The sequence below is a fragment of the Gossypium arboreum genome, chromosome 11 (assembly GCF_025698485.1).
Source record: "Gossypium arboreum isolate Shixiya-1 chromosome 11, ASM2569848v2, whole genome shotgun sequence".
In the NCBI taxonomy this organism is placed as follows: Eukaryota; Viridiplantae; Streptophyta; class Magnoliopsida; order Malvales; family Malvaceae; genus Gossypium; species Gossypium arboreum.
The window spans coordinates 37,613,235-37,685,323 of NC_069080.1; the positions used below are offsets into that span (position 1 = coordinate 37,613,235).

Genomic DNA, 72,089 nt, shown 5'->3' on the forward strand with positions numbered 1-72,089 from the left:
TCAGCTATCGCACATACACCCGTTATTGGACTCCCGTCGATTGGGAGCCCAAGTTGCAGTGCAACATCCTCTAGAGTGACAATGCACTCCCCACACGGCAAATGAAAAGTGTGGGTCTCCGGGCGCCAATGCTCGACCAATGCGGATATTAAATCGTACCGCAAATCAAACGTCCAGATCAATGCTGCTGACCCAAATCCAGCTAGCTCCAAGTATGGCATCAGTCGTGCATCCGGGGAATATCCTAAACCATTCACCCGGCCCCTTAATACGCGGTACGATTCCTGACAATGTTAAATTGCAGAAAAAAGTTATAATAACATAATTTATTTCCGTAAATTACATAAATCTTTTTTTAATGGAACCCGTGAGTAACAAATAACAATATATTACCGTTTTATTAACTGTGTCAGCTATGTAAGGATCTTTCTTAATCAATGAAGCCGTTGCCATACCTGCAGTTTCAAAATAAATTTCGGTTATTAATTTCAATGTTTGATGAATTTTAAATATTTGTCAAAATAACTAAATTTTATATATTGCTTTTAATTACAAAAAAATACCAAACCGTTTTTCCGACAAAGATATTTTTTGCCATACTACATTAAAAAAATAAATATACCCAATTCAAATACAAATATTTTTATTATTTATTTTAAAATGATAATAAGTAAAATATTTTGGTTTAAATTATAATATATATATAATATACCCGGCATGTAGTTCAATATATTTTGGTATTTATTTTATTTTCGGATTTTTCTTTTTAAAATATACTATTTTCGTATTTTATTTTTTATATTATTTTAGTACATAATGTTTCAAATGTATTATTTTGTATTTTTTATATTAATTTAGTAAAAACTTTGATTTTGGCCGTTTGTTTTTTTATTTTATTTTCAGATTTTTCTTTTTAAAATATACTATTTTCGTATTTTATTTTTTATATTATTTTAGTACATAATGTTTCATATGTATTATTTTAGTTTTTATATTAATTTAGTAAAAACTCTGATTTTTGCCATTTATTTTATTTTATTTTTGGATTTTATTTTTAAAATATACTATTTTCGTATTTTATTTTTTTATATTATTTTAGTACATAATGTTTCAAATGTATTATTTTAATTTTTTATATTAATTTAGAAAAAACTCTGATTTTGGCCCTTTTTATTTTTATTTTCGGATTTTATTTTTAAAATATACTATTTTCGTATTTTATTTTTTTATATTATTTTAGTACATAATATTTCATGTATTATTTTAGTTTTTATATTAATTTAGTAAAAATCTGTGATTTTGGTCGTTTTTTATTTTATTTTCCGATTTTATTTTTAAAATATACTATTTTCGTATTTTATTTTTATATTATTTTAGTACATAATGTTTCAAATATATTATTTTTTATATTAATCTCTGATTTTGACTGTTTATTTTTATTTTATTTTCAATTTTATTTTTCAAAATATACTATTTTCTTTTTTTTTTTATATTATTTTAGTACATGATGTTTCATATCTATTATTTTATATATTTATATTAATTTAGTAAAAACTCTGATTTTGGCATTTTTTATTTTATTTTGGATTTTTAAAATATATTTTAAAATATACTATGAAGCTATTCTTTTAATATTTTTATACTATTTTGTAAAAAACCTCATCACATAAAAAATAAAAAAATCAAAATATAACATGCCAAATAAAATTAATAAAAATATATCTAATTAACCTAAAACACACTTACCAAATAAATTAAATAAAATAATAATAACATATTTTTGTACATAACATAGATAGGATTTTTACTTCAATAAAATTAAAAATAAATTATGAATATATATAAGAAATAAAATAAATACAAACATACGATTAATATCTCTTTGTAACCAAAATATACCTTGCACAAAATTAAATTTAAAAATTAAATCAAAATCAATCAACAATAATAACATTAACAATTAATATAAATAATTTATTTCTTTAAATTAACAATTAAAAATTATTTCGTTAAAAAGAATATTACCTTTTTTTCCTTCCTCCCTCTTCTTCTTCTTCTCCTTCTCTTTTTCTTTCTCTTTTTCTTTTTCTTTTTTCTTCCCTCACCAATGCCGTCTCCTCCTCCTCCTTCTTCTTCTTCTTCTTCTTCTTTTCTACTCTTTTTCTTCTCCTTCCCCCTTTCTTCTTCTTCACTCACGCACACAAAGAAATTGGAGACCATTTTAAGGTCCCCAAACACATAATAAAACAAAAGAAAAGGCAGTGAACAGTCCTGTCGGTGCAGAGCAATGATTGGTGCCGCCTATGGGGTACCCTCCACCAGTGCCGCTTGTGGGGTACCCTCCACCCTTATTTTATTATTATTATTTTTTTGTCCTATTTTTTTTTAACCTGCAACTATCAAAAAGTGTTTGGATTTGAGGGTGGTGCCGCCTATGCACCACCCTCCATCACTTGCAATGGCCTATTTTCGTACATAATTTTAAGGACATCCTATTTTGAATTTTTTTTTCATATTATTATAGTAAAAATCTCTGCATCAACACTACCTGAGTAAACCCAATTGATTCCAATCTAGCCGTACACTTAACTGACGCTGTAAACCCCCAATATACCAGCACCCAATGATATACTAATTTTCATTAACAAAATACCACTTATAATGTTGTGCTTTATATTTTACTGTAAGAAAAAAACCTTGAACTTGCAAGAAGAGTCAAACTATGAAAAATTTCTTTTCATTGGACTATCATGAAATTTTGAGTTTTCTTCCTTTACCAATAAAAAACCCACTAGAATAACAAATTAATTTTGTTCCGTGTTTCCACGTCCCAGTTTATATTAATCCTTTTTCTCTTGGAGGAAAAAGAATTCTAGTAATTATGGAAGGCTTAAGCACCAAAATAAATTATAAATAATTAAAAAATCAATTAAATCCCTCATTGAAAAGCAATCAATTTAGTCTTTAACCGAAAGTCTGTAATTAATTCAGTCCTTATAATATGATTTTCCTTTGAAGCCCTAGAGACATGACAACTGAATGAAAAATTAATAATATGATGGCTAGCTTAGTATTTAATATGAAAAATACTTAATTAATTTTTTATTATTTTAAGAGCACATAGTTGACTTTTTAATTATTTTTAAAGAATTTAATTGTTTTTAAAGATTATATAAAATTATAAAATCTATAAAAGCATAAGTATAACATTTATATATTTTTTATTAACTTTATGCATCTTTATAATATTTTAATAATTTCTAATAATTTAAAAAAGTTTTTAATAAAAATTATTACTCATTATTTTTTGTTCGCACACTATCTTTAGGGCTAAGCCGTAACAAATTATAAATAAAATTTTAATTTTTATAGTTTATATCTTTATAATTTGTAAAGGATTAAATCAATTTTTATAATTTTAGGAGGGCAAAGTGTAATTTTACCTTTACTAATTTAATATTTTTAAAAATTTTAAGAGCCAAAAGAGCAAATTTACATTTTAGGGGGGTCGAGGCCCATGCTAGCCTCTGGCTTCGCCACTGCATGCCAGAGGAGTTTTGACTACATCTATTTAAATGTTGAAAAACCCTATTCTAATGAATGTGAAAAAGAACTATAATCCTACACAAATCTCTTTGTTTTGCCGTTGTATTTTATTTTTTAACAAATATTCGAGTCAAATAAATTTAACAATTTTAAATCATCAAAATTAATATTGAATGGTAAAATTTAATTAAAAAACAAAGTTGGTGACAAAATTTATTAAAATTTAACTTTACTCATAATTTTAAATATAATGACAAATATAAATGAAAACAAAGTATAGTGACAAATTTCAATATTTAACCTTTAAAAATTAATTTAGTAAAATTAAGTACACAACTATTTTCGTAATTGACCATAAACATGATATAAAAACTTGATGAATTACTCTAAAGTCGTCTTTCAGTTCTCCGTTGTTGCTATAACCTGTAAACATTAGATGTTTTCCTTTTCTTTTTGTTTACACAATGGAAAGTTCCTGTAAAATAATTAAAAATTCAATTGTATTTTTTGTTGAAAAATGAATAATTATTATTTTTATCCAGACTGTTAGATGTTAACATGAAAGGTGATGAGATGGCTAACGTGTTGCCAGACTTGGCATTTGACATAGAAAAATATTAAAATATTTATATGAAAAACTATAGATATTATTAAATGTTATAAAAATCTAGAAAAATTAAAAAATATATGAAAATATATAATAATATAAAAATTTAAAAGTTACATAATTATTTTTAAAATATAATAGCTATAAAAATATAGGTTTAACAAAAAATAAAAAATAAGTTAAGACAAACATATAACTATTTTATAAATTATTACAAAAAAGGGTTATAAAAACTTATTAACAGCATTGAAATGTTATAAAAATTAGAAATATATATAAGAAAATTATAGAAATTTTTAGTAGTTAGAAGGTTTGGATTTGATTTGAATGGAAAGCTTCAAATATGGTGTTGAGTAAGAGGTATGAGAGACAATAAATTTACTGTTTGGTAACTTAAGATGAGTGATAGTAATGGTTTTATTTGAGGAGAGATATACGAGGAAAATCGATAAAAATAGATTGAGGTATGATATAAGATAGTTAGGGGCAAAGTCAGGGGAGCTAGCATGGGCCCCGGTCCCCCTTAAAATGTAAATTTATTTTTTTGGCCCTTAAATTTTTTTTAAAATGTTAAATTAGTAAATGTAAAATTTTACTTTGTCCCTCTAAAATTATAAAAATTCAATTTAATCCTTTACAAATTATAAAGATTTAAACTATAAAAATTAAAATTTTATCCGGCCCCCCCTAACAATTTGTTCTGGCTTCGCCCCTGCTTGTATGATTCGATTTTCAACATTAGTGAATTTCTTCTTCTATGCCCGTGGTTTTTCTTGAAAAGGTTTTCCATGTAAAATCTGTTTGTTTTGTTTTTCTTTTCTTATTTGATTCGCAATCGTGTCTATTGTCATTATCAACGTTAATTTTAACAAAAATATATTTTGATAAAAAATCCTTTCAAATTTTTATTTTAATAGTTAGCAATAATTTAACTTATAAATATTAAAAATAATAAATTAAATTGAAAATTCTATTTAATGAAATAAAAAAGAAAAAGAAAATGGAATACATATATTGCAAAAGAAAAAATAAGTAATAACCATTTTTATTTAATTTTAATATTATATAATTATTTATTTATTTATTAAATATTAAATTAAAATATAAAAATATTTTATTAATTTTTTCTTCAAATTCTTTCAAATTAAAATTGAATAGTAAAATTGAATAAAACAATTTAACTTCAATGGCAAATTCAATTAAATAAAAATAAAGCACAAAATCCAATATAGAATTAAAATATAATGACAAATTTATCTCTTATTTATAAGGATAATGTCAAATATCATTAAAGTGAAATATAGGGATAAGTTTTAATTTCCATTTAAAGTATAATGAGAAATTTACATATTAACTCATTTTTAATAAAAATTCAAATTTTTAATTTGTTGAAATTTTAAATTTCAATTTTAACTTTACTTGATATAGAATTAATTTAATTAATCTATTCAATGAAGATATGAATTAATTATAGGGTTAAATATAAAATTAGTATCTAAACTTTTCCATTTCTCCTAGACTGGTAATTATAGTTTTATTTGTTCTAAATTGATACTCGAACTTTTTTCCATCAACTAAATCAATACCTGAGCCTAACAGGTGTTAACTCTAGGACACGTGGCAGAATAATATTTTAACACATTGTATAAATGACGTTGATGGTGATGTCATAATCTAAAAAATTAAAAAAAAATTCTTTTGACTTTTCTCCCCCAATTTAAGCTCCGTTTGTTTGGGGGTAAAAGCTTTTCTGGAAAATATTTTCGTCATTTTTCGCTGTTTATTTGGTGGAAAATAAACTCCCACTGTAAATGCTTTTCCAAAACACGAAAAAATCACCTCTTCTTTTGGGAAAATGTCTTACACTTTTTTTTCGGTAAGACATTTTCCAAAACATGGGAAAACGCTTTCTCCCCGTCGCATTCCCCTTCCCCTTCCCCTTCCCCTTGGGTTGCAAATCAGTGCCATTGCCAAGTACCCTACCCATTTTTATCTCTTCGATCATTCTGATTTTTGTTATCTATCTATCTTTTTTTTTCAATCTCTTGGTAAATTTCCCAGGTACCCTACCCCCCGCCCTAAATTCCTCAAGAGCTGCGCGATTTTGAAGAACGATGATGAGAAAGTTTGGTCAAGGACCAATGCTAGGGTCGGTGTTAAAGATGTCGACAGTACGGTTTCGGGTTTGAGCCAAAACTTGAGTTTGTACGTACAATTTTCGGCTCCGGTGCAGCGAGGATCGAAGCCTTGCAAAGAGGAAGAGGAGAAGCAGGATTACATGAATATGGTTACGCTATTCGAACCTTGAGAGAGGAGTTCCCGGACATCTTCTACAGAGAGCTCATTTTTTATATTTACAGGTTCGGATTCAATTTTCTTGCATTTGATTTCTTTGAAATGGAGTAAATAATTAAGAATTCTGTAAAATAAATTCAATTTTTCAAAGTTTTCCTTGTTCATCTGATGATTTTGGATTCTCATCATTAAATTCAAAAAAAAAAAGAAAAAAAGAGAGAAAGGTGATGACATTTGTTTGAATAACGCGTACTAATTCATTCCAAGCTTATATTTTTGATGTAATTAGATGTTTTTGAATATTGGTCTTTTGTTTGAATGTTGATTGTTTCTGTGTATGTGTATAAGGAAGAAAGTATTGGCTCTTAGCTTAGAACATAAAGAACTCTGTTATAGTATCCATGTTTGTTTGGTTTTACAAATTGATGGATGGCAAAGATCGTTTTGTTAAGGGCAAGGTGTGCACTCTACGCGTTCGAACCCTTGTATTGACTAAGGCACGAAGCGCTAAAGAAAAGCACTTTTGCTCGAGTGAAATAAGGTGCAACAAGCATTGTGTGTGCATTTTTGTATATCTATTAGTCTCGATGAGTATGTGCTTATGTATATTATAAGCTTAAGATTTATACTTATGATAATAAACTCAGAAAGTTGGTCAAATTTGTTTAGTGAACAAGCTAAATTTTCTTTTAATTTTGTTGGCCGGTGTGCATGATTTGTTTTGGTCCTGTGCCTGTCGTCGTATACTCAAATACTGAGAAGAATCCCTTTTCAAAATGGTTTTTCTTTTTTGTGTGTGTGTTGCCTTACAAAAGTGCATGCCTAGGGGTGCCGAGCTTGTACCTACTGAATGCGCCTGGCTTGAAGGGGTTTCAGGTGCTTTTGCTTTTTATGCTAAGGCGCAAAGCCTAGGTGCTTGTCTTAACAATACTGGATAAAGTTATGCCGTATGTGCATAAATAGCATATGCCACTAGGTTGATGCATGCTGCTGCCTTCCTCATGTAAATAGATTATGGGTTTTTCTATGTGACACCTATGAGATCCACTTTTGCCTTTCCAAACTACAGTGATCAATCTGCACAGACTCAAAATTATAATGGTTTTATATAGATGACATGTTTTTGGTACTGATTAATGTAGGCAACGACTTTAATCATCATTCCAAGTGAAGTTTGAACAAAAGCTATCAGACAATTGGGAGCTAATATCATTTGAGGCAATCTTTCTTTACAAATAAGGATCATGGTTATCATAGCCTTATTTAATATGCAGTTTTCTTTATTACTTCATAATTTATTTCTATAGTTGAGAAGATATTTGATGAGCTGACCCAGAAGAAAGCCATATTTGACAGAGTGATTATGAAAAGAAACACCGTTGTTGCCAAATACATCTCTTTGAAATGAAATACTCATAGAGGGAATGATTTCAATGCTTTGAACGGTACAAAACTCAGATTCCTAATGTAACTATCATTGATACTCCATGCATATTGAAAGGTGGCTTCATAAGAGATGAAGACTTTACCAGAAAGTTGGAATCAAGAATATGGTTGTACACAATATAGATGAGAAACTTTTTCTTCTTTATTTTCTTAGTGTAGGAAGCATCAAATAGTTGATTGCTCATCATCTTCTCACTAATGGAGCCATAAGAGAAATTCAATTGGATATTAGGGTTAGCAAATTGAATATTAATAAATGTACAGATGAAGAAACTGGATTGAGGTTCTCCTTTCATTTTTATGTCCCTCTTCCTTATCTAATTTCAACTCTTTGTTGTTAGTTGTTTTAACTCCGTTTCTATGCACTCTTTTTCCTTTTTTTTTCAGCCATTAAAAGAAAATGGCAGGAGCTTTAGGAACATAAAGGAACAAAATTTTGGTACCTACGGAAGATCGAAACAAAGATGAAATATGTTTAAGAAGATAATAGAAAAGAAGAGATTAATTTAATGGATTTTCTTATACATTCTTCTTAGGAATTAAGATTCTAACTAGGACTTTTATGGTCAGTTGTCATAATTTCCATCAAACATTGCTTTATAGAGTTTATTCATTTTTCTTGCAAGATTCATGTTCTAACACTCATGTTAAACCATGTATTTAAAGAGTTTATCCCATACACGAGTCTATACATATTAATATTATATATATATGACATGAGTATTTTAATAAAATTAAGGGTTTTATATATATTGGTTTCTAGTATTAATTTCTATAATTATTCAATCCTTGTTTTTATTATTATTTTATAATACGATTAGAAATAATTTATTTGCTTTTGGTTGTTTTTAATTTATGACGGTTAATATTCTAGCTTAATAATTGAGTATTATTATATATTAAATTTGATTTATTTATTTATAAATAAATCATTGTAATATACTTAAAACAATTTAAAATATAAATTTATTAATATGTGTAAAAACAGCTTTTCCAGAAAATATTTGACTAAATGATCAAATTAAAGTATAGGTACTAAATTCATAACTTAGTCAAAGTACGGGTCTAATAGCATAATTTGACTAAATGAACTTAATGGTATGGGTTTTTTTTTCAAGAGAATTTAAGCAACTATTGTTTGAAGAAGGGCCAACTGCTCTGCTCTTGTTGTAAATAAAACTAAAATCGAACAGTAACATCACTAGCAACATGATAATTTGATGGTGAAATATATGAAGCGGAACCCTGATTTAGCCCGTTTTGACCACAAACATATATACCCATATCCGATACTCAAGTTAACTCAGTCAAATACATCCTTATTGGAACCACTTCAGAAGGCCATAAGCCATCCTTTCCTTCGCCACCGAAACCACCCCTTCTTATAAAAGGGTACATATATTATATAAGTTGTGTTTCTAGCTGGCATGTGTACCGTTTAACTATCTGGTCTGGTAAACATGTGATCTTGAAAATGGTTGTTATATTGTTATATTATACATCTTGCAGTTCAAACACTGTAATTGAAATGTCTTGCTTATGATAGCAGTGCCAAATTTAATTCCAGATGTGAAACATAGGGTAAAACAAAAAACATTACACCGGGAAACTTTTCTTTATAAACCAAATGATTTATCTAGCTTCATCCATTTTCAATTGGGAGAAAACTCCACTTGCCGATGGGACTGAGTCAGATTCATCCTCGTTTATGATAGACATATCATCTCCCTCAAATTCGATATTTGTGGAAGGTAAACGCTGAAAAACATGCGATGATAGCATACCGGAAGCATTTGATGCGCTGTCCTCGTGTGGCTCTTGGACAACTGCTGTTTGCTGGAGCTGTAACGCATACTCCAAGTCCCATGCTACATCACCCATGCCAGGCCTATCACAGGCATCTTCTTGCAAACATTTCTCTGTTGTCTCTGCAAATTTTCTTAATGAGTTGGGATTGATCTGATCTCTTATGGATGGATCCACAATCTGATCAAGCAATCCTTTATCCTTGCAACGCATTCCCCATTCTGCTAGGTTCACTTGCTCTCTTGGGAGTGCAGGATTGATAGCCGGCCTTGCACAAAGCACCTCAAGAAGAACCACTCCGAACGAATAAACATCAGATTTTTCTGTCAGCTGTTGTGTTTTAAAGTACTCAGGATCAAGATAACCAAAAGTTCCTTTAATGCCTGTGCTAACATGGGATTGATCCGGAGGACCAGATCTTGAAAGGCCAAAGTCAGCTACTTTGGCTACAAGATTCTCATCGAGCAAGATGTTTGTCGACTTGACATCACGGTGAATGATGCCCCCAGATGCACCTTTGTGAAGGTAATGAAGTCCTCTTGCGGCACCAATGCAAATATCGAGCCTTTGCTTCCAAGACAAGCAAGGTAGTTTTGCGTTATATAGGTGATCCCTCAAAGTTCCTTTCTCCATTAACTCATACACAAGTATCATCTCAAGTCTTTCATCACAATATCCGATCAAGGAAACAAGATGGCGATGTCGAATTTTTGATAAAACCATGATCTCCGTCTGAAATTCCGGTAGACCTTGACCTGACCCTGGCTGGCTTCGTTTCACAGCCACTTTGAAGCCATTCCGGAGAGTCCCTTGATAGACAGTCCCAAATCCACCCTTACCAATCTGCAACTTCTTGTCGAAGTTGTTTGTTGCCAACTGAATCTCGTCTAATGGTATCCTTAAACCAAGGTTCAAGTTAGGCACAGGGGAAACAGTAATGGTTCCCTCTCTGCTTGGTGTCTTAGAATTACCATGAGAACTTCCTTTAAATATAGGTAAGGGTGACCATTCTGAAGTTTCAACATGTTTTGACTTTCTACGTCTCAATCCAATAAACAACAGACCTCCAAAGATGCAGATAAGAACAAGACCTCCGAGGACCACACCAACAATAATGAAGGGATACATATTGTTGGACTTATGTGTTACAGGGACCAAATCAGATTTCCCCATCATTTCCATTATCTCAACGCCATTTAGAAAAGCATTTTGATAAAAAGAATTACTATCAGGCCCTATGGAGATGGTTATGAACCCTGAATCATCAGAATCAACCACAAAGTCCATGAAAAATGGAGTCGCGAAATCATTCACTTTTTGGTAAGGGTTAATGTTCAGGCTGAAGTTGCTATTTATATAGAGAAAAAAACTTAAAATATTCAGTGATATACTAATAACATCGCAGAAATGAACCCGAATCAAGTGCCTAGCATCTCTGGTTACATCATAAGACCAGGTTATATTGGAGTCGTTTGATGCCATCTCTTTCGAAGTCTTGTATACTAGATCTGGTGCAATAAATTCGGTAACAATATCATAATTAGGCCTACCTGAGAGAACTCGACTATTCTTTGCAATGCCTGAATTGGTCAGATAACTATCATCAGGAAGCCATGTTCTTAACAAAGTATCATTATCTGGTGTAAGTGTAGGGCCTCCGACATTGATCCTATGAATCGTCTGTAATGCTTGAGAGAGCAGGCCTTTGTAATCATTGCTGTTTCCAGTCCGACTAATCTGTGTAGGCTCGTCAGAAATGAAATCTGGAGGGGCCGGAAAGACCTCGATGGCATTGATGAATGCGAAAGAAGATTCTTGCGGTACAAAGTAGATTAAAAATTTGCCTATTGGAATGCTCAAAATGAATTCCTTTGTTATAGTAGAGCTGCCAATTTTTTGGACAGTGAAATCATGCAAGAGCAGAAAACCTGAAGCTGAAACATTGAAAATAGCATCTGAGACATCAGTTGAGTTGGAGAAATGAAGGCGTACCAGGTAAGTGCCATTAGTATTGATTTTGAACTCATATGAAGACTGCTTCCGAAAAACTCTTGCAGTTTGATACAGAGGTGGTGTTTCTGATGCCTGCCTGTTGTCTGTGACAAAGCTGTTTTGTTTCGTAAATGAAACATCAGAATTCGAGTCACCAACAAAGGTCTGGAAACTGACGTTTACGGCGATGTTTGATCCACAGTTGATGAAATACTTGTCTGGAAGCGTGTATGCTGAAGAAGGCAGCTGATATGAGAAGAAAATGACAAGATAAAGAAAAAGGCTTAAAGACTCATGGTGTTTATCCCACTGAAACTTTCCCATTGATTTGCAGTATTTGCTTAAACTTTGTTTCTTCAAAACAATTCCATTCTCTGAATCAATGATTCCTATTGAAGGATTGAAGATAAGTCAACAGGGAGCCTGAATTGGTTTATGAACCAAAACAGGCTGAGAGAAAATTCTAAGCCGTGTTGCATTGGGAAATGCCTTAAATGCCCTCGTAATTGTAGACTTTGTTGATTCAGTAGAGGACAGTTCTGGCTTTATAGGCATTTACTTGGTCAATGGAAACAGGGTGATGTTGATGTAAGCTTAAATGTATATAAAGACGATTTGTTTTCTTGCAATCTGGTCACATCAAAACTATATTATTTTAATATTCTTTCAATAATTTATGGACCATTCAACTCTACTTTTTTTTTTTTGTGTGTGTGTGTGTGTGTGTGTGTGTGTGTGTGTGTGTGTGTGTGTGTGTGGAAGCAGGAAAGCATTGCAATTTCCCTGAGATTTGGGAGCTAGTTAAAACTAGATGAGTCTAAATTCTTTAACTTCATGTAAACCTAATCCTTGGAAAATGCGTCATATATTACACTTCTTTATTTAATTACATTTTATATTGATACCCAAAATTACAAATCATTTCTTTCTTTGATTGTCAGTTGTGAGTTTGTTAAACAGTCCAAGTCTTGCATAATAAGAAAACACATTTAGATACCTCTTCCATTGCAACATGTCTAATTTTTAATTCCATCCTTTTTATTAAAATTTAAAATTAATCCTTTTATTTTAAACCATCATCCTATTTAATAAAAATTAAAAAGTTGTTTAGTTGTTGATAATCACATTCATCAAAATTATTGATTTTTATTAATTTGTTGCATATAAAATATTAAATTCCTTTTTTTGTTTATAAATTGTTTTAGTGTTAATTCCAACTCAACATTTTAATCGCAACGTTTAATAATTTTATCCAAATTGGACTAATTTTTTTTTTAAATACGAAAAAGAAAGTCCTATAAATTAACTTCTCAATTTTTCTAGGAATTTGAGTATTTTTTTTTTTTTTAGTTTGAGATTAAAGTGCCAATGAGTTTCAATTGTGAATTGGTCGTCGTCTTCCATAAGTGGGATACTCATTTAAAAGATATCTCCTTTTATAGCTTCCATTATTTTTTAAGGAATTTAAAATTTAATTATTATATAATTATGGTGTTGTTTTGACTTAGTATGCCATACTGTTTTCATAAATAATTTTCGACTCATTATTTTGAAATTTTTTTAATTTTGTTAAAATATTTTTGAAATATTTATTATATTCTAATAATTATAAATGAAAAGTTGAAATATTTATAATGTTATAATATTTATAAGTCGAAGGTTAAAAGTAATAAGTAATGTCTCTTAATTATTAAACCTTATTTTTCCATACACTAATTTGTTACACTTTAACTTTTAATGGTTAAAATTTTAATTTTTTTGGTAGAAAAGAATAGCATAAAGCAATTAAAAAAATAAAGCAATTAAAAAAAAACCACATATCTTAGGACTTATGAAAGTTCTTTTTATCAACTAATAGAAGTTATTTGACCGATATCGAAGGTTCTTAAAAAAGCCACTAGACTTAAAGGATCAGGTACCGCAAGTCTTGCCCTATAATCAGCAATTGCATTTTGGGACCTAGGAATATGGTGAATGCGTATATTCTATTTACGATTAAAAATACCATGAATCAAACGTAGCTCCACTATTCTGCTAATAACAAATCCACTAGCCAACAATGATTCAACTAGAAGTGCATTATCACATTCTACCTCAACCTATCGCAATCCTCTCTCCCATGCAACACGCAAACTCTTTAGCACAACTCTCACTTCCACCTTAAAAATATTATCTTGCGGAAAGTGAATTAACATGTAGCCATGTCATTGTCATTGTTATCATTGCCTAATGACAGTCCCAAATTAGAGCTATTATCCTCCATGATTGAATTGAAGCTTCAATGCCTCGATCAATATTATTCAATATTCAATTCACTACCACTTCTAAGTCCATTGTAGATGGTTTATTTTATAACACGGTCACTCCAAACCTATTGCTCAAGTTGTTGTCAATTGCCTTCTAGAGTTATTGCAATTTCAGTCTAATATTGCTAATCATGCGTATTATAGATATGTGTATTTCAGTCTAATAGTGCGTTGGAAGCTTCAACGCCTCGTCTAATAGTGCTAATCGTGCATATTATAAATATGTGTACTCTTTTTCCTTCGCTAGATTTTTTTCCACAGGATTTTTATACTTCAAATTCTAATACTCATTAGAAGTAGAGTTCTATTTCATTTTTACTTCTTATGTCTATAAATATAGACTCTAAAGAAGCATTGTATAGTATTCCTATTGATCAATAAAATACGCTCTCTTTTTGCTCTCCTATTTTCTTTGTTCTTTACTTTATATCTTTTTATTTTATAAATGTCTTTTTTTTAATTATTATAGGTAAAATTTTGTAAAAATATATTAAAAAGTTCAATGAAGTAGTTTTAAATATATTTTCCATAAAAGATATTTAATTAAATTAGGATAAATATCAAAATTATACATGAACTTTGATCCAATGTGCAATCTCATACATTAACTTTAAATTTGTGTGATTATATATATGAAATTTTGTTTTGATTCAATTTTCACAAATCACAAATCACAAACACCATTGCCAAATTAGCATCATTTTACATTAATGTATTGCATACACAAACAATTATATTATTCAATATAAAAACAAATGTATGTACTTTTTTCTTTAAATATGTACAATAGAATGAAAATCAAAGTTCCATGTATACATATAATTCTCAATTTAAATTTCATGTGTATAATTGCACGAAATCAAAGTTGATGTATCAAATTGCACATTAGACCAAAGTTCATGTATAAATTTGATATTTATCCTAATAAATCATTTAAAATAATTGATCTCAAAGTTTAAAAATTTATCTAAAAATTTTAACTATGACATTTTTGCTGAGATAAAAAAGTATATCACTTTATTATTAACAAAAATTATAGCTATTCAAATATATTTCAATTCGAATATTTATGTATCTATTTAAATAGTAATATTTATTCCTAAGAGACGTGGTTATCTAAGAAAAGTTGAATTTGTATAAACAGACTTGAAGTTTCCTGTAAGACTCAAATCACTTGGATGGATGACTAATACATATAAAAGGTATAAAACAAATTTTTATTCTATTTTCCTCTGTCTTATAAGATTCATTGATTCTTCTATAAAAATATTTTTCACGTTATTTAATATTTAATATTAGAATTAAGTGACTCGAATCCTTATTTAATTAAAATATAGTGGTAAAATAAAATAAAAGAAGAATTCATATAGAATTATACTTTTTTATTTTATTTTAGAATAAGATTTTTAAACCTTATTAAATTCTATCTATTTGATATTGATTAGAATAAGGTGCTTCAGTCTTACTAGAATATGGCTTTACAAGCTTATAAATAGACATAGTCTATTCCTCTTGTATAGAATTCGAATTTGACATAGTGAATTTTCTTCTCCTCTGCCCGTGGTTTTTTCCCGAAAGAGTTTCCACGTAAAAATCTGTGTGTTTTTTATTTTTATTTTATTTTATTTTTTCCACATTTAATGTACTATTTTCGTTAATACAAAACATAGATAATTATTGAGTTTTTTGTATTTTAAGATTTATTTGTTTAAAGCTCTTTTATACACCAACATATACATGGAGGCAAATAAGACCTTAAAAAAGTTGCACACCTTGAAACTTTCATTTAATTTATCATAATTTTAAGCTTCCATTTTCATAAATTTATGAGAAACTAAAAACAAAGAAGAAAAGATGTGTTTGTTCATTGTACATTCACATTCCATCGCAAATTATAGTATTACGAAGATGGTTAAAGACGATAAGGGTAACATTGAGGTTAGTGATCTTGTTAACTTTTTATTTTGAAGAAATCTTTGTACTAGGAAAAGGTACATCAAATTTGTTATTTTACTATTGTTGCATGAATTGAATTTCAATGGTTATGTTTATTGAAGTTAGTTATTCTACTATTTCATTTATCGTTATTGAAACACCTTAAATATTTAAAAGATTTCAAAAATATAAATAAAAACAAATGTTATTTTCTTATATACATTTTATATAATCAAACTTGTTCTAAGTTATTTATTGATAAATTTATATTTTGTATAATCAAACTTTCAAATGAAATTGAAAAATAATATGTTTTCACCTACGCTTTGTTTTGAGTTAATTATTTAGATTTAATTTAGAATTTGATCCTTGAAATATACTTATTTTTCTTTTTAGTTTCTAAATTTTTTTTTGTCTAATTTGATATGTAGAGTATCATTCAGTTTTATATTTTGGTCCAAAACTTAAACGACAATAAAAAAATCACCTAATCTAGACATGCCACGTCTCTTTGTCTATTTAATCCATAAAATAATTTTATTAATTTTTTATTAAAAAACATATTTTAACAAAAAGAAATATTATTAAAAAGCTTAACTTATACCGATCCCTTTGCCTCTCACGCATGCCTCCCTCATCTGATCCCTAACACATCAATGAAGAAAGAACAAGAAGAAAAATGGTTGAGAAGATAAATCTCTTGTTCTTTTGCTTTGGCACTCCGATTTTGCAAAGAAAAATCCCTAACCCATTCAACTCACTTTTGCTTTGGCTCTCTTTTCTTGGATACAAGTCTCTTTTTTCCTTGACCCCATAAACTTTTTTTTTTTCTCATTTTATTCAAGAATGAAGATGAATGAACAAAGAAGGTGATCCCATAAACCTCGTTACGGAGCTAATGGGGGGAAATTTTGGGCTTGTACAATGAAATTCTTAGATTACTATAAACAATTTTAGTTTTGTCTAGGTTTGTTTGGGTGTATCATATTGATATATGTTTTCTAGAAAAATTTTAGGTTAGTACAATGGAATTTTTGGATTACTGTAAACAATTTTGGATTGTTTTCTGGGTTTGTCTTTGTTTATATTGAGTTTTTTAGTTTTAAATTTGCAAATGGAGAACAAATAGAGAAAGAGGAATTCTGGAAGAACATTATGAACATAAATTACCCAATTTGGGTTAAAAACATTTAATTATTACATGGAATGAATGAATTTCTATTTTATAATCTATAATTTATTTCTATTTTATTATATATTTCTGAATTTTTATATATTTAATTCTATTTTCTATAAATTTGAAAATATATTTTTAAATAATAATGCCAAATGGCATATTTTTATTGGTCACTTCTATTTTTCTTTAATGACATTTAAAAATTGGACCAAAACCTATGTCGGAATGATCTTTTATGTACCAAAGTGGGAACATTGTTAGTTTATATTGACATGACACTGTTAGTTAAGATGGTGTCACATAACAACCTCCCATATGCCAGATACAAACATAAATAAAAGTAAAAGAAAATTTTTTATAAATGTATAAATTAAAAAAAAAGAGTATTTTTTAATAATTTTAATAATTTTAATTCATTTATAAAATATTATATTATTTATATTATTATTTTGAAACTAAAAATATATAAGTTTTTGTGAAAATTAAAATATATAAACTAATAAAAAATATAATTTTGCATAAAATAAATCTAGACATATGGTTCGTCAGATTCAGTTGTATCTAGACAATCATATGTCTAGAATGATTCTAGACACACTTTTTAGATTTTTAAATACTTTTTATTAATATTTTTAATATTTAATTTTTATAAATTTATATATAATACATATTATAATTTTTATATATTTTTCAAAATAATAACATAAAATTTGGTATTTTATTAAAAATTAAAATATATAAGTTTACTACAAATCTGTTGCTCAAGTTGTTATCAACTGCTTTCTAGAGTTATTGCAATTTCAGTCTAATAGTGCTAATAATGCGTATTATAGATATGTATATTTCAGTCTAATCGTGCATTGGAAGCTTCAACGCCTCGTCTAATAGTGCTAATTATGCGTATTATAAATATGTGTATTATTTTTCCTTCACTAGGATTTATTTTCCACAGGGTTTTATACTTTAAATTCTAATAGTCATTAGAAGTAAAGTTATGTCTATAAATATAGACTCTAAAGAAACATTATAAAGTATTCCTATTGATCAATAAAATACGCTTTCTCTTTTGCTCTTTGATTTTCTTTGTTCTTTACTTTATGACTTTTTATTTTATAAATTTTTTAATTATTATAGGTAAAAGTTTGTAAAAATATATTAAAAAGTTCAATGAAGTAGTTTTAAATATATTTTCCATAAAAGATATTTAATTAAATTAGGGATAAATATCAAAATTATACATGAATTTTGATCCAATATGCAATCTCATATATTATTTATATTGTTATTTTGAAACTAAAAATATATAAGTTTTTGTGAAAATTGAAATATATAAATTAATAAAAAATATAATTTTTACATAAAAATGAATCTAGACAAATGGTTGATCGGATTCAGTTGTATTTAGACAATCATATGTCTAGAATGATTCTAGACACACTTTTAGATTTTAAATACTTTTTTAATATTTTAATATTTAATTTTTATAAATTTATATATACTACATATTATAATTTTATATATTTTTCAAAATAATAACATAAAATTTGATATTTTATTAAAAATTAAAAATATATAAGTTTACTAAAAAATGGAATGAAAATGAAAACAAATTGTTGTCCATGTACTTGATGCTAAAAGGATTATATTTTTATTAATTTAAATATTTTAAAATATTTTTACCTAAGTTTTTTATGTGACATATTAAGATGTCACATGGCACCATTAAATTAGTTAGTAGTGTTACGTCAACACAAACTAACAGTGTTAGTCTGAAGTACCAACCTGGTTGATGGAATACAAGTTTATGCATCAAATTTAGCCATTATCTTCTCATGTTAAAAAAAAAAAACAATGTACAAGTGTCAAATAAGTCCTTTCTTTTATATATAGTAATAATTATGCATAATTTTAAGATATCAAAATTACATTAGAAAATGTAAGTAAGAATTGAAGGGTTGGTAATGTGAATTTACCATATTGAATTGTGCGACATTATGTTTAAAATATTAGAACAAATAGTAACATATATATATATATATATATATATATATATATATATATATATGTCAAATTTATTTAAATCTTATATAAACTAAATTGAATAGATTTAAAAATGCAAAGTTTTAACTTTACAATATACCCTAAAACTGAAAACATGAATGGCTAGACCCAATATTCCTCACTCCTTCATCTCTATTTCAGCAATTAACACTCAGAATTTTATGTAGTGTAGCAACATGTGCAATAATAAGATAGTAAATTGATTTAGTTTAGGCAAATATTATTTTTTTTATTAAATTATTTAATATGAAAACAATTTAATAATAGAAACATATTTTGAAAAGGAAGTAGTAAAACTAGTGATATGTTATTGATAAATACACATAATTGAAATTTTTCATCAATTTCTTTTTGGTATTTATGCTTTTTTTTCATGATTATGTCATCGCATATATATTGGAATAAATTTTAGGCTTAAAGGTGTAAAAAAACTTTTAAACATTTTTTTTTAAAAAAAAAGGCAATTAAGCCCCTACTTTTTTTTACGGGAACTTGAATTTTTAAGATTCATAAAAAATGCCTTCAAACTTTTTCAAAAAAAGCAATTAAACTACTCTTTTTTTTCACTTAATTGGGTATTTGAACTACCAAAATGCATAAAAAAATCCTCAAACTTAAAAAAAAAAAGCAATTAAGCCCCTATTTTTTCTTTTTGCACTCAATTGAGTACTTGAACTGTCAAACTGCATAAAAAAGGCTAGGGGTGGATTTAAGGGGCTGACAGGAGCCCTGACCCCCCTAAAATGAATTTTTTTTTATTTAGGCCCTTTATAATTTATAAAATTTTAAATTAGTAATCGTAAAATTACTCTTTGCCCCCCAAATGATAAAAAATTGATTTAATCCTCTAAAAATTATAAAGATATAGACTATTAAAATGGTGAAATTGTATTTTTATTGTCATAAAAATATATAATTTAATTGCACCCCCCAAAATTTTTTTTGACTTTGCCCCTGCCCTCCCAAGTCGTATTTCTAGATCTGCCACTGAAAAAAGACCCTTTGACCAATATATAAAACTATAAAATGCTTCTTTTGGTACGGTGATTTTTATATTTTTTACGAATTTTATATTTATTTTTATTTTTTATAATTTTCTTACGACTTTATAAAATTTTATAAAATTTTACTAGCTGGCATGTGTACAGTTTAACCATCTAGTCTGGTAAACATGTGATCTTGAAAATGGTTGTTATATTATTATATTATACATCTAGTAGTTCAAGCACTATAATTGAAATGTCTTGCTTATGAAAGCAGTGCCAAATTTAATTCTAGATGTGAAACATAGGGTAGAACAAAAAACATTACACTAGGAAACTTTGCTTTATAAACCAAATGATTTATCTCGCTCCATCCATTTTCAATTAGGAGAAAACTCCACTTGCTGATGAGACTGAGTTAGATTCATCCTCATTTATGATGGACATATCATTTCCCTCAAATTCGATATTTGTAGAAGGTAAAAGCTAGATAACACGCGATGATAGCATACCGGAAGCATTTGATGCGTTGTCCTCTTGTGGCTCTTGGACAACTGCTGTTTGCTGGAGTTGTAACGCATACTCCAAGTCCCATGCCACATCACTCATGCCAGGCCTACCACAGGCATCTTTTTGCAAACATTTCTCTGTTATCTCTGCAAATTTTCTTAATGAGTTGGGATTGATCTGATCTCTTATGGATGGATCCACAATCTGATCAAGAAATCCTTTGTTCTTGCAACGCATTCCCCATTCTGCTAGGTTCACTTGCTCTCTTGGGAGTGCAGAATTGATAGCCGGCCTTGCACAGAGCACCTCAAGAAGAACCACTCCAAACGAATAAACATCATATTTTTCTGTCAGCTGTTGTGTTTTAAAGTACTCAGGATCAAGATAACCAAAAGTTCCTTTAATGCTTGTGCTAACATGGGATTGATCCGGAGGACCTGATCTTGAAAGCCAAAGTCAGCTACTTTGGCTACAAGATTTTCATCGAGGAAGATGTTTGTCAACTTGACATCACGGTGAATGATGCCCCCAGATGCACCTTTGTGAAGGTAATGAAGTCCTCTTGTAGCACCGATGCAAATATTAAGCCTTTGCTTCCAAGACAAGCAAGGTAGTTTTGCGTTATATAGGTAACCCCTCAAAGTTCCTTTCTCCATTAACTCATACACAAGTATCATCTCAAGCTTTTCATCACAATATCCGATCAAGGAAACAAGATGGTGATGTTGAATTTTTTTTTATAAAACCATGATCTCTGTCTGAAATTTTGGTCGACCTTGACCTGACTGTGACACCCCTAATTTGACCCTAGTTGAAAAGTGGTTTCGGGACCACAAAATCGAGTCATAAAAATAATTAGCCGTCATATTTTATGACTATTATATGTGAATACGAATGTGTGAAAGTTTTAAGCTTTGATTTAGTAAATTGCATGTGAATTTAGTCAATAGGACTTATGTGCGACACTTTTGAAATGTGATAGGTCAAAATATAAGGATCTATTAGTGCATGAAATAAAAGGGGGACTTGCATGTCAATTTCCCCTAATTTGGTAGTGGTGACCATGAGCATGAGAGGGACAAAATGTTATGGGGTGAAACATGTTGGAAACATGTTGTGTTAGTGTGTTAGGGAGAAAGAATAAAATAAAGGGTTAGTAATAAAGAAATGAAAAGGGAGGGTGATGAGAAAAAAAAAAAAGGTTGTCTCATCCATGTTCCCCCCCCATTGCCGTGACTTGAGAAGCAAAAGAAAAGAAGAAATCGGTTCTTCTTAGCTGAAATGAAAAGAAGAAGAAAGGAATGAAGCTAGAAAGGAGAGGGCAGCTGCATGTAGTGGAAAACCATGGAATTTGTTTGCTTAGAAGTTAAAATTTTCAAGTAGAAGGGTAACTCTTCTAAACTCTCCCTTGCCCATAGCTTTTCGTTGACAAATTCTGGTTGCATTGTTGATTTGAGCTTGACGAATATGTGGGAGAAGAGAAGATTCTCTTTTCTAGTTGCAAATGTTGCATGTCTAGTAGATGAAGAGTTTCTCACTTGTGTTAAAAGAATCTAGTGAATGCTTGTGTTGTTATAATCTATTTTTGTAACTTTGGGGTTGATTGTATTTAGCTAACAAGGTAGGAGAAGGTGGTAGTAGACAAGGGAAAGAGCAAATTGAATAGGTGGAATCGGAGTTGGGAGCCTTGGTGAGTTTTCCTTGAACTTTTATTTTCTTGTGTTTGATAATTGTTGAAACCGTTAAATTGCTGTCCGAATTTTACCTTGTTGGTATCGTTAATTGCTGCCCTGTTCATGCTGTCTAAATGTTGTACTATTAATGCTGTCCGAATCAGCCTCCGAATGTGATATATTACAGCAATTAAGCCAAGTGTTGCGGGTCCTCTTAGGCTGCCCACAACGCAACCTTTCAATACTAATGTTACCATGAATTAACCTTCAATTGATGGTGTGGTGTATGATCTCATAACTCGGTTTGGTATTGAGATAAAGATTAAATGATATGTGATTGTTAAGTGAATAATATTAGTTAAGTACTTAAGCAAATCTATTGTTTTACTTAAGCTTAAGAGCAAAGAGGATCAAAGTCGGATAGGGGAAAAGAGAGTAAACGAATAGCCGCGGACATCTAATCGTCGACCACTCCCGAGGTAAGTTTTAAGTATTAAACGTTGAGTAAATTCAATCATATTAGGACATAATGAGTTGATTTAATAAGATATGATGTGGCCATGATATGTCTTAAACTCAAATGGTAAGTTCATAAGTGTTTGGACTTGGAAATTTAAGAGCAAAATGTAATAGTTTGCTTGGGACAGCAGCAGTAACGTGATTTTAGAAAATCACTATAAATTGTTTGTGTGGAATTATAGGCTGAATAAAATATGTAATCAAAGCTTAGTTGGTCTAGTTTCCTATAAAAGAGACCGTGGAAGCAAAGAAATTTCCTATAAAGAGATATTTAAAGTTGTGTGGGACAGGGTCAGAATGACACCGAAATCCCCTGTTCTGTTTTGAGAAAATCACTATAATTTGTACAAAATGGTTACAAGATAAAATTTATATGCTTAGACTCCTTAATGAGTCTAGTTTCAAATGAAATCAAATAGAACATACTTTGAATTCTGTACAATGAGAATTTTGATTCGTAGTGAAGACTGGTCAGGTTAGTCAAACAGTGAAACAGGGAAACTTTAAGAAAAATCTGGTATTGATTGGCCAAACCAAAAATTCTGAAAAATTTATAGATGGAAGATATACGAGTCTATATTCAGGAAAATTAACGGCACTTCATTTGGAGTTTCGTAGCTCCATTTATGAATAATTTAATGACTGTTGCTCAGGAAAAACAGCTTGTGCTGAATTTGGGATTTTGTTGTAAACCTTAATAAAACCATTTGAGTTGCTTATAAGCCATTGCTGAAATTGATATACAAGTTAAATATATATATGTGTGGTAAAGCCAAATGGCTAGTGTGAAATATGTATGTGATATATGTGTGGTAAAGCCAAATGGCTAGTGTGAAATATGTATGTGATATATGTGTGGTAAAGCCAAATGGCTAGTGTGAAATATGTATGTGATATATGTGTGGTAAAGCCAAATGGCTAGTGTGAAATATGTATGAGATATATGTGTGGTAAAGCCAAATGGCTAGTATGAAACATGTATGAGATGTATATATGTGATAAGGCCGAATGGCCGATGTGATGAATGTCAAAGTGTATATAAGTGATAAGGCCGAATGGCCAATGCGATGAATATGAAAGTGTATAAATGTGATAAGTCCCGAGGGGCATTTGTGTCAAGATTATATCCGGTTAAAACCCCGAGGCATTATGCGAGAATATTATCCTGATTAATGTCCGTAGGCTTCGTGCTCGTACTAGATCCGAGCTTTAAAGACCCGACTGCTAAAGGCTAGGATTCAAGTAAGACTTTGATATTGAGTATCTGCATTAAGTTACCATCAAATAAGTATTATGTATTTAAGATGTTCAGGTACGTATTACTTACCCATCGGTGGGGTGATTTCGAGGTGAATTATCGAGATCGAGAGGTAGGTAAATGTGACTAATATTATAACTCCAAATATGAGAATGATCTAATTGGTAATGGTATGTTGTATAGTAAAGTATGCGATGAAATATTCTTATGTATTAGTGCATATTCTGCCCAAAAGCCTATGATTTGAGTATGGGTTGGGTTGAGCTAGATGTGCCAGTACAAGGTAAGGATTATGATTTGTAAGCTTACGTATATGTGATAAGGAATATGTTTGGTTCTTTATGTGCCTATGGTAATTTAGTACTTGTCATGTTGAAATACTTAAAAGCATGGATGTGATTATGAACAAGTGGAAAGGATTATTGAAGTTGAAAATCGATGAAGAATGTGCTTGGGAAATATTTGACCATCTAGGTCATTATTATTCGAAAGTATTTATGTGGCAGCCAAGTGTTGCGTTTAATGATATTATAGATCGAGATGAAGCCCTGGATTAACTTCATCGAACAGTTGATATGAACGACCAATGATAGTGATTGAGAACACTTTGTTTTGCTTAAAACTTACTAAGCATTAAATGCTTACTCCGTTTTCTCTGTTTCTCTGTTTTATAGATTTTGCTAGTTAGCTATCGGATTCGGGATCATTGAAGTCGAAGTCATCCACACTATCAAAGCCCCCATTTTGGTACAATTTTGGTTGAAATTTGAAATGGCATGTATAGGACTACCCTTTTGTTGTAGGTTATGTACCTTTCGGTTTTGTGTAAATTCGGATAGCCATGCGAAAATGGCTTATATCGTTTCTAGCATAGTACTATAATCGTTTGTATGTTGATCATTATGAGGTATGGAATTGTTTTGAAACGATTAGCCATTGGAATGGTTAATCATGATCACACCTTGTGCTATGTATGCAAAAGGGCCAATTGAATCATGGAAACCATGAAATAGGTCAAGCCTACCTTAAAGGCAGATGCTGACAGCAGCAGTGATGTAGATGTGAAAAATCACTAAAAATAGTAGGAATGGTATTAAATAGTGAATAAATTATGTAAATGAACCTTGATGAATCTAATTTCATATAGAAGAAACGAAACGGTCATATGAGTTATATATTAAGAGATATTAAAGTTCTCGTGAAACAGGGCCAGAACGGTTTCTGGATCCCTGTTCCGACTTTGGAAATTCATTTTAAATTAACCAGAGATAATTAGGAGTCATTCCATATATGTATAGATTCCTCTCTGAGTTTAGTTTCTATAGAAACAAACGGCATCAGTATTGAAGCCCTGTACAGGAGATATCCAATTCGTAATGCACGAAGGTCAGTGCAGTCGGTCCCTGCAACAGGGAGACTTTAACTAATAAACTGTACTAATTGGCCCGACCAAAATTCTAGAAAAAATATGTTGATGGACTTATGAGTCTAGTTTCAGGAAAAATTACGAAACTGATTTTCGAGCTTTAAAACTCAAGATATGATTTTTAAAGCGACAGTGACGCAGTAACCAGCTAGTCTGGAAAATTTTTTTATGGATTTGTGAAAACAATTAAGCTAAGTCGTGTGTATTTTGTGTTCGACTCGATAACGGACTCGGCACGGGTGTTACAATTTTATTGGTATCAGAGCTACGGTTTAGTCGATTCTAGGACTACCGTAATACGTTTGGGTCTAGCTATACATGCCATTATGTGATTATTTGATAGTGTGGTGATTTCTGACAATTGAAAATGTGTTTATTTATTGTAATGAATTCGATCCCGATCGAGTGTAGCAGATGGTATTGAGAGGACTGAGACATGCTTATGATGTGTCAATATTAAGAAGGGTATAACATAAGTACGTTTTGAGTAAGTGAATTTGGTATTTAATTTAAAATGCCATGATATACATGTATGATAGATGAATGATGTCCCATTGTCCTTATCATAATAAGGTTATTAGAGAAATGAACAAAGGAAGAGATTGGGGATATATGCTTTTGTGTGATTACTTATTGAGCTGAAAGTTTAGTAAAAGAAGCATACATGTATTAGATTTGAATGATATTTACGACTTAAAGTCAAGAATCATGTTATATGTTTACATGTGAATGAATTGATTAAATTATAAATGTGATTTGTGCCATGTGAAACATGATAACATGTGAATAAATATGTATGACACTCATGATGTGAATCCGAGTTTAAAGACCATTGATTGTATGAAGAGATTATGTTCGGGTAAAGACCCGATGGCTAGGTACTGAGATTATGTCCGGATTAAAATTTGCTGGCTTTGTGTGGAGATTTCATCCGAGCTAAAGGTCTCGACGATGATCCGGTTAAGTCCCGAAGAGCATTCGTGCTAGTGATATATCCGGCTAAGTCCCGAAGAGCATTCGTGCTAGTGATATATCCGGCTAAGTTCAAGAGCATTCGTGCTAGTGATATATCCGGGCTAAGTTCAAGAGCATTCATGCTAGTGACGATCCGGACTAAGTTCAAGAGCATTCGTGCTAGTGATGTATCCGGACTAAGTTCAAGAGCATTCGTGCTAGTGATGTATCCGGCTAGGTCCCGAAGAGCAATCATCTTTGGTGACGTGTATTCGCCTCCGTGCCTAGTAGGCTTCGTGCCGTAAATTGAGCAAAGTTTAAGTGTTCATTATTATACAATTCAAATTTATATGAGACGATATGTTTAAAAGTGTACATACGTGATGTTTATAGACTTGGGTAAGTCATTTCAATGTGTAATAACGAATGAATAAGATCACTAAGTGTGTGAAGTGGAATTCATGTAAGACCTCGTCTGGGACGAAGGCATTGATTTGAGATAATGTGTAAGACCATGCCTGGGACATGGCATCGGCTCGATATGTGAGAATATGTAAGACCATATCTAGGATATGGCATTGTAAGAACCATATGTGCTTGAATTAGTTGAGCCCTTACAAGTAAGTATTCGCTCAGTTGATAAACGAGCTACCGGCCTTTGGCTAAGTTGATCTTTTGTGTATGAACATAAGGGTTGGTAATGTGAAGTAAGTTCTTGAGTAAATAGAGCTTAAATTATGATTTGATTAGATCATGTTTTAAGCAAATCGAAATCATGCTCTTGGTGTGTGGCTATTGAGCCGAAATTGTAAATATGATAGGTGTCTTGTGTTTGAGCTTTGGTAATGAGAATGTAATAAGAATGTGTATTGATTTGTTGATATATGTGCTTGGTTATTCGAATGGTATCCGGCTAAGTCCCGAAGGCTTTTGTGCGAGTTACTAAATCCGGGCTAATTCCCGAAGGCAATTGTGTGAATCACTATAACCGGGCTATGTCCCGAAGACAATCGAGTGAGTCGTTATATCCGGTTAAATCCCGAAGGTACGTGATTCGGAAATGAGCAATCTTGCTGTAAAAATTTCAGTTAATACTCTTGCAAAAATTCTAGCAATGAGGTATGTTAGTATGTCTTTGAATGAATTAAATGTTCGGTGTGTGGAAGTTGAATTTTCTGTTGGAAATAAGTTAAGTTGAATATTGAGATACGATGGAGTTATAAAGGATATTTATTGGGATGTTTGAGTATATTTATACTTTCGGTCAGAGTTCTGACTTATACATGAATGAAAATGTGGGTTACAAATATGTGGGTTGATGATGTGAATTATACATGTTAATATGTGCTTAATATGTGTTTGAAATGCATTTGTGAATTAAATTAAGTGATTATTGCTTATGAAATCAAGAAAATGAGATATATGTGCATACTTGTAGAAATGCTCATATGAATATAATTCAATAAGAGGACGTTATCCTAAACTATGCATCGGTAGAAATTTTGGGACGAAAATCCTAAAGGAGGAGAGTTGTGACACCCTAATTTGACCCTAGTTGAAAAGTGGTTTGGGACCACAAAATCGAGTCATAAAATAATTAGCCGTCATATTTTATGACTATTATATGTGAATCTGAATGTGTGAAAGTTTTAAGCTTTGATTTAGTAAATTGCATGTGAATTTAGTCAATAGGACTTATGTGCGACACTTTTGAAATGTGATAGGTCAAAATATAAGGATCTATTAGTGCATGAAATAAAAAGGGGGGACTTGCATGTCAATTTCCCCCCTAATTTGGTAGTGGCCGGCCATGAGCATGAGAGGGGACAAAATGTTATGGGGTGAAACATGTTGGAAACATGTTGTGTTAGTGTGTTAGGGGAGAAAGAATAAAATAAAGGGGTTAGTAATAAAGAAATGAAAAGGGAGGGGTGATGAGAAAAAAAAAAAAGGTTGTCTCATCCATGTTCCCCCCCCCATTGCCGTGACTTGAGAAGCAAAAGAAAAGAAGAAATCGGTTCTTCTTAGCTGAAATGAAAAGAAGAAGAAAGGAATGAAGCTAGAAAGGAGAGGGCAGCTGCATGTAGTGGAAAACCATGGAATTTGTTTGCTTAGAAGTTAAAATTTTCAAGTAGAAGGGTAACTCTTCTAAACTCTCCCTTGCCCATAGCTTTTCGTTGACAAATTCTGGTTGCATTGTTGATTTGAGCTTGACGAATATGTGGGAGAAGAGAAGATTCTCTTTTCTAGTTGCAAATGTTGCATGTCTAGTAGATGAAGAGTTTCTCACTTGTGTTAAAAGAATCTAGTGAATGCTTGTGTTGTTATAATCTATTTTTGTAACTTTGGGGTTGATTGTATTTAGCTAACAAGGTAGGAGAAGGTGGTAGTAGACAAGGGAAAGAGCAAATTGAATAGGTGGAATCGGAGTTGGGAGCCTTGGTGAGTTTTCCTTGAACTTTTATTTTCTTGTGTTTGATAATTGTTGAAACCGTTAAATTGCTGTCCGAATTTTACCTTGTTGGTATCGTTAATTGCTGCCCTGTTCATGCTGTCTAAATGTTGTACTATTAATGCTGTCCGAATCAGCCTCCGAATGTGATATATTACAGCAATTAAGCCAAGTGTTGCGGGTCCTCTTAGGCTGCCCACAACGCAACCTTTCAATACTAATGTTACCATGAATTAACCTTCAATTGATGGTGTGGTGTATGATCTCATAACTCGGTTTGGTATTGAGATAAAGATTAAATGATATGTGATTGTTAAGTGAATAATATTAGTTAAGTACTTAAGCAAATCTATTGTTTTACTTAAGCTTAAGAGCAAAGAGGATCAAAGTCGGATAGGGAAAAGAGAGTAAGCGAATAGTCGCGGACATCTAATCGTCGACCACTCCGAGGTAAGTTTTAAGTATTAAACGTTGAGTAAATTCAATCATATTAGGACATAATGAGTTGATTTAATAAGATATGATGTGGCCATGATATGTCTTAAACTCAAATGGTAAGTTCATAAGTGTTTGGACTTGGAAATTTAAGAGCAAAATGTAATAGTTTGCTTGGGACAGCAGCAGTAACGTGATTTTAGAAAATCACTATAAATTGTTTGTGTGGAATTATAGGCTGAATAAAATATGTAATCAAAGCTTAGTTGGTCTAGTTTCCTATAAAAGAGACCGTGGAAGCAAAGAAATTTCCTATAAAGAGATATTTAAAGTTGTGTGGGACAGGGTCAGAATGACACCGAAATCCCTGTTCTGTTTTGAGAAAATCACTATAATTTGTACAAAAATGGTTACAAGATAAAATTTATATGCTTAGACTCCTTAATGAGTCTAGTTTCAAATGAAATCAAATAGAACATACTTTGAATTCTGTACAATGAGAATTTTGATTCGTAGTGAAGACTGGTCAGGTTAGTCAAACAGTGAAACAGGGAAACTTTAAGAAAAATCTGGTATTGATTGGCCAAACCAAAATTCTGAAAAATTTATAGATGGAAGATATACGAGTCTATATTCAGGGAAAATTAACGGCACTTCATTTGGAGTTTCGTAGCTCCATTTATGAATAATTTAATGACTGTTGCTCAGGAAAAACAGCTTGTGCTGAATTTGGGATTTTGTTGTAAACCTTAATAAAACCATTTGAGTTGCTTATAAGCCATTGCTGAAATTGATATACAAGTTAAATATATATATGTGTGGTAAAGCCAAATGGCTAGTGTGAAATATGTATGTGATATATGTGTGGTAAAGCCAAATGGCTAGTGTGAAATATGTATGTGATATATGTGTGGTAAAGCCAAATGGCTAGTGTGAAATATGTATGTGATATATGTGTGGTAAAGCCAAATGGCTAGTGTGAAATATGTATGAGATATATGTGTGGTAAAGCCAAATGGCTAGTATGAAACATGTATGAGATGTATATATGTGATAAGGCCGAATGGCGATGTGATGAATGTCAAAGTGTATATAAGTGATAAGGCCGAATGGCCAATGCGATGAATATGAAAGTGTATAAATGTGATAAGTCCCGAGGGCATTTGTGTCAAGACTATATCCGGGTTAAAACCCCGCAGGCATTATCGAGAATATTATCTGATTAATGTCCGTGAGGCTTCGTGCTCGTACTAGATCCGAGCTTTAAAGACCCGATCGCTAAAGGCTAGGATTCAAGTAAGACTTTGATATTGAGTATCTGCATTAAGTTACCATCAAATAAGTATTATGTATTTAAGATGTTCAGTACGTATTACTTACCCATCGGTGGGGTGATTTGAGGTGAATTATCGAGATCGAGAGGTAGGTAAATGTGACTAATATTATAACTCCAAATATGAGAATGATCTAATTGGTAATGGTATGTTGTATAGTAAAGTATGCGATGAAATATTCTTATGTATTAGTGCATATTCGCCCAAAAGCCTATGATTTGAGTATGGGTTGGGTTGAGCTAGATGTGCCAAGACAAGGTAAGGATTATGATTTGTAAGCTTACGTATATGTGATAAGGAATATGTTTGGTTCTTTATGTGCCTATGGTAATTTAGTACTTGTCATGTTGAAATACTTAAAAGCATGGATGTGATTATGAACAAGTGGAAAGGATTATTGAAGTTGAAAATCGATGAAGAATGTGCTTGGGAAATATTTGACCATCTAGGTCATTATTATTGAAAGTATTTATGTGGCAGCCAAGTGTTGCGTTTAATGATATTATAGATCGAGATGAAGCCCTGGATTAACTTCATCGAACAGTTGATATGAACGACCAATGATAGTGATTGAGAACACTTTGTTTTGCTTAAAACTTACTAAGCATTAAATGCTTACTCCGTTTTCTCTGTTTCTCTGTTTTATAGATTTTGCTAGTTAGCTATCGGATTCGGGATCATTGAAGTCGAAGTCATCCACACTATCAAAGCCCCCATTTTGGTACAATTTTGGTTGAAATTTGAAATGGCATGTATAGGACTACCCTTTTGTTGTAGGTTATGTACCTTTCGGTTTTGTGTAAATTCGGATAGCCATGCGAAAATGGCTTATATACGTTTCTAGCATAGTACTATAATCGTTTGTATGTTGATCATTATGAGGTATGGAATTGTTTTGAAACGATTAGCCATTGGAATGGTTAATCATGATCACACCTTGTGCTATGTATGCAAAGGGGCCAATTGAATCATGGAAACCATGAAATAGGTCAAGCCTACCTTAAAGGCAGATGCTGACAGCAGCAGTGATGTAGATGTGAAAAATCACTAAAATAGTAGGAATGGTATTAAATAGTGAATAAATTATGTAAATGAACCTTGATGAATCTAATTTCATATAGAAGAAACGAAACGGTCATATGAGTTATATATTAAGAGATATTAAAGTTCTCGTGAAACAGGGCCAGAACGGTTTCTGGATCCCCTGTTCCGACTTTGGAAATTCATTTTAAATTAACCAGAGATAATTAGGAGTCATTCCATATATGTATAGATTCCTCTCTGAGTTTAGTTTCTATAGAAACAAACGGCATCAGTATTGAAGCCCTGTACAGGGAGATATCCAATTCGTAATGCACGAAGGTCAGTGCAGTCGGTCCCTGCAACAGGGGAGACTTTAACTAATAAACTGTACTAATTGGCCCGACCAAAAATTCTAGAAAAAAATATGTTGATGGACTTATGAGTCTAGTTTCAGGGAAAAATTACGAAACTGATTTTCGAGCTTTAAAACTCAAGATATGATTTTTAAAGCGACAGTGACGCAGTAACCAGCTAGTCTGGAAAATTTTTTTTATGGACTGTGAAAACAATTAAGCTAAGTCTGTGTGTACCTTGTGTTCGACTCCGGTAACGGACTCGGGTACGGGGTGTTACACTGACCTTGGCTAGCTTCGTTTCACAACCACTTTCAAGCCATTCCGGAGAATCCCTTGATAGACAGTCCCAAATCCACCCTTACTAATCTGCAACTTCTTATCGAAGTTGTTTGTTGCCAACTGAATCTCGTCTAATGGTATCCTTAAACCAAGGTTCAAGTTAGGCACAGGGGAAGCAGTAATGGTTCCCTCTCCGCTTGGCGTCTTGGAATTACTATAAGAACTTCCTCTAAATATAGGTAATGGTGACCATTCTGAAGTTTCAACAAGTTTTGGCTTCCTACGTCTCAGTCCAATAAACGACAGACCTCCAAAGATGCAGACAAGAATAAACCTCCGAGGACCACACCAACAATAATGAAGGGAGACATATTGTTGGACTTATGTGTTACAGGGACCAAATTAGATTTCCCCATCATTTCCATTATCTCAACGCCATTTAAAAAAGCATTTTGATTTATAGAATTACTATCAGGCCTATGGAGATATTTATGAATCATTAGAATCAACAGAATCAACTAGAAAGTCCATAAAAAATAGAGTCACCAGTGTAATACCCCTTAACCCCAAACTGTTGCCGGAATAAGGTTACGAGGTATTGTCGGACATATCAGACAATTTACAAATAATTCTTAAATAAATAACAAACATATTATAGTATAATCAGAAATTCATATAAATTTTTACTAATTGACTTCATTCATTTTTTAAAAAAAATAAAAATTCAATATAATCCCTTTACAAATATCTAACCTTCCCTACAATTTCAAATCGCAACTAAACCAATTATAGTATTTCAACCAATGCATTTACATACTCAAATATACTTAAATAATACTTGAAATATTGACTTAACAACTTAAGTAATGAAAACCCTACTATCATTTCTAATTAGCTCTTAAAACTATTCAAACTATTTCAATTCAATACTAAGGTTATAACAAGTTCCACCATTCCACTAATTTAATCATCAAAACACCAAATACCTTTCTTTACAACAAAAATTATATAACATACCAAAATAACCTTGAAAATCCCTATGTACATGCCACTTTCACTTAAGGGAAGAAAACTTCACCAAAATCTTTTTGCTGGAGTCGGGATTGTCCGGATGCTGGATCGGGACACTGGACTCCTATTAACCTGCACACGGAAACAACCGTATGCTGAGTATTCCACACTCAATGGTATTATCATAATTCAAATTATAATAGCAATTAAGAATTATAATAACCAAGCATCAAATAACAATTCATTTTTTTTTAAACTTTCTTCAATTAACAATACAATCTTTAGCTATTCTTCAATTTCAGTCACATATCACATGTATCAATTTCAAGCACTACATGAACATTAAGTTCATGCCTTTCATTTCCAATCTCAATTTCAATCCATAATTTCAACTTTCTCATATTCAATAGTACAATCAATCAAATTTATTTAATTTTTTCATTTCAATTATTCACCCTATTAACAATCCGGACTTTGACGGATACATGGATTCCAACCCAAACACACCAGTACGACACATTGTGCCTAAAACGGTACATAGTACCTAATCAGTATACGACACATAAGTGCCTGAGACGACACACTAGGTGCCTGATACGATGCATAAAGTGCCTGATATATGATACATAAAGTGCCTGATCGGTAAAGCCGATAAATCCCGTACTCTTCCAAATCCTATGGCATGCCAACTATATCCGACTCAGCCCGACTAGTTAATAGGGTATTTCAATTCTCAATTTCATTTTCATTTTCATAACAATTTCAATTTCAATATCAATTACACTTTTCCAATCACCAATCAAAATATAATTCAATACTAACACATATTTCTCATTCATTTCAATATTCCAAATTCAATTCAATAAAGTCACTTACCTTATTATTTACTTACCATATACATAAATTAATTTAACATTTAATGAATAAATAAAGAATTTGAATTATAGTAATACAAACCCGAATTTACTCTATTATTCCTCGATAACCTTCTTCTTTCCTTTGTGTGCCAATGCCTCGAGTTCCTTGTTAGCTACGAAAATAATAATAATTTACACTATTAATTACAACATTAATTTATAATAATAACTGAATTTCTATCCAATTTATATTTTAGTTCCAATTTAGTCCTAACTAGATTTATCTACTTTTCTAATTTAATTCACACTCTATTTCTATTCAAATTTCATCCAAACTCAAATTTAACTACTAAATTTTCAGTATATTTCACTAATTTCGAATTTTCCTCAATTTAATACCTACAGCATAAAACTTATAGCTTACTTTACAATTTAATCCATTTATCAATTCTAACCAATAATTCTATCAAATAAATCCCTAATTCATCTTTTTGTTCAATATAAACTATGTTCAAAAACCTTAAAACTTCCAAAACCTCAATTTAATTTCATCAAAACTTTGTTCTAAAGCTTTTAAAAGATCAAAATTAAGAGAAAATGACTTAATTGACTTACCTTTTAAAGTTTAAAGCTTCAAATCCCTAGTTTTTCCTTTTCTTTTCTTTTCTCCTTTCTTTCTTCCTTTCTTGTTTTGTTCTCTGTAACTTTCTTTCTTTTTCTTTTATGTTTCATCTTTATTTCTTTTATAACATATATATTATTTTATATTAATAATTGTTTTATAAAAATTATTTAATAACAAATATAATTAATACAATTGTACAATCATATAATTTACATTTGTCTCTATTTAATTTGTTTACCTCATAAAAATCTTATAATTTGATTAATTATGAAACAAACATCTTTTATTTAATAATAATAAATAATAAATATCTATTTAATTTCTAATATTTGTATTACAAATGTTTTTATTTTAATTAATACACATGGACTTTATCTCAACCATATATTTGTCATAAATCTAATTTATTTATCAACTAAAATTTCATATTGTAATTATTTAATTAATAATTATCTTTTACTTAATAAATATAAATACTAAATATCTATTTACTAATTAATTATTTGTATTACAATTATATACATATATTTTTCTACATTTGTCTATTTTAGCACCTTACACTTGTCATATTCTAATTTATTTTTCTAATATAATAATAATAAGAATAATAAGAATAATAATAATAATAATAATAAATTTCCAGACATTTTCTTATATGCCGCCTCAACCTCTAAATGTGGCTTAATTTCCCATTTGGTCCCTACTATTTTCTTTTAATCTATAATTAAACTTTTACCCTTTACTCAATTTAGTCTTTTTACTAATTACTCTAAATTAAGCTAAATTCATCTAATTTAAACCTAATTAAACACATCACTAGACTCATAAATATTTCTAATAATTATTTTCGAGCTCGATTTACTAAGACGAAGGCCCGATAATGTACTTTTCTTATGCCTGTGAATTTTGGGTCATTACAGCTAGTTCATCCACTTTTTGGTAAAGCTTAATGTTCTGGCTGAAGTTGCTATTTATATAGAGAAAAAAAAACTTAAAATATTCTGTGATATACTAATAAAATCGCAAAAATGAACCCGAATTAAGTGCCTAACATTTCTGGTTACATCATAAGACCAGGTTATATTAGAGTCATTTGATGCCATCTCCCTGAAGTTGTAGTGGAGCAGATTGAAATTACAATTCCTATACCCCTGAAGTTGCAGTGGGTTGGAATGAGGCTACTTGATAAAGAGAAGCACCAAAGAAGTCAAGATTTGGCATTAGGCAAAATTGGCCCTTTTTAAAATCTTTGCTCCATTCTCGTTACACGACAATGAGTAAAGAGGGGCAGCTATAATAGGCCAATTTAGCCCGGGCCCAGATTACAAAAGTAAAACAAATTTAAACCAAAATAATTAAAGTCCAGAGTCCATTTACAACAAATTACAAGCCTAAATGACTTAAATAAAAAAAATACATCAAACCCAAATGAAAAGGAAGCCCAGTGGCCCAAAACACTTAAAAATTTTCAAAAAGCCAGAAACCCTAGGGTTTCTGGAGTCGTTGCCCTTTTGCCACATCGGCGTTCCTCTCTGCATGCAATCTGACACCCCTCTGCCACCGCCACCATCAGTCACTCTGTTGCCACTGCCACTCGCAAAGAAGAACGAACACGAACACATAAGGCAGTAGAGAACAACAAATAATAAAGAAGTAGTAGCAAACAAAAGCAAAAAAAAAAACACAATATTGTATTTCGGCTATAAAAAAAGCCACATCAACTACATGTAAATTTTTACGCACACCAGAGTAATAAAAAAAAAGGCAATCAAATAAAAGTTAGAAATTAGATTTTAATATTTAAAGGTGATTTTTTTTTGTATGTTTCATTTATTTTTTATTCGAAAGCAAAATAACAATAAGTAATAAATAAAAATAGAAACCGATTACTTGTCATAAGTCTCTGCCCCCACCGTTGTTATCTTTTTCGAGCCAAAGAATGTCGAATCCCTGGGGGTTCCGCCAGGGCCTCGGCAGAGCGTCAAAAACTGAAAGGTTTTCTCCTCTTTCTGAAAGATCAGCTTCAGTTTAAGGGTTTTTGTCTCCAAATCGGAGTCCTACGCTATAAGGCAAGCAAGAGGAGTATTTTATTTATTTATTTATTTGCCTGCCACTATGGACGGTGGAGCCGTCGCTAGCGACTAGCGGTCGGCGCGACTGAGCCCGGCGGCTCCCTTGACCGGATTCTGGGCTATGCCTAGAGAGAGGGGAGAGGTTTTCTGAATTTTTTTTTTAAATGGGAATGAAATGTTTTTTTTTTTTTTTGGAAGTTTTTTGGCTTATATAGGGTGTCGAAATGGCACTATTTTGGGAAGGTCTGAAAGGCCCCAAAACGATGTCGTTTTGGGGCCAAACCTGAGATTCGACCCATTCGCCTAGAGGATCCGTGCGTTTTTAACTGATGGTCTATTTGCACAATAGGTCTTTCTGCTTTTGAAGCTTAGTTTGATCGAGTCCTATCCTCTTTTACTTGTTTTAAAATTTTTCCACGCATTTTTTATTTTGTTTCGGTTTGGTCCTTGGACTGTTTTTAAAGGTGAACACCTAAAACGATGTCGTTTTGAACAACCCGCATCTGACCAGACCCGAAGCCTCAAGATCTGCGTGTTTTTGGACTAGGGTATAATTTCAATCCTAGTCCTTTCATTTTTTGAATGCTTTACAATTGGGTCCAGATCATTTTCTTTTAATTTTTAGAAATTTTACCGTACCTTTTTTATGCGTTTCATTCACAGATCTCCTGGACAAGGGACGCGTGTCCAAAGGATCGGGTTATTTGCCCATTTGATCCTCACTAGTTTTCACGCTTTTCATTTTAGTCCGCCATTTATTTTTTTTATCTTAATTTATCCTGTTAATTTGATTTGAGTGACAATTTGGTCCTTTATTTTCAATATTTTATAAACTATTTTCTTCAATATTCATTTATGTATTTATTTATTTGTCTTTATTATATTTAAAATTGGTATTCTCATTTCATGTGTCTATTTGTCATTATTATTATTTTTATCATTGTTAGTATTTACTTTATTATTTATTTTACTTTTCTTTGATTGTTCATATTAGTGTTAAAATAGTATATATTATATGATTATCACCATTATGTGCATTACTGAAATATTTTATTAGTAATTTATATTATTGTCATTTATTGACACGACATTTCATTAAGTATATCATTGTTCCGTTTTCTACATAATCATTTTATCTCATTTCGTTAAAATCATGTCAAAAATATCATTTAAACGTATTTATCCATAATAATTCGTTTTATATTATACTCCAAATAAGATAAATACCCATCGTTTTAAACTTTACAATTGTTATTTTTTTCAAAAAGAAAATATTAAAATAGGCAATGTTTCGTATTTGGAGATTCGAGAAGTCGTACCCTAACTTACGGGGTTTCGATTTTCTCGTTGAACCTAAATAACCTAATATCCTTTTAAAATTAAAATACATGAGATTTAAGTAAAAATAAAAGGCTAGCTTATTCGCAAAGATTTGAGGTGTCGTGTCCTAACTTATGGGATGTGACATTTTGTTATTTCGAGATAAGAAAGCATTTTATACACATTTTGATTTATTCGAGTAATTTTAATTAAAAACAACATAATACAAAGAGGGATCGTACTTTAAATTCTTTTCGAGTTTTCAACTTTTGACATTAAGACATTAATTAATCAATTAGGTACCAATTTTGGGCATTACGAGAGTGTTAATCTTTCCTCGTACGTAACCGACTCCTGAACCAATTTCTGGATTTTTGTAGACCAAAAAACATTGTTTTAATAAATCAAACATTTTATTAAAAAGATCAAATTACGAGGTGATCCGATCATACCTCATAAAAAAGGATTGGTGGCGACTCCCATTTTCATTTTCATTTTTTTTTAAATAAAGAGTCAATTTCAAAAAGGTTTCGACTGAGATTATCTAGAATCACCAATCCTCAATTCCGTGAATACTTCACTAGCAGTTACATCTGAAGTATCATCAAATACTAGAGTAGTGTTGTCTTCATCAACAGCTGGAAAGCTATTGGACGGTAATCGATGGAGAACAGGCATCGAAAATTCCAATGAAGCATTGGTTATACTATCTTCAAGTGGGCCTCTGTTGATTGGAGTAAGCTGAAGCTGTAATGCATATTCCAAGTCCCACAAAACATCACGCATGATTGGCCTTTCACTACCATAAACCTTTAAACACTTCTTTGTTGTTTCAGCAAACCTCCTAAATGAGTTGGGATTAATAGTATCCACTAGCATTGGATCAATAATATTCTCAAGTTGACCTTTCTTCAGCCAATGCATTCCCCATTCAGCTAAGTTCACTTCCTCCCTCCTGCTCGAGTTGATGACTGCTGGCCTAGCACAAAGGACTTCTAGGAGTACAACTCCGAAAGAATACACATCGGATTTATCTGTCAACTGTAGAGACATAAAATATTCAGGGTCAAGATAACCAAAGGTACCTTTTACATCGACGCTTTGTTCTACATTAGGAATGCTTGATTTTGAAAGACCGAAATCAGCAACTTTGGCCACAAGCTGTTCATCAAGCAAGATGTTTGTTGACTTAACATCACGGTGAATGATTCCTTCAGCTGCACCTGTGTGCAAGTAATTAAGGCCTTTAGCTGCACCGATGCAAATTTCTAGTCTTTGCTTCCAAGATAATTCAGAACGTGCACTGTATGATTTCTCAAGATCGACAGTTGAATAATAGAGATGATCTCTAAGAGTTCCTTTCTCCATGAATTCATAGACTAGTATCATTTCAAATCTTTCATCACAATATCCAATTAAGGAAACAAGATGACGGTGGCGAATTTGAGATAAGACCACTATCTCAGTTTGGAACTCTAGAAAGCCTTGGCCATGTCCTGGTTCACTCCTTTTCACAGCCACTTTCATGCCACGAAACATTCCTTGATAGACTTTTCCGAATCCACCCTCCCCAATCACCAAGTTAGAATCGAAGTTCTTGGTCGATTGCTCAATTTCATGATATGATAATCTCAAAGCAAGGTTTAAATTAGAAGGCAACATATTGGAAGTCTTTTCAGGCATTCTATTGTAAGAACTGCTCCTTGCATAGAAAGGCCCAGAGAAAGGCCAATTTGAAGATTGTCCAGGCTTTGCTTTTCTCCTTTTCAAACTCAGAAGCACTATTGCTACCAAAATAATAACAAATGAACCCCCACCAATGGAGCCAACTATAGCAAACAGACTAGTCCTATTACTTTCAGGCTTCTCTGGCCACGAAACAAAATCCGATTTCTTCATTAACTCCATTATCTCCAGCCCATTCAGGAATGCAGTTTGATTTCGAGAATCCAACAGAGGCCGTATACTTATGTTCATGATTCCGGACTCATCAGAATCAACCACAAAATCATAGTAAAATGGAGCAGCTAACTGACCCATTTTATCATATGGATTAATTCTCTCACTAAACTTGTTGTAGATATAGAGATCGAATATTATATCATTAAGAGATACACTAATTATGTCACAAAAGTGGACCCGAACAAAGTGACTAGAACTCTTGCTCACATTAAAACTCCATGTAACATTAAAGAAATTTAGTTGTCTGCTCTCATCTATATTCATTTCTTTTGCAGTCCTATACACAGGGTCTGGGGCAGTATATTTAGTGGCTCCTCCTTCTTGATATTTAGGTGAATCAGAGAAGAAGCTACTATTCCTTGCAGCCATTGGATTAAGCAAGAAACTATCATCCGGAATCCAGTTCCTCCACAATGTATCATTTGCTGGTGTGAGGGTAAGCCCTCCAACATTAATCCTAAAGAGTGTATGCAACACCTGAGAAGGCAAACCATCAAAAGAATTTCTAATTCCTGTAGGAGTAACACGAGAAGCGATATCGGGGATGAAATCCTCAGGGGCAAGAAAGACTTCGATGGCGTTTACGAAAGCCAAGTTTGATCCTTGGGAAGGTATGAAGTAGATCCTAAATCTTTCTACATTGATGGTGACCAAAAAGTCTTTGATGACAGGTGAACTAATACTGTTCTTGAGAGTAAAGTTTGATAATAGCCAAAATCCTGAAGCTGAGACATTAAATTTAGCTGTGGCTAGATTAGAATCAGATGAAGAAACAAAGAAATGGAGACGTACAAAGTAGGTGCCGTTATCATTAATTGCAAACTCGTAAAAGGAAGGGCGTCGATAGATTCTTGCGGATTGATAGAGTTGAGATGAAGAAGGATTTGCATGAGGGACAGGGCTGCTTTGCCCTACAAAGAAGGAAACACCGGAATTCAAGTCACCGACAAAGTTTCGACCTCCGCTGCTTGAGACGTTAGAATTTGATCCACAATTGATGAAGTACTTATTTGGAAGTGTGTAAGGTGATGAAAGGGGAAGAAGCATCAACAACTGGAGGAGGAGGTTTTGAAGCTTTTCCATTAGAGGAATGAGATGGAAAAGGAGGCAAGTGTATGTAAGAATAGAAGGTAGTAGACACCTTGAAACCGAATAAAGGAAATTGAGAATCAATCAAAGCATTGCATATTGTGAAATTTATGTGTTGATAAAAGAGGAACATTCAGCTCTACTTTTTGGTGTGGAAGCTGGAAAGCATTGCAATTTCCTTGAAATTTGGGAGGCAGTTAAAAGTAGATGAATTATTGGGGGGGGGGGGAAGGGCAGTGTAAAAAGAAAGATTATCTTTCTTTAACTTTAATAAAGAAGTAGGGTATGTAAACCTAAAAGATTATCTTTCTTTTAACTTTAATAAAGAAGCAGGGTTCTAGAAAAAGAACCAAAGTTATTGCGTTCATATTACATTTCTTTAAAAGAAATCTCCTTTTACAGCTTCCATTATTTTTAAGGAATTTAAAATTTCATTATTATATAATTATGGCTTAGTATGCGATACTGTTTTTATTATAGAAAACATAAATAATCTTCGACTCATTATTTTGAGAAATATTTTTAATTTTATTAAAATATTTTCGAAATATTTACTATATTGAAAAGTTGAAATATTTATAATGTTATAATATTTATAAGTCAAAAGTTAAAAGTAATAAATTATGTCTCTTAATTATTAAACGTTACTTTTTCCACTCACTAATTTGTTACACGTTGGGTATGTGATTATCTTTCTTTTAACTTTAATAAAGAAGTAGGGCATGTGATTATCTTTCTTTTAACTTTTAAGTAAAGCTAATCCCTGGAAAAGAACTAAAGTTATTGCGTTCATATTACAAATCTTTTACTATACTCTTAATTTATTTCTCATCAAACCAGATATTTTCTTTTAAAATAAAGAATAATAACTAAAAAATTGGTAGAAAATTTACATTTCTTTGATTTAATAGCTCAAAATTAATTAATTTTTCTAAAAATAAATATATTTCAATTGATTATTTTAATATACCCAAAATTAAAAATAATTTCTTTCTTTAATTCTCAGTTGTGAGTCTTTTAAATTCCGCGTCAAAGTCTTGCATAATAAGAAAACACGTCTTCCATTGCAGCGGTCTGGTTTTTTATCTCACAAATTGGAAAATGTCTAATTTTTAATTCCATCCTTTTACTTTATTAAAATTGAAAAATCAATCCTTTTATTTTAAACCATCATCCTATTTAATAAAAATTTAAAAGTTGTTTAGCTGTTGATAAACATATTCATCAAAATTATTGATGTTTATTAATTTGTTGCATATAAATTATTAAATTATTTTTTATAAATTGTTTTTAGTGTTAATTCCAACTCAACATTTTAATCGCAACGTTTAATAATTTTATCCAAATTGGACTAATTTTTAATTTTTTTAAAATACGAAAAAAATGTCCTATAAATTAACTTCTCAATTTTTCTAGGAATTTTTTTTTTTTTTAGAGTTTGAGATTAAAGTGGCAATGAGTTTCAATTGTGAATTGGTCGTTGTCTGCCATAAGTAGGACCCCATTTAAAAGATATCTCCTACTGCAAAACAGGTTTTTAGCGACGTTTGAATGAAAACGCCACTAAAAATCGAATAGATTGAGTATTAGCGGCATTTTTAAGAAAGCGCAGCTAAAGATCTGAGCATTAGCGGCCTTTTTAAGAAAGCGTCGCTAAAGATCTGAGCATTAGAGGCGTTTTTAAGAAAGCGCCGCTAAAGATCTGAGCATTAGCGGCGCTTTTAAGCCGCTAAAAGATTAAGCAGAACTACGTCGTTTTACTTCAGTGGCATAGTGGCGCTTTGTGGAAAACGCCGCAATAGCTTGAGTTTTGGCGACGCTTTTTTAAAAACGCCACTATAGATCTAAACTATTTTAAGGTTTATGGATTATGGGTTTAAGGGTTGGGATTTAAGGTTGATGGTCTATGTTTTATGATTTAGGGGTTTGGAGACTATAGTTAATGGGGTTAGGGTTTAAATTAATTAGTATTTTTTAATTTATATATTAAATAATCTCTTATATAATTATAAAAGAGATAATATTAATTTTAATATTTTAAAATTATAACAAATTATTTATTGAAAAATAAATAAAAAAAGTAATGATTGATATGGATAGGTAATTATCTATTTTGGATAAGACCAATTTATAACAAATTAAATAAGGTCTTATTTTTATTTTGAATTCGATTTTATTTTGATCATATCTAAAACCGACTTTATAAACAATATAAATTAACTACACTATTCACTTAGCCATGGGAAAGTTAATTTCATTTTAGTTACTTAATCATGAAAAGTTACACTTTGATAACTAAACTATTTAATTAGAAGTTTTCATTTAATTAAGTTACGAAGTTGTTAAAATCAATGTTATTGCTTTCTTTAAACACTAACCCCTAACATCTTAAATCAATAACCCTTTAACCCCCAAACCCTAAATTTCTAATCATAAACCCTTAAAACTACAAACACTAATTAATTACTTTTTAAACACTACACCCTAAATCTCAAATCATAACCCCTTAAGACTAAAAACGATAAACCTTAATCCCAACACCTTAAACCCTAAATCTCAAATCATAAACCCTTAAAACTCCAACCTATAAACCCTAACACCCAAACCCCAATCTTTAAATCCCAAGCCCTAAAACTAACTTCTAAACCCATAAAATGTAGATCATAAATCCCAAACCCTAAACTATAACCCATAAATCATAAACCCTAAAATCTAAAAATAAATTTCATATGGATATTAAGTATATATATAATGATTTAATGTAAGAGCAAAAACAAAACACAAAAAAAAAAAAAAAAAAAGTGAAATGGCAAAATGATTGCAAAATGTTGCCGTTTTCAAGCTTTATTTTATATGTTAATTTAAAATTATAAAAATCTTAAAAATTAAAAATTTAATATTTTAGTTTTTATTTCAGTTAAAAAGTTCAATATTCAAAATTTAAAAAAAAATTCTGAAAAATAATAAACTCAGCACAAAAATTTTGGAAGAAAAAATAAAAAAATGTTAAAAATGAAAAAAATTAAAATTAAATAAAAAGTTTAGATATAGTGGAGTTTTTGATGAAAACGCCGCAAAAAGACCAATAATTTTTAGTTCCCCGCTCATTACTCCCCCCTCTTCTCATCTCTGTCGCGCCCTAAATCCCCAAATTATTTTGTACTTATTCCTTTTTCCCTTTTACTCTGAAAATTTGCCCCCAAATTTGCCCCTCTTCTCTCCCTCGTCTCTGCAAATCAGTTTTTTTTCTTCTCATCTCAGTTCTCGCCCACCGCCTTCTCCGCTGATTTTTTCCGGATCTGACCTGATTTTTTACGCGTTTCCTTTCGCTACAAATTCTTTCATTTTTCTTTCCTTTTTTTTTTCTGTAAACCAAAAGCTTTGGCAGCAAATTACTAATCAATGGCTTTCTACTTGAACTACAATACCCACTTTTCACTCCTTTTCTCCCTTTTGAGCTTCTCCTTCTCCCAATTTGATGTCGTCGAGGCTCTATCTCCGGCCGCCGATTCTAGCAACGGTATCTTCTTGTCTTATGCTTACAGTTCCGGGACCAAGTTGAAACCCACCGATCCTACCCACCAGCCCTACAGGTTCGAGTCGGTTTTGATGGTGCTCAACAACGGCGATGAGGAGTTTAAATCGTGGAAGGTTTCCGTGGAGTTTCAAAACGATGAGTAAAACAAATTCTTGTACAGGTAGTCAAACTTTCATGTGCAGCTAGATTCTGCTATTCTTTTGAAATCTCTTATATCCCATCTCCTAAAAAAACTTAATACAAATTCTTTTTTCTGCAGTACATGAAATTGAAACCATCCGCAAAAGTTTCCTAGCTAATGTAGTCATTAAGTCCATTAAACTCTTAGAATGGGACTCATGGTGATGGCTTATCCGGATCGAGCTCAATGGATTCCAACGAAGCAGCTTGGACTAGTCAAAATGTTTAATCCACTTGATAAAATTTGAATGCATGGGTGAAGTGGCTATCCCTTTTCTACCCAGTTTTTTTTTTTTTTGCTTTATATATTGAGATGAAAATACGATGTGCCTGTTGTCATCAGTGACAGTGGATTGGAATAAGTTACAACGGATCCAATCCTAAGTTCTACCTGGGTTTTTAACATAGGATTTTTTAAGGTATAAAAACAAGATTGAGAGAGAGAGGGTGGGAATAGGTTTATATTATGTCTGCAATGTAAGGATGTGGGGGTAAATAGTGCAGCCTCTGGGTTTTAACTAGTGGTTGAGGGGACACAATTCAACAAATAGCTTATGGTTTATTTATTTTATCATTTGAAATTGAAGAAAAGAGGAAAGAAAAATTAATGCCTTACAAAGGGAAAGCTTCATTTCATATGGTTTCCTCTGAAGTCTGGACACAATCTGTCTAAAGTGTTTCAAGATGGAAAAATTAGTTTCCTGCCAATGCTTTCAATTTTCACTTTTTCAATAACCTCAGATTCGAAATTTTATGCTTTAGTGTATTGAGTGGGTTTTCTCTTTTGGTTGCATGCAGGAGCTAAGGATTAAGCCATGCCCCGTGGTCTTTTCATCTTTTTCGGTGGCCCTAAGGCCTGCATGTACAAGGTTCTTGGTCATACTTTGAAAACTCCATTTGTTTTAACCTTATATGTGAAAATACTTGTTTCCATTTGTTTCGTGGTGATATAGCTTTATGATTTCTTTGTTGCAGATGATTGTGGGATCTGTGAAGTGGAAGTAAATCTAGTATGTTATCTTTCGACAACTTTTAAATCATGCTATTGTATTCATTGTTTCCGTTTTCTTTTGATTCTTGAATAGATTAAAATTGGTTTTATTGTTAAGAGAAATATTACCACATCAATCCCGAAAATCATTGTCTCTCTTTTCCATATGACATAAAATAAACCAATTGTTGGTATAATAGCATTTCGAAAAGATGCTTTCCTAGAGTAATAATCAATATGGTTTATGAACATTGCTACGGACATTTAAGTTCTCTGGTCTAGTAAATCTTCTTTGACTTAGATGAAGGATGACTTTCAACTGGTGAAGGAGTGCTTTTCAGCCATATTTTTATTCGATCCGATGGATTTTACCGATGATTTGGGTGCTCGATTTGTTGTTCACCCAACAGTTCTCGAATGTCTCATCCTCCAAGAATAGCATCATGGATAGCAAATGGCATTGCTTCGGACTTGATGCTCTCTTCCTCAGCAGTTTGAATCCCATCGTCTTTGAGTATTGGCGACTCTATATGCTTCTATTGTAAGTGTACTATAAATTTTATTAGTCAACTTATTACTTCCATTTTCTTATATTTATTGTTTACTCATTACCATTCTTTTGCAGAGGATGGGGGCACCATATCTCATATTATGCTCGGAAATTGATGATTTTACTCCTTATCAAATCATCCACAATTTCGCTCAAAGAATACAACAACTTGGGGGTGACGTAAAACTTGTTAAGTTTAATGGTTCTCCTTATGTAGGTTTGTTTCTAAACTTATGAGAAACTGCTTATATTAGAACATGATCATACTATATATAAAGTGTTAATCGGGGTTGACAACACAATGATAACATATTGGGCCTCTGTGTGTGTGTTGGGGGAATTATAATTGATAGTCATGCATTCATCTTCAAGCATCCATCACATGGGTCCGGAACCATGTTGTTTGCATGCATAAGAATAAGTTTATAAATTTATTTCTTAAACATAAGCCTAGCTGACGTGTCGGTGGAGAAAAATGAAAGAAGGATATCAAAAGAGAAGGAGAAGATGTATGAGAATAGAAATTTCTTGTAGCTGTTTCTAGTTGGTCAAAGCTTCTTGATTTGAAATAATTAGGTAGTTGGTGGTGAAATTATCATAGATCACTTATATAACTTTAACAAATCTAGATATATAATATGTGGTGGAGTCCATCAAATATATAGAATTGATAAAATGAATTCCTAAAATATAATAATTTCATTTGCGGTAGTAGATTTTGCTTCTTGTTTTGAATACAAGTGAAAGCTTATTAGAGCAATAGCATTGGCATTCAACTTGTGTCAATTAATGGTCTTTCTGAGTCATTATCGGGATTATCTAGTTGATTCTGAAATTGCTTGTGATGAGCTTCTTGGTAAGGCATCGCCTTATATTTTGGAAGAATTCAACAACTTGAGGGTGAACAAGTGGGATCAGTGAGGCACATGATGTGATCTCTGAGCCAATCTCCAATATCGGCAAAACAACTTTAAGCCCAAACACGAGTTTTCGGGAACTCCTCGATGCAAAGTGATCATTTCCTCTTGCCTAGTTCAATAGAATACTATAAAGGTAGAGATTTTGGGTCTGTGCAAGATGAAATATAGTTTGTATAGTATATTTGAAGAAAGGAACATTTTTTCAGATAAAATATAGTATATATAGTATATATTATTATTCTTTAAAGAATAATTTCTATATAACGTTAAACAACAGTAGGAGGTAAAATATAGTTTGAGGTGGAATTGAGCAAAGGCTTCAGAACTGTGATTTTGAGTTGAGTATCACAGCTGTGAACTAATTTTCTCATCAAATACCATAATCTCATGTACATTTATATGCAGGAATTGGAGAGAAGAAGAGAAGAACTTGAATAATTACTCTTGGGAGAAAGGGTATGAGAGAATGTGGGTGATTAAGTCAAATGGAGAAAGGGACATCATGTCCTTGTTGTGTGCAAGTGTTTTCTCCCTAAGACAGGCAAGGAACCTGACATCAAGAATGGTTCAACTTAAAGATGCTTCCTTGTACTCATTCTCATACTCTTTATATTTTCCAATGCTTTCTTCAAGTAGGATACTAAGAATTTCCTGTACTATTCTTTCTGATTGCTTATAAAATAGTTTGCTCATTAGAACCTTCATTTTCTCGTCTTTTATTTATTTGTGTAAATCATTTTTCTTTGTTTAGTGACACAACGAATTTGAACATAATTTCTGTTGAGTTACATATAAATGGTTTTTAAAAAATTGTGTATAGTTTAAAGTTCAAATTTCAAAATAAAACATAATATAATATTTATCATAGAAAATAAATATTATTTAATTAAAATATATTTTTTAAAGTTTATATTTTTAGCGGCGTTTTTAAAAAAGCGTCGCTAAACGTCTATTATATAGTGGCGTCTTGAAAAAAAGCGCCGCTAAATGTCATGGTCTTTAGCGGCGTTTTCGGTAAAAGCGCCGCTAAAGGTCCTGGTCTTTAGCGGCGTTTTTTAAAAAAGCGCCACTAAAAGTCCTGGTCTTTAGAAAAAAACGCCGCTAATTTTTGTGGCGTTGCATATAGCAACGTTTTTTGCGGCTCTTGGGAAAGCGCCGCTAAAAGTATTAGCGGCGTTTTTAAGCGCCTCTAAAGGCAAAAAAAACGCCGCTAAAAGTCTGTTTTCCTGTAGTGTTTTATAGCTTCCATTAATTTTTAAGGAATTTAAAATTTCATTATTATATAATTATGGTGTTGTTTTGACTTAGTATGCCATCTTGTTTTTACTATAGTAAACATAAAAATCTTTGACTCATTATTTTGAGAAATATTTTTTAATTTTGTTAAAATATTTTTGAAATCTTTATTATATTCTAATAATTATAAATGAAAAGTTGAAAACTTTATAATGTTATAATATTTATAAGTGAAAGGTTAAAATAATAAGTTATGTCTCTTAATTATTAAACATTACTTTTTCCACCCACTAATTTGTTACACTTTAACTTTTAATGGTAAAAATTTTTAATTTTTTTTTTGTAAAAAAGAACAGCATAAAGCGATTACAACAAAGCACACATCTTAGGACCTATGAAAGCTCCTTTTATCAACTAATAGAAGTTATTGGATCGATATCGAAGGTTCTTAAAAAACCACTAGACTTGGAGGACCAGGTACCGCAAGTCTTGCCCTATGATCAGCAACTGCGCTTTGGGATCTAGGAACATGGCGAATGCGCATCTTCCATTTACGATTAAAGATATCATGAATCAAACATAGCCCCACCATTCTGCTATTAACAGATCCACCAGCTAACAATGATTCAACTAGAAGTGCATTATCACATTCTACCTCAACCTATCGCAATCCTCTCCCCCATGCAACACGCAAACCCTTTAGCACAACTCTCACTTCCACCTTGAAAATATTATCTTTCGAAAAGCGAATTAACATGTAGCCATGCCATTGTCATTGCTATCCTCGCCCAATGACAATCCCAAATTAGAGCTATCATCCTCCATGATTGAATTGAAGCTTCAACACCTCGATCAATATTATTCAATATTCCATTCACTGTCACTTCCAACTCCACTGTAGATGGTTTATTTTATAATACGGTCACTCCAAACCTATTGCTCAAGTTGTTGTCAATTGCCTTCTAGAGTTATTGCAATTTTAGTCTGATAGTGCTAATCATACGTATTATAGATATGCGTATTTCAGTCTAATCATGCGTTGGAAGCTTCAACGCCTCGTCTAATATTACTAATCATGCGTATTATAAATATTTGTATTATTTTTTCTTCACTAGGATTGTTTCCCACTGGGTTTTTATATTTTAAATTCTAATAGTCATTAGAAGTAGAGTTCTATTTCATTTATACTTCTTATGTCTATAAATATAGACTCTAAAAAAACATTGTAAAGTATTCCTATTGATCAATCAAATACACTCTCTTTTTTGCTCTCCTTTTTCTTTGTTATTTACTTTCATCTTTTTATTTTATAAATGTCTTTTTTTAATTATTATAGGTAAAAGTTTGTAAAAATATATTAATAAGTTCAATGAAGTAGTTTTAAATATATTTTCCATAAAATGTATTTAATTAAATTAATGATAAATATCAAAACTATACATGAACTTTAATCTAATATGCAATATCATACATTAACTTTAAATTTGTGTGATTTTATATATGAAACTTTGTTTTGATTCAATTTTCACAAAACACAAATCACAAACACCATTGTCAAATTAGCATCATTTTACATTCATGTATTGCATACACAAACAATTATATTATTCAATATAAAAACAAATGTATGTATTTTTTCTTTAAATATGCACAATAGAATGAAAATCAAAGTTCCATGTATACATATAATTCCCAATTTAAATTTCATGTGTATAATTGCACCAAATCAAAGTTCATGTATAAATTTGATATTTATCCCAATAAATCATTTTAAATAATTGATCTTAAAGTTTAAAAATTTATCTAAAAATTTTAACTATGACATTTTACTAAGATAAAAAAATCACCAGGTTATTAACTAAAAATTATAGGTAATCAAATATATTTCAATTCTAATAATTATGTATCTATTTAAATAGTAATATTTATTACTAAGAGGCGTGGCTATCTAAGAAAAGTTGTGTTTGTATAAACAAACTTGAAGTTTCCTATAAGACTCAAATCACTTGGATGGATGACAAAGACATATAAAAAGATATAAAACAAATTTTCATTCTATTTTCCTCCATCTTATAATATTCATTGATTGCTCTATAAAAATATTTTTATACATTAGTTAATGTTTAATGTATTATTTTCGTTAATGCAAAATATAGATAATCATTGAATTTATTTGTATCTTAATATTTATTTGTCTAGAAATCTTTTACACACCAACATATACATGGAGACAAATAGAACCTTAAAAAAGTTGCATACCTTAAAACTTTCATTTAATTTCTCATAATTTTAAGCTTCCATTTTCATAAATTTATGATAAACTAAAAACAAAAAGAAAAGATGTCTCTGTTCATTTTTCATCGCAAATTATAGTACTATGAAGATGGTTAAAGACGATAAGGGTAACATTGAGATTAGTGATCTTGTTAACTTTTTATTTTGAAAAAATCTTTGTACAAAGAAAAGATACATTGAATTTGTTATTCTACTAATGTTGCATGAATTGGATTTCAATGGTTATGTTTATTGACTTTCATTTATCTTTAATGAAATACCATAAATATTTAAAAGATTCCAAAAATAAAAAAATAAAAATGTTTTTTCTTATATACATTTTGTATACCATGCAATTCCTTTGTTATATAAAAATATAAAATTTGCCTATTGAAATGCTCAAAATGAATTCCTTTGTTATAGTAGAGCTGCCAATTTTTTGGACAGTGAAATCATGCAAGAGCAGAAAACCTGAAGCTGAAACATTGAAAATAGCATCTGAGACATCAGTTGAGTTGGAGTTGGAGAAATGAAGGCATATCAGGTAAGTGCCATTAGTATTGATTTTGAACTCATAAAAAGACTGCTTCCCAAAAACTCTTGCAGTTTGATACAGAGGTGGTGTTTCTGATGCCTGCATATTGTCTGTGACAAAGCTGTTTTGTTTCGTAAATGAAACATCAGAATTCGAGTCACCGACAAGGGTCTGGGAACTGACGTTTACAGCGATATTTGATCCACAGTTGATGAAATACTTGTCTGGAAGCGTGTATTTTGAAGAAGGCAACTGATATGAGAAGAAAATGACAAGATAAAGAAAAAGGCTTAAAGACTCATGGCGTTTATCCCACTGAAACTTTCCCATTGATTTGCAGTTTTTTCTTAAACTTTGTTTCTTCAAAACAATTTCATTCTATGAATCAATGATTCCTATTGAAGGATTAAAGATAAGTCAACAGGGAGCCTGAATTCGTTTATGAACCAAAACAGGCTCAGAGAAAATTCTAAGCTGTGTTGCATTGGGAAATGCCTTAAATGCTGTAACACCCCGAACCCGAGACCATCGCTGGTGTCGGACACGAGGGGTTAACAAGCCAAATCCACATGTTTCGCCCATCAATTTGACATTTCTAGTCAGGCTGGAAAACTGTGTCACTGTCGCCTTAAAAATCATATCTCGAGTTTCAAAACTCGGAAACTGTTTTCGTAAATTTTCCCTGAATTTAGACTCATATATCCATCCATGGATTTATTTCTAGAATTTTTGGTCGGGCCAATTGGTACAGTTTATTAGTTAAAGTCACCCATGTTACAGAGATCGACTGCTCTGACCTTTGCGCGTTACAACTTGAATATCTCTCTGTACAGGGCTTTAATACTGGTGCCGTTTGTTTCTAATGAAACTAGACTCAAAATGGAATCTGTACATATAAGGCATGACTCCTGATTATTTCTGGATAATTTATAGTAAATTTTTAAAGTTGCGAAAGGGGACCCAGAAACCGTTCTGGCCCTGTCTCACAATAGCATTAATATCTCTTAACATGTAACTCCTATGACCGTTTCGTTTCTTCCATATGAAAGTAGACTCATCAAGGTTCATTTACATAACTTATTCACTATTTAATACCATTCCTACAAATTTTGGTGATTTTTCAAATCCACTTCACTGCTGCTGCCAGCATCTGTTTTCAAGGTAGGTCTTATCTATTTGTAGTCTCCATGATCCAACTAGTCTTGCCATACATAGGTTCACCTATGACCATTTTAGCCATTCAATGGCTAATCATGTGACCAACACTCCCATTTCCAATCCATAATTACATCATGAAACCATATATATATATACAAATCACAAATGGTCTAAGTTCAGTACTTGACTTCTACGAGCCATTTTCGCATGGCCGTACACATATACATCACAACACAATTGAACCGACAAGGGTAGTCCTATACATGCCATTTCAAAGTTCAACCAAAATTATACCAAAATGGAGGCTTTGATAGTGTAGATGACTTCGACTTTAATGATCCCGAATCCGTTTGCTATCGAGCAAAATCTATAAAACAGAGAGCCAAAGCAGCGGGTAAGCATTTTTATGCTTAGTAAGTCTCAAGGAATAAAATCAGCTTTAATTAAAGCAATACATTCACATAGCCAAATGCATCATTTCATTAATACACATTCACATAATCATTCTTACTTCACACTTCATCATTATATACTTTCACAAGGTATCAACCACTTCAATAGTTGATATTCGTTAGTCGATTGAGCGAATGTTGCTCAAACATGTCGACTTTTCAATGCACATATAAACATACCTTATTCTTTGGGCTTTTCGAGCGTACTAATTGAATTTATTACAGCAACCAACACTCACCTCCAGCCCAAGCTTCTTGAATACAACCGGATATAACCACGTGCACGAATGCCTTGGTCTTAGCCGGATAGAACGACTTGCACGAATGCCTTGGTCTTAGCCGGATGTAGCTGCTAGCACAATTGCCTTGGTCTTAACCGGATATAATTTCCAGCACAAATGTCTTTGGGACTTAGCCGGATATCATTCAATTGCTCATGCACACATACATCAATAATCATTAGACATTCATGTTTCATTTTCGTTACTAAGGCTCAAACACAAAGGTAATCACTAGCATAATCGCCCGGGACTTAGCCGGGTATCATTCAAATACTCATACACACATAAATCGATAATCATTACACATCCATATTTCATTTCACAGAATTCAAGTAGGGTCACTTCTTGAGGACTTACCTCGGATGTTGTCGAAGCGGCTTTTACGGCTATTCGATCACTTTTTCCTTCCCTTGTCCAATTGTGGCCCTCTAAGCTCTTGAGCTAATTCAAACAAATTTAATTTATTAAAACCTCATTATGCTAGCTTATGGCGAATATGACAAGGAGTTTAAATGGTCATATGGCCACCTTTTAGCTTGAATACACAATGGTCATGCACATTTTATACTACATCAAGCAATTCAATACAATTCATTCAAGCATCAAGGAAAAGCTAAGGCCATCAATAGGCTACCTAAGGCCGAATATACATGTCCAATTTGAGGCCAATTATCCACTTAATACCACACAAAAAAACAGCATGCATTTTACTAGTTAATGTTTTACATATTGTGGCTCAATACTTATAATATAGCATCAAGCACTCATATGGCCGATTATACTTGCAATTTCACAAACATTCTTCAACATTTTCTTCTTTAAACAAACATATTCATCACTTACTTCATAACCAAAACATCATGTGCAAACATATATATACATATATGTGCATGGCCGAATTTCAAGGTGCCCATAGCCATCCAAAACACAAATTTTAACTATCATGCAAGAAGCATGAACCATGCTCATGAATGCATCATGGCGAATACATCACAATCATGCCCTTTCAACTTCAATCATGGTTAAACAAAAAGAAAACTCAAAGTCTTACTCAAGATGGCTACAAAGAAATTTCAAGAGTAGACAATCCATCTTTGCATGCATCATTATCAAGCTTCACACTTAGCATGCAATGGCTTTATCACCATATTCACTTGGGCCAAATTTCATTCCCATGACATAACAAAGATTTGAACCATGGGCTAACAAGAACATCAATCTAGCAACCAAAACATGCATGAATCTCATGGCACAACCTCAAACATACCTTACTCTTGATGCAAGTATAGCCAACCTCTTCCTAATCCTCTTCCAAACCAAGTATGAAGCAAAACTCCTTCCTTATCCTTAGTATTTTCGGCCAAAAGGAGAGTGAAAATAGATGAACAAAAATTTTTTTTCTTTGTTTTTTTTCTCTCATGTACGGCACAAGGGGGAAAGCATCCACACTCATTTTTTTCATTTCTTTACCCATGCTCTTATTTTATTATTTCTAACATCCACCACTAGCAAAACATGTTTAAGACATGTTTTCTTTTGCCCATCTTCATCACCATGGCCGCCACTTCCTTCTCTTTGGGTAAATTGACATGCAAAACCATTCTTTTGCATGCATATACTATTAGACCATTGAAGATTGGCCTATCACCTTTCAAAATGTTTCATATAAGTCCATCTTAATAAATTCACATAGAAATGATCAAATTAATGCATGCAACTTTCACACATGCATTTGCTAACATCATAAACATAGAATATAACTTTTAATTACTTATAAGACTCGGTTTAATGGTCCCGACACCACTTCCCGACTAGGGTCAAATTAGGGATGTCACAAATGCCCTTGTAATTATAGACTTTGTTCGTTCAGTAGAGGACAATTCTGGCTTTACAGGCATTTACCTGGTCAATGGAAACAGTGTGATGCTGATGTAAGCTTAAATGTATATAAAGACGACTTGTCTTCTTGCAATCTAGTCATATCAAAACTATATTCTTTTAATATTCTTTCAATAATTTATACTTATAGTTGTAACCTTCCAATCACCATTTCAAGAACCATTTGGTAGAAATTAACCTACTATTAGATTGATATAGAAACTAAAAACAAGATCACTCATGAGAAATTACTTTGTATTATTGCAGTGAAACATGTACATTGATGGAGTTCCCATTGTCCTACACCACTGAAATTCTTCCAAAAAAATGGGGTTTCTCCTTTAAACCAGTGGAGATTATCTAGAATCACCAATCCTCAATTCTGTGAATACTTCACTAGCAGTTACATCTGAAGTATCATCAAATACTAGAGTAGTGTTGTCTTCATCAACAGCTGGAAAGCTATTGGACGATAATCGATGGAGAACAGACATCGAAAATTCCAATGAAGCATTGGTTATACTATCTTCAAGTGGGCCTCTGTTGATTGGAGTAAGCTGAAGCTGTAATGCATATTCCAAGTCCCACAAAACATCACGCATGATTGGCCTTTCACTACCATATGCCTTCAAACACTTCTCTGTTGTTTCAGCAAACCTCCTAAATGAGTTGGGATTAATATTATCCACTAGCATTGGATCAATAATATTCTCAAGTTGACCTTTCCTCAGCCAATGCATTCCCCATTCAGCTAAGTTCACTTCCTCCCTCCTACTCGAGTTGATGACCTCTGGCCTAGCACAAAGGACTTCTAGGAGTACAACTCGAAAGAATACACATCGGATTTTTCATCAGCTGTAGAGACATAAAATATTCAGGTCAAGATAACCAAAGGTACCTTTTACATCGACGCTTTGTTCTACATCAGAATGCCGATTTTGAAAGACCGAAATCAGCAACTTTGGCCACAAGTGTTCATCAAGCAAGATGTTTGTTGACTTAACATCACGGTGAATGATTCCTTCAATGCACTGTGTGCAAGTAATTAAGGCCTTTAGCTGCACCGATGCGAATTTCTAGTCTTTGCTTCCAAGATAATTGAGCGTGCATCGTATGATTTCTCAAAATCGACTATTGAATAATAGAGATGATCTCTAAGAGTTCCTTTCTCCATGAATTCATAGACCAGTATCATTTCAAATCTTTCATCACAATATCCGATTAGGGAAATAAGATGACGGTGGCGAATTTGAGATAAGACCACTATCTCGGTTTGGAACTCTAGAAGGCCTTGGCCATGTCCTGGTTCACTCCTTTTCACAGCCACTTTCATGCCACGAAACATTCCTTGATAGACTTTTCCGAATCCACCCTCCCCGATCACCAAGTTGGAATCGAAGTTCTTGGTCGATTGCTCAATTTCATGATATGATAATCTCAAAGAAAGGTTTAAATTGGAAGGCAACATATTGGAAGCCTTTTCAGACATTCTATTGTAAGAACTGCTCCTTGCATAGAAAGGCCCGGAGAAAGGCCTACTTGAATATTGTCCAAGCTTTGCTTTTCTCCTTTTCAAACTCAAAATCACTATAGCTACCAAAATAATAACAAATGAACCCCCACCAATGGAGCCAACTATAGCAAACAGACTAGTCCTATTACTTTCAAGATTCCCTGGCCACGAAAAAAATCTGATTTCTTCATTAACTCTATTATCTCCAGCCCATTCAAAAAGGCGGTTTGATATTGAGAATCCGATCGAGGCCCAATACTTATGTTCATGATTTCGGACTCATCAGAATCAACCACAAAATCATAGTAAAATGGAACAGCCAACTGTCCCATTTTACTATATGGATTAATCCTCAAACTAAACTTGTTGTAGATGTAGAGATTAAAGATTACAAAATTAAGAGATACACTAACTATGTCACAAAAGTGGACCCGAACGATGTGACTAAAACTCTTGCTCACATTAAAACTCCATGTAATATTGAAGAAATTTAGTTGTCTGCTCTCATCTATATTCATTTCTTTTGCAGTCCTATACACAGGGTCTGGGGCAGTATATTTAGTGGATCCTCCTTCTTGATATATATGTGGACTAGAGAAGAAGCCACTGTTTCTTGCAACTATCGGATTAAGCAAGAAACTATCATCTGGTATCCGGTTCTTCCACAATGTATCATTTGCTGGTGTGAGGGTAAGCCCTCCAACGTTAATCCTAAAGAGTGTATGCAACACCTGAGAAGGCAAACCATAAAAAGAATTCATACTTCCTATAGGAGTAACACGAGAAGCGGTATCGAGGATGAAATCCTCAAGGGCAAGAAAGACTTCGATAACGTTTACGAAAGCCAAGTTTGATCCTTGGGAAGGTATGAAGTAGATCCTAAATCTTTTTACATTGATGGTGACCAAAAATTCTTTGATGACAGGTGAACTAATACTGTTCTTGAGAGTAAAGTTTGATAATAGCCAAAATCCTAAAGCTGAGACATTAAATTTAGTTGTGGCTAGATTAGAATCATATGAAGAAACAAAGAAATGGAGACGTACAAAGTAGGTGCCGTTCTCTTTAATTACAAACTCGTAAAAGGAAGGGCGTCGATAGATTCTTGCGGATTTATAGAGTGGAGAGGAGGAAGGATTTACACGAGGGACAGGGCTGCTTTGCCCTACAAAGAATGAAACATCGGAATTCATGTCACCGACAAAGTTTTGACCTCCACTGCCTGAGACGTTAGAATTTGATCCACAGTTGATGAAGTACTTATCTGGAGGTGTGTAAGCTGATGTAGAGGAAAGAAGCAGCAACAACTGGATGGGGAGGAGGTTTTGAAGCTTTTCCATTGGAGGAATGAGATATTAAAGGAGGCAAGTGTAGCTAAGAATAGAAGGTAATAGACACATTGAAACTGAGTAGAGGAAACTGAGAATCAATTAAAGCAATGCATATTGTGAAATTTATCTGTTGATAAAAGAGGCAATTCAGCTCTACTTTTTTGATGTGGAAGCTGGAAAGCATTGTAATTTCCTGGACATTTGGGAGCCAGTTAAAAGTAGATGAATTATTGGTTGGGGCAGTGTAAAAAAAGAGATTATCTTTCTTTAACTTTATTAAATAAGTAGGGTATGTAAACCTAATCACTAGAAAAAGAACTAAAGTTTATTGAGTTCATATTACAATTCTTTAAAGATTATCCTCGCCTAGTGATAGTCCCAAATTAGAGCTATCATCCTCTAAGCTTCAACGCCTCGATCAATATTATTCAATATTCCATTCACTGCCACTTCTAAGTCCACTATAGATGGTTTATTTTATAATACGGTTACTCTAAATCTGTTGTTCAAATTGTTATCAACTACTTTCTAGAGTTATTGTAATTTTAGTCTAATAGTGCTAATCATGCGTATTATAGATATATATATTTTCTAATTGTGCATTGGAAGCTTCAACGCCTCGTCTAATACTGCTAATCATGCGTATTATAAATATGTGTATTATTTTTCCTTCACTAGGATTTATTTTCCATAGGGTTTTATACTTTAAATTCTAATAGTCATTAGAAGTAAAGTTATGTCTATAAATATAGACTCTAAAGAAACATTATCAAGTATTCCCATTGATCAATAAAATACGCTTTCTCTTTTGCTCTCGATTTTCTTTGTTCTTTACTTTATGACTTTTTATTTTATAAATTTTTTAATTATTATAGGTAAAAGTTTGTAAAAATATATTAAAAAGTTCAATGAAGTAGTTTTTAAATATATTTTCCATAAAAGATATTTAATTAAATTAGGATAAATATCAAAATTATACATGAATTTTGATCCAATATGCAATCTCATATATTATTTATATTGTTATTTTGAAACTAAAAATATATAAGTTTTTTTGAAAATTGAAATATATAAATTAATAAAAAATATAATTTTACATAAAATGAATCTAGACAAGCAGTTGATCGGATTCAGTTGTATCTAGACAATCATATGTCTAGAATGATTCTAGACACACTTTTAGATTTTAAATACTTTTTTAATATTTTTAATATTTAATTTTTATAAATTTATATATACTACATATTATAATTTTTATATATTTTCAAAATAATAACATAAAATTTGATATTTTATTAAAATTAAAAATATATAAGTTTACTAAAAAATATGGAATGAAAATGAAAACAAATTGTTGTCCATGTACTTGATGCGAAAAGGATTATATTTTTTATTAATTTAAATATTTTAAAATATTTTTACCTAAGTTTTTTTATGTGACATATTAAGATGTCACATGGCACCATTAAATTAGCTAGTAGTGTTACGTCAACACAAACTAACAGTGTTAGTACGGAAGTACCAACCTGGTTGATGGAATACAAGTTTATGCATCAAATTTAGCCATTATCTTCTCATGTTAAAAAAAAAAAAAAAACAATGTACAAGTGTCAAATAAGGCCTTTCTTTTATATATAGTAATAATTATGCATAATTTTAAGATATCAAAATTACATTAGAAAATGTAAGTAAGAATTGAAGGGTTGGTAATGTGAATTTACCATATTGAATTGTACGACATTATGTTTAAAATATTAGAACAAATAGTAACATATATATATATATATATATATATATATATATATATATATATGTCAAATTTATTTAAATCTTATATAAACTAAATTGAATAGATTTAAAAATGCAAAGTTTTAACTTTACAATATACCCTAAAACTGAAAACATGAATGGCTAGACCCAATATTCCTCACTCCTTCATCTCTATTTCAGCAATTAACACTCAGAATTTTATGTAGTGTAGCAACATGTGCAATAATAAGATAGTAAATTGATTTAGTTTAGGCAAATATTATTTTTTTATTAAATTATTTAATATGAAAACAATTTAATAATAGAAACATATTTTGAAAAGGAAGTAGTAAAACTAGTGATATATTATTGATAAATACACATAATTGAAATTTTTCATCAATTTCTTTTTAGTATTTATGCTTTTTTTCTATTAGTTAATAGCACGAGGAAATACTTATTTATTACATATATTTTATAATAGTTAAACATAAAATAAAGAATATTTAGTATAAATTTAAACTTGAAATTAAAAAGATGAGTAAAAACTCTTGTAAAAAAATGAAACATTTTCAAAGTAAACGAAATTTTTCTCTCTCTTTACTAAAAATAAATCATAGGATAGTGATTGAATATTACTAATTAAATTATTTATTGTTAATTCATATGCTAAAACATATGTAAAAATATTACTTTTACCAAAAGTAGCATTAATATTTTATTCATGATTATGTTATCGCATATATATTGGAATAATTTTAGGTTTAATGGTGTAAAAATTTTCAAACTTTTTCAAAAACTGCAATTAAGCTCCAACTTTCTTTTTTGCACTCAATTGGGAACTTGAACTTTCAAGATGCATCAAAAAGTCCCTCAAACTTTTTTAAAAAAAGCAATTAAGCCCTTATTTTTTTTTCCACTCAATTGGGTACTTGAACTTAGAGGTGTGCATGGGTCGGGCTACCTGGCCCAGCCCGAAGGCCCGCCCAAAAAATGGGAGGGTTCGGGTAAAAATATAGGCCCGAAATATGGGTTTGGGTAAAAAAATGAGGCCTGTTTAGAAAATGGGCTGCTCGGGTAAATTTTTTTAGCCCAGGCCCAGCCCGAATTATATACTAAATATATATATATATATATTTTAATCATATTTACATTTTATTTTCAATTTTAATGTAATCACTTTTTATTATATTTTCAATTTGTGTATTGTTTTAAGAATTGTTTTAGTATTATTTTTTATTTGTTTCTTGTTTTAATATTTGTTTTAAATCTATTTGATTTATTATATTTTAAAATTTTTTTATTTAATGAAATAAGCTAAAAAAATTTAATATGGGTCGGGCCGGGCCGAGCTCGGGCTTAACAATTTTATTTCAGGTCGGGCTTGGACAAAATTTTAGGCCCATATTTCGGGCCGGGCCTAGAAAATGGGCCTAAAATTTTGTCTGGGCCCTGCCCATGCGCACCTCTACTTGAACTGCTGAAATGCATCAAAAAGTCCTCAAACTTTTTTTTTTAAAAAAAAAGAAGCAATTAAGCCCCTACTTTTTTTTCCACTTAATTAGATACTTGTACTATCAAACTCCATCAAAAAGGCTAGGGATGGATCTAGGGGGCTGGCAGGAGCCCCGACCCCCTAAAATGGAAATTTTTTCATTTAGACCTTTTATAATTTATAAAATTTTAAATTAGTAATAGTAAAATTACACTTTGCCCCCCCAAATGATAAAATTTTGATTTAATCCTCTAAAAATTATAAAGATATAGATTATTAAAATGGTGAAATTGCATTTTTACTATCATAAAAATATATAATTTAATTCCACCCCCAAAATTTTTTTTTGACTTCACCCCTACCCTCCCAAGTCGTGTTTCTGGATTTGCCACTGAAAAAGACCCTTTGACCAATATGACAAAATTATAAAATGTTTCTTTTGGTACGGTGATTTTTATATTTTTTTTACGAATTTAATATTTCTTTACATTTTTTATAATTTTCTTACGACTTTATAAAATTTTATATTTTTTATATTTTTATATATTTGATAATTTTTATATTTTTTACTATTTTATTTTTTCTAATTTTAATTTTAAATATTTTTATATTTTTATTAAAATTTAATAATTTTATAACTTTTATTTGATTTCTTTTTATCTTTTTTGCCACATCACGTTGTGGTTATGACATGTGATGGCTTTAACTGAAAAAAGTTAGGGGTGATTAACTTAACGGTTAAAGGGCCTTTTTTAGTGGCGGATCTAGAAATACGACTTAGGGGGTAGGGGTGAAGTTAGAAATTTTGGGGAGAGAAATCAAATTATATATTTTTATGATAGTAAAAATACAATTTCGCCATTTTAATAGCTTCTAGAGAATTAAATCAAACTTTTATCATTTTTGGGAGGCCAAGATGCAATTTTACCATTATTAATTTAAAATTTTATAAATTATAAAGGGCCTAAATGGAATTTTTTCTATTTTAGGGCGTAGCCTGTCAACCCCTTAGATTTGCCCCTAGCCTTTTTAATATATTTTGATAGTTCAAAGACCCAATTGAGTAAAAAAACAATAACTTAATTATTTTATAAAATAATACCCAATTAATATATATATATATATATATATATATATATATATATATAACTACATTGTATTCCTGTGCAATGCATGGTTGATGGTTTGTACCAATTAAAATAATATTTTATAAAATAATGAAAAATAGTTATAAGTTTGTAAAAACAAAGAATTATCATTTTAAAAGGAAAATTATTGGTAAACTATCAATTAGAGTTTTTAAACTTCATAAGAGTTAGGGATTAACAAGTATCCTATAAAAATATAGTAAAATATTAAAAAGATAGACACGTATCAATTTTTGAATGTTGCTTGTGGAATAAAAAAAATACATTGTCAATGTATCGAATACTAATCTTTTAAAAATAATAATGTATTGCAAATATTTTAAAAATTGTTTTTAACATAAAAATAATATTTTATAAAATAGTAAAAAATTTATTAATTTATAAAAATAAAATTATCAATTTCAGTGACAATGATTAATGTTTTTATTGAATAATAATTAAAATTAATCAATACAATGATTTTAAAACTTTGATTGAAATTTATGCTAAAGGTATTTTTTATAGATTATTTTCGTTTTATTTTGAATAATAATTTGGATATTAGGCCATTAATGCTTTTTTAGATAGCCATTAATGTTAAATTTATAAAATTTTGAATATATATATGTTAATATTTTTACAAAATACTAAAAAATCAAATATTGCAAAAATTGCAAAATTTTTAAAAGGAAAATTTGCAAAAAAAAAACTTTTAATTTCTTTATGTTTTACAATTTGATTCCTTTTTAACTATTTTGGTATAACATGTTTTTAATAATTTCATAAAAATAGTCCCAAGAGTGCTTTGCTTAGAGTCCTAAAGAAAGCAGTAACTGCTGTGGCTTGGGATGGAGGAAAGCGGTGGTGACGATCGAGGGAGGAAGGATGAGATTTCTCTTCTCACAGAAGAACTCATTCAGCTATCAGTCAAAGGTTCGCTGGTGGTACCAAGCGCAAAACCTACTCTGTAATGTACTGTTTGGATAGAGAAGTTCTATAACCCAGAAAGTTTTAGGGCACAGATGAAAAGTATATGGAAGACAAAGAAGAAGTTTGAAATACAGATGGTGGGGTAGAAATTATTTTTGAAAGTGTTCGACTTGAAAGAAGATCTGGAGATAATACTGGAGGGGGGACCTTGTCTCTTCCGGAAGAGTGTTATTTTGTTCGATAGATTAACCCAACCGGTTGAGAGAAGTTAAATTCGGCTAACACTATCACCGTTCTGGATAAAAATCGATTCATGTTTACCAAAGTTTGATAAGAAAGATCTATTGCATGCTATTGGTGTCACGTTTGGGGGGCTTATTAGATCTGAAATTAATGGAGATTCATGTCAACTTAGGGTCAATTTGGATGTGCAAAAACCGCTTCGACGAGGTATTTTTGTCTCTATTGATAATGTTAATAAATCGTGGGTATCTTTTAAGTATGATAGGTTACTGATGTTTTGTTTTGGATGTGGAAGAATGGGGCATGGGTTTCAAGACTGTCGTCAGATATTTCCTCCAGAAAAAAGTAAAATTAGTAAGAATCCACCATATACGTTGGCATTAAAAGTAGAATCAAAATTAATTGGTAAAGAAAGTGTGAAATTTAATGGTTTTTCAAAAAAGGTGGGGGTTCAATGTTCTTATTTAGGAAGTACGGATTTGTTGGTAAATTTTACAAAAGTACTGGTAGGGGGAATAACGAGACTAGGGGGTTACAGGAGAATACGGGGCTGATGGGAGGGGAGGGTGTGATTGAGGAACAAGAAAGGGGACCTATAATAAAGGAAGATGAGAATATGAATGATAGCATGAAACAGCAAATCAATAATATAAACATTGGGAAAAAAAAAAGACGGAAGAGAATTGAGCCAGTGGTCATGATGAGACAAGACAAATCTGAAAATAGCACAAGGAAGAGGAAGTCCTCGGATGCAGAAATTGATTGTTGTGGCACAAAGGTTGTATATGAAGATGGGAATAAGCGTTTGAAACAGGAAGGATTAGAAGATTGTGAAGATGGTTGGATAGATACGATGAAAGAGAATTCAGAGGTACTAGATGATTCAATAATTTTGAGATCGGTGGCTGCCAAGAGGCATGCCGACTGGACAAAATGAAAATTATAAGTTGGAACGTCCGTGGGTTGGGGAGTCCACAGGCTATAAGAAGGCTGCAATATTGTCTAAAATAGCATAATCCCCATATGGTCTTCTTAATGGAGACAAACCTTGACAAGCAGCGTATGGAGAAAGTTAGGAGGAGTTGTGGTTTTTTGAATGGAATTGATATTGAAGCGGAGGGCTCTCGCAGGGGGGTGTGCCTTGCATTGAAAGGAGATACTGAAGTATGCCTAAGAAGTTACTCTAGGAGTCACATTGATGTAACAGTCAAAGAAATACAGGATAGTGAAAAGTGGAGATTCACTGGGTTCTATGATTCACCATACGGTACTCAAAAGAATTCTTCGTGGAATTTGTTAAGGAAGCTAGGACAAGATCAGAATCTTCCATGGGTTGTAAATGGTGATTTTAATGAGATCATGTATTCTCATGAAAAAAGTAGGGGTTTACCAAGAGAGGAGAGAAGAATGGCGGTCTTTCAAGAGGTTTTAGAAGAATGCTAACTAGAAGATTTGGGATATTCTGGGGTCTGTTTTACTTGGGAAAGGGGAAATTTGCGAGAGACAAATATTAGGGAGAGACTTGATAGGGGGTTGTGAATGCTAAATGGAGGCTTCTTTTTCTAACAAGTAACATTCAACATCTACCCCATTCGATGTCTGATCATTGTTCACTCATTCTAAACAAAAAAAATGATAATGCTTATGTGGGAAGTCCAACTTTTAAGTTTGAGGCATGGTGGATCATGGAGGAGACGCTTGAGAAAGATGTTGAAGTATCATAGGAATCAACAACAGGATCATTAGAGGAGAAAATCGAAAGATTACAAGCAGATTTAAAAGTATGGATGAGAGTAAGAAAGAAAGGGCGAGAGGGACTTAAGCAAAAGCTCATGAAGGAATTGAAGATGCTACTGGTGAAGGAGAGGACTGATGAAATAATGGAAAGAATTGTTGATACTAAGATTCATTTGAATATAAAAATAGATAAAGATGAAGCTTACTGGGAGCAAAGGGCAAGGGTAAATTGGTTGAAAGCATGGGACAAGAATACAAATTTTTTTCATAGATTTGCCTCTTTTCAAAGACGCATCAATACTATATCTAAGCTGGAATTAGATGGTGGAGGAGAGGCTACTGAAGTAAGAGAGATCAATGAAGTTACTACTTTATTTTTTCAGAAGCTGTTCACATCTATTAGAGTTGGGGATCTTTCTTACCTCCTATCGGATATTGAAAATAAAATTTCTCGGGATATTAATTATATTTTATTATCAACTTTTACAGAAGAAGAAGTGTTTATAACTTGAAAGGAATGGGACCTACTAAAGCACCGGGATCTGAGGGATTTCCAGCACTTTTCTTTCAGAGATATTGGCAAATTATAGGTGAAGATGTGTCAAATTTTTGTTTGGGAATTTTAAATAATGATCATAGTTTCGGCTCTTTCAACCAAACGGATATTGTGTTGATCCCAAAAACCTCTAATCCAACAAGGCTAGCTAACTTTAGACCGATTAGTTTATGTTTAGTTCTCTATAAGGTTGTGACGAAGACAATTGTAAATCGGCTTCAAGTAGTTATTGGAAAATGCATTGATGTAACCCAAAGTGCTTTTATTCCGAGAAGATTAATTTCTGATAATGTGCTTTTAGCGTATGAAATTCTACATACTTTTCGACAAAAATGTACAGGGAAAAAAGGATACATGGCTGTGAAGCTGGATATGAGCAAAACTTATGATAGGGTTGAATGGGGTTTTCTTAAGGAAGTTATGCTACGAATAGGTTTTGCAAAAGAATGGGCGGAGCTAATTATGAAATGCATTACCACAATGACTTATGCAGCTAATAAAAATAGAGGGAGGGGAAGACTTTTTCAACCGACTAGGGGTTTGCGACAGGGCAATCCTTTTTAAGTTATTTTCTTTTCCTATTTTGTAGTGAGGGACTATCATCTTTGATGCGGTTGGCAATGAAAGAAGAGCTACTAAGAGGAGCAAAAGCTAGTAGAAGAGGCCCAAAAATCTCACATTTACTCTTTGCAGATGATTGTATTTTATTCGGCGAAGCATCAAGAAGGGGAGCAATGGTGTTAAAAGGAATTTTGAAGGAGTATGAAAAGTGTTCAGGCCAATGTGTTAATTTTGATAAATCGACAATCTTCTACAGCTTGAACACTATAGAAGAACAGAAGATAGTAGTCTCGGAAGTATTAAGGGTTCGAAGCTCAACAAATTTGAAAAAGTATTTAAGTCTTCCTAATGTGGTCGGCAAACGGAAGAATGAGTCTTTTCAGCATATCAAAGAGAAGGTTTATACTCGAATTGAAGGGTGAAGTACCAGATTATTATCACAAGGAGGTAAGGAAGTCTTTATAAAGTCAGTGATTCAAGCTACTCCAACCTATGCTATGTCTTGTTGCCTTTTACCAAATTCTTTTTGTGGGGAACTAGAAATGACTTTTGAGAAATTTTGGTGGCAAAAGGGATATGGAAAATGAGGGATTCATTGGTGTCAGTGGAAGTATATGTGCCGGTCTAAGGACGAGGGTGGTTTGGGCTTTAGGAGCATGGCTCAATTTAATGTCGCTCTTCTAGCGAAGCAAGGGTGGCGAATTTTAAATAATCCAAATTCTCTAGTTGCGAAAGTTTTAAAAGCCAAATATTTTCCGAATGTGAGTTTTTTAAATTCGCAGCTGAGGAACAATAGTTCGTATACATGGAAGAGTATTTGGGCTACAAAATGCATTTTAGAAGAAGGATTATACTGTAAGGTGGGTAGGGGTACGGACATTTCCGCTCTTAATGATTTTTGGATTCCAGGTGGAAAAAAAAATACCAGATTGTCGTCTTTAATTAATAATTTGAACGATTTTAAAGTTGCTGAGTTAATTGAACCAAGTAGCAGAATATGGAAGAAAGAGCTGATAGAGTCTACCTTTCATGAGGAAGTAGCCGAGAAGATTCTCCATATCCCGTTGGCAGAGGATCCTCACGATGATTTTCGGGTTTAGAGTGGTGAGGCGTTGGGCGAATACATAGTACGCAGCACCTATAAACTATTACAAAGCATCGAAGGAGATTCTACAGCTCACGCTTTACAAGCCGACTATAAGGAATTCTATAAAAAAAAAAAACTATGGATACTCAATCTACCTTCTAAAGTAAAAACTACAGTCTGGAAAATATCGTGGAACTATCTACCTACACGAGTTAACATGTTACAGAGAAAGTTAACAAACACATCTATATGCCCTCGGTGTGGAAGTGGATCAGAGAATATGTACCATCTTTTTCGTGTTTGCCCTGTTTCAATTTCAGTTTGGAGAGAGCTATCAGGCCAGTTTTATATACAAGATACCCATTTGGGGTTTATATAGTGGCTAACTTGGGTCTTTTCGCAAAGTTTGCTATCTCATTGTAGACTTTTTTGCCGTGTATTATGGGCCATTTAGGGAGATGGGAACACTAGAGTACATAAGAAGGCTAGCAAATCTGGAAAAGAAATAGTAAGTTTTGTTAACAGTAATATAGCAGAAATAGACGAGAATGATAAAAGAAACCCAAAAAATTCTTTTGATACTTGTAAATGAAGGTGGCCACCTGAAAAGGTTGTGAAGATTAATTTTGATGCAGCATATAAAGCGAGAACTTATCAATCAGCAGCAGGAGTTGTGGCAAGAAATAGTGAAGGAGATGTTTTCTTATCATGTTCGGTGATCCAGCAACGAGTTGCTTCTGCCTTCGCTACTGAGGCACTTGCGTGCAGGGTAGCGACCCAGATAGGTATTGACATGCAATGGGAAAAAATCATTATCGAGGGAGATTCCTTGTCAATAATAAAAAAGTGCAGAGAGAAAAGACCAGATAAGTCCTTGGTAGGTGCTTATATTCATGATATTTGTCAGCTTTTGTTAAAGTTTAAGGAGTGTAGGTTTGAATACATCCCACGATTAGCAAATAGTTTAGCATATTCTTTAGCAAATGAAACGCTGAAGAATAAGACTGAAGTTTACCTTGTAGGAAGCGTTCCAAATTCGGCAGAAAAGCAAGCGGATAGGGATAGGGCGAGAGAACCAGATTGAAAATGGAAGGAAGTAAGTGAAAGAGAGGAGTTTTGAAGCGGGATACCCATAGATTTGATGGCAAACGCTCCTCTTGGGAATATGGAAGAGTCTTAAGGAAGAAATGTCAGATGAGGGAAAAAGACGGCAATCGTTCATTTTTGATTGGGCAAGAAAAAGGCTAATTAATACGCTTCTAGATAGATTTGATTGTTTTTCTGTTTTTCTGATTTTTTCACAGGTTAGAATCTTATTTTTGGGCCTTTTTCTGGTTTTGCACTTAGGATTGGTTTCTGTTTTCATGTTACTATTTTTTTTTGGGTCAAGTTTTATAGCTGGGCTCTTTTATTTTTTTATGCTTTGTACTTATTAAATTTCTTCAATAAAGCCCAATCTGAATTTTAGTTTAAAAAAAAAAAACTATTTTGGTGTAAGTTTTCACCTCGCAAGTCACCCTAATAATACTAATATAGCACTACTATTTTCCAATTATACGATTATATTCTTTATAAATAAATAAATAAATAAAGAGAAATTTTTGCTTAGGGAGACAAGGTAAAAAAGAAATTAAGACATAATAGTCAAGATATGGTAAAATTGTGCAAGTGAAGCTTGTTATTAAATATGGTATTAAACTGTACTTTAGTAAATATATGATTAAATATAACTGACTGGGAATGAATAATTAAGTACATAATAAATTTGTTACATGATTATATTGGTGTTAATCGTATTTATGAATTATAATCGATTCAATTGTACAGAAAATTTCAATCAATTCAATTCCAGTAAATTTCTAGAAAAAAGTTTACAACTTTTTGTGAAATTGTTTGCAATTTGACGAAACATTTTATTTATGATTTTTTTTTTGGTAATAAGATATAAATGTCATCAATTATGAGTTAACAGTAGGATCAGGGTTGGATAACCAAAAACATTTGTCAAGTCGTATCTGATCATCAACCGATGGAGGAGCCACATGAAAAATTCTCGCTCCAATAGGAAAATCTTTCTTCAAATCAGCTAAAGTATCAACAGTAGAGTTCACCTCTAGAGGTACTTACTTTATGAGCACTCCCCACTTGCGTTTGCATAGTTCTTGAATACGCAAAATCAAATCTCTATTTGAATATCCTCTATAATCTCCATGAATATCTTTGATAGCTAAAAAACAATTTGTCTCAATAATAATACTTATTTATCCTTCTAAGCTAATTAGAGGCCATTATAAATAGCCTAAAACTCAACTTGTAGTACACTACATCTTCCAATATTTCTTCCTAGTCCCCACATCCATCTACCATGCTCATTACACACCACTGCAGCCGACCAAACAAGACCCGAATTCTGATTACAAGCACGGTTTATTTATTTTAAAGAACCCAATAGGCAGTGGAACCCATATTTGGTCCCTAAATCGATTCACATTACTCCCCCTAAATTGACATACCCTTGCTTAATGGCTCTCACCCACCACCATGAAGATTGGATCACACTAGATATGTTGAATGGAACACCTTGGGATACACACAAATTTCTCTGTTTCCAAATCCTTCAAAAAACAATCCCAATTAAAAAAGGCCAATCTGAATCCTGGAAAACAACATTAAACATATTTTTCAAGTTAGTAAACACTCCTTCCTCCAAAAAAAAAGAGAAAAATCAGATCGAACTCCTCAAGGGAATTAACTGCTTACACACTTCTTTTGCTTTACAATAATCTTGTAACTCATGAAGACAAAATTCTCCAACGTTCCTACAAAGCTTGCACGAAGGGTCCTCCGATAAGCCTTTCCTACATCGATCCGCATTATTAAAATGGCATCCTTTAAACACTAACCAAATAAAACAACGAATACGTTGTGGAACATTCAAAGACCAAGCAAGCTTCTATTTCACCTCCAACAGATTTAACAAGTTTTTTTTATAAGCATACCATAAGCTACTTTAATACTGAATTTACCATTGGAAGCCCAACTCGATATGAATCCATTAAGTCCTACTAAAGTATTTGGAGTCGAAATACCTCCAATATAAGATAGAATATCTTCATTAAAAAAACATCGCATATACTCTCCATTCCAGTTTCCTTCCGTATTCACAACCTTTTGAAGTGTGATAGACTCATCAATTAGGGAATGAGCCAAACAATGGTTAATAAGAGGACCCATATCTACTATCCAATTATCTCCCATCACCGACTGACCAAAGAAGACTTTGATGCAGGAGGGACCAAACTTTCGCAAGAGTTTTTCAAACAAAAAAACATTTGCTTTAAGAAATATCCTCAGGGCATTCCTTCAATTTTTTATACTTAGAATGGAGTACCTTACCCACAAAGCTTACTCATTAGTTAGGAGGTTAAATCCTAACTTAAGCATAAAGGACTCATTATGTTCCTTAAGGCATTGAATGCCTAATCCCCCATTAGGCAAAGGTTGACAACAATCCCCCTACCTTGCCAAAGAGGGTTTCCAATTAGCTTCAGAATTCCCTCATATAAATTTTCGGCCAATCTTCACAATTTTTACACAAATGCTAGACGAGATTTTCACAGTTTGTATAAAATAATTAGGAATTGACAACAAAATTGATCGAGCTAAAGTTACTTATCCAGCTACAGAAAGCATTTTGGCATTCCAATTATTTAGCTTTCGTCTAACCTTTTCTACAATGAATTTGAAGGTATTCATCGTAATTCATCGGTAAAAAAAAGGCAATTCCAAATATAGCCCCAAATCGTTAGTCTGCTGAAAACTAAGAACACTACAACTAGCATTAGCATAGTTGGAATCAGTATTGCTGGAAAAGAACACATTAATTTTAAGGCAATTGACTTTATAGCTCGAGGCAGCTCTAAAAGTGTTAAGGACATCCTTTATAATACTTGCTTGATCAACATCCACTTTTTCAAATAAGAAAAGATCATCAGTGAAAAATAGGTGAGATAATGGAGGACCATTCTTACTCGCACAATTGGTTTCCAAATTTTAATATTTTATGAATAAATTGACCCAACTTCTCCATACATAACACAAAGATTTAAGGAGACATTGGGCATCATTGTCTAATACCCCTCTCGAACAGAAATCAACCGAAGGCATCCTATTCCACAAAATCTGCATGGATCCTGTTGTAATACAATCTATTATGATCCTATACATCTTCAAAGGAAAACCAACATCCGATAAAGTATCTTCGATAAAATCCCATTGTATTCTATCATAGACTTTCTCGAAATCCACTTTAATGGCCATCCATATTTTCTTCCCTTTTTTTGTACACATTAAGTAAGTAAATAATGATACTATCTATAATCTGCCTCTCAGCCACAAAAATAACTTGACTCTAAGTTATAATCGAAGGGAAAATTGGGTTAAATTGATACGTAATAA

At 31.9% G+C, this 72,089-nt stretch overlaps 2 protein-coding genes, 3 long non-coding RNA genes and 2 pseudogenes across 6 annotated transcripts; 2 read left to right on the plus strand and 5 right to left on the minus strand.

Moving 5' to 3' along the window:
• Nucleotides 1–9,360: 9,360 nt before the first annotated feature.
• On the minus strand, nucleotides 9,361–12,173 carry LOC108473833 (probable receptor-like protein kinase At5g24010). Its single transcript, XM_017775614.2, has one exon. The coding sequence runs from the start codon at nucleotides 12,014–12,016 to the stop codon at nucleotides 9,527–9,529; it is 2,490 nt and encodes an 829-aa protein (XP_017631103.1). The 5' UTR covers nucleotides 12,017–12,173; the 3' UTR covers nucleotides 9,361–9,526.
• Nucleotides 12,174–20,640: 8,467 nt separating this feature from the next.
• LOC108471981 (receptor-like protein kinase HERK 1) lies at nucleotides 20,641–32,798 on the minus strand (annotated as a pseudogene).
• Nucleotides 21,841–24,965, plus strand: LOC128284162 (uncharacterized). 2 transcript variants are annotated; one of them, XR_008274502.1, is made up of 4 exons: nucleotides 21,841–22,051; nucleotides 22,278–22,354; nucleotides 22,731–22,816; nucleotides 24,789–24,965. It is a non-coding gene; the product is annotated as an uncharacterized LOC128284162 (long non-coding RNA). The 2 variants fall into 2 exon arrangements; XR_008274503.1 differs by having other exon boundaries at nucleotides 21,841–22,354.
• On the plus strand, nucleotides 28,263–31,648 carry LOC128284163 (uncharacterized). The gene is made up of 2 exons (XR_008274504.1): nucleotides 28,263–28,936; nucleotides 31,364–31,648. It is a non-coding gene; the product is annotated as an uncharacterized LOC128284163 (long non-coding RNA).
• A 510-nt stretch (nucleotides 32,799–33,308) lies between the features above and the next one.
• On the minus strand, nucleotides 33,309–34,964 carry LOC128284164 (uncharacterized). The gene is made up of 3 exons (XR_008274505.1): nucleotides 34,857–34,964; nucleotides 34,342–34,414; nucleotides 33,309–33,516 (listed from the first exon to the last, which is right to left on the minus strand). It is a non-coding gene; the product is annotated as an uncharacterized LOC128284164 (long non-coding RNA).
• Nucleotides 34,965–38,649: 3,685 nt separating this feature from the next.
• LOC108473832 (probable receptor-like protein kinase At5g24010) lies at nucleotides 38,650–41,533 on the minus strand. The gene has a single exon (XM_017775613.2). The coding sequence runs from the start codon at nucleotides 41,301–41,303 to the stop codon at nucleotides 38,799–38,801; it is 2,505 nt and encodes an 834-aa protein (XP_017631102.1). The 5' UTR covers nucleotides 41,304–41,533; the 3' UTR covers nucleotides 38,650–38,798.
• Nucleotides 41,534–55,658: 14,125 nt separating this feature from the next.
• LOC108478756 (probable receptor-like protein kinase At5g24010) lies at nucleotides 55,659–58,155 on the minus strand (annotated as a pseudogene).
• Between the last annotated feature and the right edge of the window lie 13,934 nt (nucleotides 58,156–72,089).

Excerpts from the sequence above, each read along its gene's own strand:
- LOC108473833 (XM_017775614.2), bottom strand. The coding sequence starts at position 12,016 with ATGGGAAAGTTTCAGTGGGATAAACACCATGAGTCTTTAAGCCTTTTT.
- LOC108473832 (XM_017775613.2), bottom strand. The coding sequence starts at position 41,303 with ATGGAAAAGCTTCAAAACCTCCTCCTCCAGTTGTTGATGCTTCTTCCC.